The sequence below is a fragment of the Phaethon aethereus genome (assembly GCF_964289735.1).
Source record: "Phaethon aethereus genome assembly, chromosome: 1".
NCBI classification, from domain to species: Eukaryota; Metazoa; Chordata; class Aves; order Phaethontiformes; family Phaethontidae; genus Phaethon; species Phaethon aethereus.
Genome location: NC_138575.1, coordinates 98357387 through 98412172, shown reverse-complemented (window position 1 = coordinate 98412172; position 54786 = coordinate 98357387). Strand labels below are relative to the sequence as shown.

General features: G+C 44.3%; 1 protein-coding gene across 1 annotated transcript; it reads left to right on the top strand.

Annotated features, from left to right (window-relative positions):
* Positions 1-246: 246 nt before the first annotated feature.
* On the top strand, positions 247-30573 carry CD47 (CD47 molecule; the record flags this gene model as incomplete). The annotated part of the gene is given in 14 exon segments (XM_082006753.1): positions 247-322; positions 618-676; positions 8005-8272; positions 8275-8397; positions 12068-12418; positions 13795-13842; positions 15965-16054; positions 18940-19041; positions 19441-19533; positions 20081-20176; positions 22748-22840; positions 24330-24361; positions 26708-26732; positions 29843-30573. Coding segments are annotated over 14 exon segments (1515 nt in total). The 3' UTR covers positions 29902-30573.
* Positions 30574-54786: the final 24213 nt, after the last annotated feature.

Below are 54786 nucleotides of genomic sequence, written 5' to 3'. Positions count from 1 at the left end.
CCCTACTCCAAACTGAAGACTTGTGATGACGAGCTCATTGAAAATACTCCTGTGTAATCAAATTCACGTGGAAAAATGCCCACATGATGAGGCCAAAATGCTGTACTTGAAACAAGCCAGTTGCAGAGTTCAAGCTAGGGTTCAGCTGGAGCGCTGCCTGCATCCCTGGCATCCTGCCCCAGAGCCGCAGACCAACCATATGTCTCCATGCCCTGGGCCAGTCTGCCTGGGAAGACTCCTGGCTCCATGGAGATCCACCAAGCTGGAGACAGCAATGCCTGGTGGACTGCCTACACCAGCTCTGAAAGCCTCGGCTGTACAGGTAGGCGTTGGGAACGAAGCCTGTCTGGAGACACAGCACTCTGCTGACAGTCGCGGTAGGGAAAACCAGACATAGAGCCCTGGGACGTCACCTTTAATGCTGGCTTAAGCTGATCGACCAAGCAGCTGCTGTGGGGTAGGTTCAGTTGCCCATTTTGTTTCCTCCTCCGCACCCTTCCGCCATTTCCCCCACACGAGTTGCCAATGTACAAGCAGTGTGATGAGCTGGAACAGCTCACAAATCAGGCTGAAAAATAATCCTGTAGGAGACCCCTCTGCCCGCCCACCCCACACAGTCGGCTCAGCAGCCCCTTGGGAAGACACAGAATGGGAAACAGAGGAAAGGAAGGCACAGGTGAGTTTTTTGCTGGCCATCCACTGTTAAACCAGCTTCAGCTGGTGGTCTTGCTGCAGCCTACAAAGCCTGTGATTCCCCATTAGCGGCTCCTACCAGTACTGAAGAGTTTCACCAAACAGGCAGGCCAAGGGTACATAATAACTAAACTCAAAATACTCTGCTAATTATTCCAGTACTTAGTGTTTCTTACATTTGAATTTGATCCTGTCAGAGAAAGAATTAAATGATCCCACCTCCACCTCACAAAAGCTTTTAATTTCAAGAGAGAATAGGTTCCTTGCCCCTTACCTCCCCTTTGAAGTCTCTTGACTATAATTTCGAAAAAGACCTTTGTGGCTAAATTAAACATTGGACAAGAGAATAGCAGAACGCCAGCCACTTTATCTCATATAATATTAAAGATCTCATATAATATTACCCTTTTATATTAATTTTTTGCCTTTTCCTTGTTGTCTTGGAACATCTCCTTTGTCGTTCATTGATTTTATTCTTAATAATAGCATTACCCTGAAATACAGGGTAGGCTGAGGCTTATGCATACAACCATACAAGAAGTCAGAGCAATCACATTCACCCACGGTGCTTTTCAGTGTAGTATCTGTTGTCTTCAGTGGAAGTTGCACCTCCTCTCTCTCTCCCTCCATTGTGGGCTCTAAAATACACAGAAACCAGGAGCTCAGGGAGTCTGAGCTAAAAAAGACTGGAGGCTGAGGAAGCAAGAAAGTAAGAACTACTGCATATGTCTGTCCTCTTCCCCAGGCATCCATGTCTGGGCACTCTCATTGCAGGACACGGAGCTAAACGGCTCTTAGGGCAGGCCCAGCATGGCCAGTTATCCAGCACCTGAATTTGGCCCTGGGAAGTGGTGAGAATTAAAACCTGCGTCTCGTGGAATTTTTGCCATCAACCGAAGCTTTGTCATTAGCAAACTGCACACCATCACAAAGCATAGTGCACATTCACTGGGGAAACATTCCTCAATCAGTTCCGTTTCCCCATTCAAGCAGCTTTATGCACTATTCATAATGCTGTATAGAAATGGCATATATGACATTACATGCACATAAAAATTCTCTAAAAAAATGAAGCACTTGCTAATTTTGCGGGGACATTGTGCTAAAAGTGGTGTATCCATCAAAAGAAAACCAAATTCCATTTCATGCAAGCTCATCAAGAAAACGTACACAATATGCAACCATTTCACAGCTGTCAGAAGAGATCAGTCTCATTCTTTTTTTAGCTAGAAGGGGAAATCTAACCAGGGAAAGCTGTTGGGAGCCAAGAAGACTATTTAATAAAAAAAAGAAAAGTAGAAACCGTCCACAATTTCATGCAATTTCTTCTGCAAAGGCAGAAGAGTTTATCAATGAAATGCATGCGCTGGGCCAAGTGAAATAGTTGTGACATTAATGTGGCTGCATGTGAGGCATGTCAATTAGTGAATTTGTTGAAGGTTGGTTGTAATCCTGGGAACTAGAGGTACAGAAAACAATTTTTTGCAGTTCTGTTCCTGGTATTCCTCTGTCCTTATCTCTCCCATCCTCCCCCTCTCCATCCCCTTCTCAGCCCTCCCCCATGCAACAACTGCTTTCATGCTAACAATATTTCTCTTTGTGCCTACGAAAATACCATCAGATCCAAGCATATCCCACGGAATTTGAGGCTGTCATCTGTTTGCATGTACTGGGTAGTCAACAACTTCCACAGGACAACCATTCTCCTCGCCCAGCTTTCATTTTCTTAAAAATCTCTCAGGAATGGTTATGAATTGTTTAAACATTTTAAGTTAGTACCCAGAGAAGCCCTCCCACTGGCCTCCCCGACTCAGAAACATCAGAAACCCCACATGCCATCAGAAACTTATTCAGCCCAAAGAGAGGCCAGATGTTAAAATCATCTGGAAAAAAAAATGTGTATGTGGACTGTGGGCAGGGTGGCTGGATTATCCTGCGCTGCTGGAGGACGAGAGCCACAAAACCAAGATGAAGGGAGGACAAGGGCTGCACAGTCCTTGCCCGGGCTCTGCTAGGAAGAGGAATGGAGAGGGCACCGGCTCCTCCCGGGGATGGCGTGCCAGCCGTCCCGTGAAAGGTGGCTCTGGCAGACTTTGTGCCTTGGAGATACACCTAGGAATTAAAAGCTTTCTGCTCGCTGGGAGAGGGCAATTAATGACTTGCTCTAGGGATAAGTGATCTGCATCCAGCTTTAGATCCCAATGCAAGTAGCCCTTACGGACACCATGGGGATATGTTTGCATTTTTCTGTGTCTGCGGTACAGTCGCTCTTCAGGCCCATGTGGCTTCCAGCCCCTTAATTAACCTCTTGGGACCTCAGTCACTGCCTCGGAACGGGGTGGTATGTCGCTAGCCAGGTAGTCTTCTGATGAAAGTAGTGGTACTATTGTAATTACCACAGCACCATCCTGCTGCAAATGGACTCCTTGTGCTTGGTTACCTACCACAAATTTCTTCCATGAGCGTAACAGCCTTCTCTCTGTGTTTTCACAGCCTGGCTCTTCAGAGGAAGGCCCTTTGTTCCCAACTAGGATGATAAATGGGATTTAGCTTTATTTTTCGCAGAGGGAAGCTTATGTGATTGTGCTGTCTGTCATCTGTCTACGCTGATAAGTTTTTAACTGCCACAGCAAATTATAATTATTTCCAAAGAAAAAAAATCGCTAGAGGCAGACATCTCCATCGTAATTACATTTCTATGGATTTTGTGAAAGACAGCAGCAGACTGGGCTGGGGCTAGGGAGGAGGAGGGAGAGGAGAGAGCGCAAGACCACCCTGAGAGCGTGCCATGTCAAGGCAACCTGGGAGGCCTCAGCCTGAGCCGGCCGAAGGCAGCCGGCCAGTCTGCAGGCACAGGAGAGCCAGCCGGCATGGGTGCCTCTCCAGACGGCTCACAAGACGTTACCGCCTCGCGCCCGTGGGTGTATTTCATAGGGGACACCCCTGCGGCTGCCGCGGTGCAGAGGGGGAGCAGGCACAGACCTCCTTTCTGCTGGCTGTGATAGAGGGAAGAGATTTTGTTGTTTTGATGCAGGCAGTGGCACTTGTTTTGCCCTGGGCCTGTACTTGCAGGTTGCAAAACTTGGATGGCAGCTGGGCTGGGCTGGTAGGTGCCTCTGGGGAGGACAGATTGGCTAAGAGCCAGCCATGGCTGGGATATGCTCCATGCTGTGTCTAACTGAACTTAATAGGTGCATTGCTAACAAATGCTTGTAATGCGGGGGACATCGGGTTCTCTGTGCTCAGAGATCTGCCAACGCACTAATGAAAGCTGCTAAGGCCAGGTTTGTGAAGGTATTTAGGTGACTGACCCACCTGATTCTCTCTGACATCAAAAGGGATTCTGACTTACACTGCATGGGAAGTCATGTCTTTAAACAGCTTTAAAGATATGAGCCTTTCTTCTTAAATATTTTAGAATAACTGACCTCCCTCTCTCTGAGAGAACCTTGACTGAAACAAGAGGTTTCTGGAACTGCCCTTGAGAACCAAGTAGAAAATACCAGTTTTTGCTTAACTGAACCATTCCCTGGCATGACACATACTGTTTCACTGTTCGAGAACTTTCTTGGAAGGGGCAAAATAAGTGAAAGCAGACCACTGTCTTCACCACCTAAATACTGTAAGATACAATTTCTTTAAGCTTGTTGATAATCTGATCCAGTTCTCCAGGAGCCTCATTTACGTGGCGGGCAGCTGCAGGTAACACCCAGGACAGTGGCTGTACCTCGCTGTCTCGGGCAGTGGCCCGTAGCGGCTGTTCAGTGACCTCAACTGCAAATCTTCTGGCCGAGTTCAGCAGCCCTGGTGGCAGGAGAGCGTCTCACAGGCTGGGTCTGCAGTGGCCACTAAGTCACTGAAGGGGTAAGTCAGTCAGTCGTGTGATGAAACCCCAGCAGCTACAGCGCAGGTGAACAGAGGGCACAAAATCAAAATGGATATGCAAAAAAATGCATTCAGATACACAATCGGAGTAGAAAGAGAGTGAGTGGAAGGGGGGGGGGGCATGAAAGAAGCGCTATCTCCCTGAAATAGTTAGTTTTGAAATGCAGGGAAAATGCATTTTAGCCCTGCCAGACAATTGTGAAAGGTTAACACTTTTTCACAGAGGTCTGTGAAAAACTATTAGTTTTTTAACTAGGTCTCCAGCAACTATTACTCAAAGTTAATTCAGGCTTTGGTCTTTGGGAACTTTTTTAATGTGCTAGTACTTAGACGGCCATTAATATTTATAAATGTCACTTGAATCCCAGTTTTACCCTCTTGCCCAGGCAGGATCTCTCATAAGAAGAAAATATTGTTGCTTTTTTTCTTTTTTTTTCAGTTGTGTTTTTTTTTTTTTTTAAGAACTATAGTAAGTTCAGGGTTGAGCCTGTTCTAAACATGTCATATTCTATAAAGCTGTGATATATAGTTTTGGTAGCCTGCCTATGCCCCCAAGAGGGTCTGAGACTTAGCTCCTTGGCCTGGAGAAACAGATACGGAGTCTATTCTCAGCTCTGCCACTGGCTAATTATGCAACCTTAGTCAGTTCATTTAACCTTGGCATGCCTCAGTTTCCAGATCAAAAAAGAAAGGGGTAACAGGCTCCTTTGCAAATGCTTCGCTGTGCTTGAGGGAGAACAAAGTATTACTCTTCACTTTGCTGCTCTTTTGTGACTTCTGGGTATGGATGGTTTTCTGCGAGTGTTGTGATATGTACGTCGAGTAAGTCCAGGAACACAGATGGAGGTCTGGCCACTGCAGTTCTTGCTGAGGGAGGCAGCTCTCACAGCCAGTGTCACAAATCACAGCTACAGACGCCTTCTGCTTTAGGCACGCAGGCTTTTACATCACTCTTCAGCATTTTCCTGCCAGCCATGGCAGTCGCTGCCTCCTGCATGTTGGCTTGTGTATGTTATTCACACCTGCTGCAGCTCCACTTTTGCTGACTGCAGATAATGATCAAGAGTGCTCCAAAGAGCCGTAAACTGGTATAAAATGGGAGATCAGTGCCCAGGAGTGGTAATAAAATAGTTGCCTAATTTAAAGGCCAAAAGTGTGTCTTGGAAGTTGTGAGGAACTCATGCACAATTTTCAAAATACATGACCTACTTCTTTTGAAGCACTTGGACCCAATATGCAAGTCAGAGATGGATCTGTCCTTTCTTTCCACAGCTTCCGAGAGGTGTTTCTGTGCAAGCTTCTAGAGCATGCATGCACTGGGTGGAGAGAGGCACGCAGTACCACACGGCAAAAAGAGAGGGAAATGGTCACAGGGATGTTAGAAAAAGGGGTTAAAAGCACGCAGCTCTTCTATTACAGCAGGGTTTGCTTGGCATACTTGGCTCAGAAAGGAAAGCAGAACCTTTCTCTCAGTAGGCATCAGAAGCATCTGAACTGCCTTGTGCTGTACAAGCCTGCTTCCTGAAACCGTCAGCAAGCAGAGGCATAGCCAATCTTTCTCAGCAGCAGAAGGCAGAGCATTACAAGACGAAGTATTGCAGATCAGGGGAAAAAAATCAGGGAAACAGCATGCACAGAGAGTTATCTTTTGGGGATTTGTGAAAGCTGGTTCAGTAATATAGGAGGCAGCACCTGACACAAAGCAACGCTCGCTCACGCAAGACTCCTGGATTTGTCAAGTTTGCCATGCGCGCCGTTTTGCTTTTAGGCTAGCGTGGGTGTGTTACATGCTACCTTAGTAACAGCGACAAACGTGTGCTGCAGCTGTAGCCTTCTCATCTGTGTAGCCGGAGGAGAGCACACCCAGTTTTCTTACAGATAACATGCTGCGCAGCTCCCCACAGAGCTGACCCTGTCCCCAACGCCCGCTTGCGGCTCTCAATGTGCCAGCAGTGAGTCTGGGCAGAGATGCATGAGCTACAGCTGAAGCAGACATGCCTTCCCTACTATCCTCCGCCCCAGCCTGTTTCTTCTGGCCTCCAGAGAACATCATCTGAATCAGTCTGGCAGGAGGCAGGATCAGCTGCTTCATACCAGCCCCCTCCATCGTTTCTGGAGTCAGATGGCTCCCGCTGCTCCAGGCTTTTACTGAACTTGAATACTGGAGGATGTCTGTGTTCTTTATGAGTATCTGGAGAAAACAAATGCATCTGGAGAAAACAAATGCGGTAGTTGAGGCATGAGTATCCACGGATCACTTAAGGAGGGCTGGGGAGAATTTAAGAGAATAGAGCCTCAAGGGCGGGGGGAGAACCACACAAGCCAATATTGATGCGGCAGGAAAAAAAAAAAAAAGTAGTAAAACCATGCAAGACATTAAAAATACAGAAATACAGTTTCTTGTTGAATTTTGATTCTGCACTGGCTTTTGTCCCCTGTTGAACTTTGGGACTTTTAAAAATATTTATGTGTATGTGTGTGTGCATGTGTTCCCCAAATATATTTAAATCCTTTTTTTAATGCTTCACCAACATGTATGCCTGAGAACAAAGTACGCAGTTAGGCTTCAAGTATTTATAGATCCAAAATTTGAGACAATTCTACCATTAAAAAAAGTCCTAAAGAGGGCTACTTCTGGAGAAAAAAAAAAAGTTGAAACATTGCTGAAATAGTCAAATGGGTATTACTGCAGATGCAGAAAGGAGGTCAAGAGAGCATTCATCCTCGCTTTTAATTGAAGGACGACAACAGATCACTTATGAATTCTTCTGTGCTTTGTTCCATCTTTAAAAACTTATTTCATTTGTATGTAGTTACCACCCTGACGACCTCTAAAGGGCCAGCGCTGTGGAGCTGGCGGTTGGCAGGAGGGGGTCTGAGGGGCCGGCGGCTCGCATAAGGCTTTTAACGAGGTGGAGACACCGCTCTCTTCCCCTCCTCTGCATGAGGGGCGAGTACAATGCCAGATGATCAGTAGCAAAGGAAGCGGCGAACCGCAGGGGCCCGCCACCCCCTCTCTCCGCCCGCCTCCCCCTCTCTCCGCCCGCCTCTCGGGCAGCCGCCGCCGGAAAGAGGGCGAAAGGGCGTTCGAGCGTTGCTGGCGGGAGGGGAAGCCCCCCCCCTATGGGGGATTGGTCCGCGCTCAAAATCGATTCCCCGATCGGGGAGTCGTCCCATCAACGCTTCCCCCTTTTGTTAGGCTCGGCACCTTCCTCCTCGCAGCCCCGGCCATGTTAGGCAGCCATTTTACGTCAGCCGTTACTCAAGCCACGACCTGTGCATGCAGAGAAAACCGAAACGAAACATCACCACACCAGAGCTCAAGGGAAATGAGTCCCGATAACTATTTTAAAGAAAATCAACAAACAAACAAAACCCGAGGTTTGTTGCAGCTATTCCCGCGGGCCGTTTCGGTTTCCCCGGGAGGAGGAAGTAAACGGGGCCAGCTCCCCGCCCGAAGCGCCGAGCCTGCCCCCTGCGCCCCGGCCGTGCGCTGCCCGGGGCAACGCCCCACGCTGCGGCGAACGGACGGGCAGCGACGGACCAACACCCGGCAGCAGGCGGCTTTCTTCGTCACCGGGCGGCGGAGGCGGGGAGCAGCGGCGCGCGTCACCACCCCCGCACCAGCGGGCACAGCCAATCAGCGGCGGGGGGACGCCCCCTCCTCCCCCGGGCGCCCCGCCCCCTGCGCGGAGCTGCCCGCCGGCCCGCTGCGGCGACCAGGTCCGGAGGCTCTCGGGCTGCCTGGCCGCGCTTGCCGCCGCCGCTCCGCCATGTGGCTGCTGGCCGCTTGGGTGCTGCTCAGCGCCGCGGGCGCCGGTGAGTTCTTGCCGCCCTTTCTCTCTCTCTCTCTCTCGCTCTCTCCCCTCGTCGTCCCGACCCCTGCGGCCGGGGCTCCGGCAGCCGGGCCCGAGACGCCTCCTGTCCACCCCCGCCTACAAACGGGCTCTGGTGCAGGCGCCCCGCTGGCCCCGGCGAGGCCGCAGGGGGCGGGAGGAGTGCGTGAGTGTGAGGGAAGGAGGGCAGCGCCGCCTCCCCTAGCCCGCGCAAGCCGTTGGGCGCGCGGGAGAGGGAGGGGCGGGTGTCGCCCTGGCGGCGGGGCGGGTGTTGGGGACATGGGGCCGCGGGACGTGAGGCGGCGGGGCGAGCGGAGCGCGGCGGCAGCTGCCCGCCCTGCTGCCGCGGAACCGGGGCGGGAGGGGTGTGCAGCTCCCGCCGCTCGGCGTGGGGGCTCGCAACGCCGCTGCGCGCAGCTCCCGGCTGTCGCCGGTGACAGGCGGTGTCCTCCGGCCCCACGCCCCACCGCTAGCTACACCGCCCCCGGTTTTGGGGGTGGGTTGCTGCTTGCAGAAGCTGGCGAGGGAGAGAGAGGAGGGACGCCGTGACCAGCGCAAAGCTGCTCGTCGGCTTGTGCTTAGTAGCGTTAGGGCAGCTTAGCTTAATGTACTTTCTTGAAGAGGTAATGCTGATCAAGCTGGCTGTCTGCTGTACAGTTTCTGTTTCGGCGTTTCTTGATCTTCAAAAGTTTGCGTGTCAGTGATGTGTAAATGATATCTCCCAGTCTAACCTCTTACTTCTCTGTGCCTCAAGAAGAAACTCAGTGGGGGGAGGGAGACTTAAAAAAATTACAACGCTTTTGCTGAGGTGCAGATGCTAGATTGTGCTTCCGTCTGTAAGCAGCACATCTAAACCTGCATGTTTAAAGCTAGTATCTAAATTCATGTCTGGGTTCCTGAGTTAGGAGTAGACCAGCTTAAATGCTGAGGATGTTCTCACTGACTGCAAAGCATCTCTAGCATGTTTTATAGTAAGGCAGGTGTCCATCAGGGGCAACTACCAAGCTTAGCCAATTCTGACATAATGTGCAATATTCCTGCATATATAATTTGAAACAACCTTTCTGTGGCAGTTTCACAACCGCATATTCTTCAGAAGCAGGCCCCCCAAACTGCTTAGTGTAAGGCTCCAAAATTGTCACCTTAACGTGCCGCCTCTAAGCTGATAATGCATGAGAAAGTTTGAGCTTAGGTGCCCACCTAAGTAGTCCACTGCCTGCAGGATTTGACAGCTCTTGCCAAATGATGACTTCCATATACCACAAGAAAGATGTCAGAAGTTGATAGTGGAAATATCATCTGTAGTAAGCAGTCAAGTTCCCTTAGTGAGGTAGCAGCCACACAACCTCTTTACTAAAGCAGTTATATTTGCAGAGGACAAAACCCACAAATACTTATCTGTATGCTTCTGTTGGTGCCTGTGTGCTGCCTGCTCGTCATTATTTCCCCAGCACTCTGCTGGTGGAGCAGTTCACATGAGTACTTCTTAACTGACTTCAGGCAAAATATGCCAGCTCTCATAGAGTACACAACAGCAAACCCGTGGAATCAGTAATTTACAGCTTCCTGCCATTCTGTGCTAATAGAAAAGCATGATCAATTTATTTTAATTCCTTCAAGATGGTGGTTTTTTATTTGTTTTGGTAAATACTTGGAAGTATAGTTGCTTCCTTTAGTTGAAAATCACCTTTCTCAGTGATGGAGCCAGTGGAGAATAAATTCTTCCTATGAAGTGTAAATGTGCTAGCTCTAAAGGAGAAACCCCCCCCCCCCAAAACAAAACCCAGCAACCCCACACTCAGAAACCTTCTATCGCGACGTAGTATTGAAACAGATGTGAAGTTTGTTTCAGGAAGAACAACTGAATCACTACAGCTCTTAATTGTGTGCATTTATTTTTCATTAGTGCATGGTTTGGGGTTTCCCTTTGTGCTTTTGTTACTTTTATTCTTTGAGGTAGAGTTTAAAAAATGCAACACAGTGAGTAAACCAGAGAATAATTCTTTCTTCATTGTTACGTGCTGTCATGCATCATGGGTATTTAGTTTGTTTATTATAAGCTTTTGATATTCAGTAGTAATCCAGTGACTTGTGTGAGAATATTAAAGCAATGTTTCAAGTATCAGTGCTTTTTAAATTTCATCTGAGACTGTTGCTTTGAAAAAATTGAGCTACTGCAAATAGTGACACAACTTTTATTGCTTTTTTTTTTTCTTTTTCCCTCTTCTTCCCCTAATTGAATTTGATCATCAAATACATATCACAATTCTGACCTGGTTTAGATATGTGAATACCAGTAGGTCTTCTGAAGTCACTGGAGCTACACCTGTTTGTAAGTCTGTGTGCTTACAGTATTAGAGGTTGTGGTCTTGTTTTACAGTACATAGCTTTTCCCATATTTGGTTTTATCAGGTGGATATAGTCAAACATTTTGAATCATTAATATCACTGAGACTTCAGGGAGCAATGACTGTTAGGACAGCTATTCAACTAATTTATGATTTCACACAAACGAGGAAAAAGAAAATACAGGATTCAAAACCTTCATATTTTGCAGTCAAGTTAGTTTAATTAACCTTCTTCTGGTTCCTGATGTAACGTTCTGATGTAATTTTTATTTTATTTATAAGTGATGTTATAATTTTTGGTATTCTCAAGAACTGATGAACATGTCTTCATTTCAGATAAAATCTTGACATAGGATTTATGTCTTTCTTGAAACAATGTTCAGTCAGTACCACTGTTTTAGAACTGTGGTGCCATGTGGGAGGGAAACTGTAAAAACCATCAGAGGTAACATAATCCTGTGTGGTGCTGATTTTTTCATTACCTGCCTTGAATGCTATTGCTGGTAGCATTAATCACAATGATTTATAATACAGATCACTTATTGTTACAAATTCTTCATTTTCAATTCTACTGTGTATAGACTCAAATACTAAGTAAGTAATAATGTTATTTAATATATGGTATTGTGTGTGCATCTCCTCCATCGGAAAGGAAAAGAGAATTTACAAGAAACGATCTAAACCTATGGGCATTTGGCTCCACCTTCAGAGACAAGAAGGAACAAATGACAAACCTTTATGGACTAAGTTGCCCTGCCTGCCTTCGCTCAGAAGTGTAAAAGTAAAATTTCCCGCCCCCCCCCCCCCCCTTAACAAACTGTAAAGGATGCATGTGTGGAGCTGATGCGTGGACCTCCTCCATTTTTAGATACCTGTGTGATCATCAACAAAAATTTGAACATCAGTGAGACAACCTGTAGTTAATGTTATTTGTATGCTTTGCAGAAACCAGGCCTTAATGAGGTATTTCTGCATATGGTATTTTAGGGGAAGTGTCCAAGTAAGTGGCAGCACAAAGTTTTATTACTCTTTTTTTGTTTTGTTTTTTGTTTTTAAATTTATGATAGCTTATGGTATCTGTACATTAAATGGATGCGAGAATGGCCAGGTCTGTTAGAGGGGCTGCGGTAGAATAACAATAATGCCTTTTTTCCTTCTTTTATTACTCCGTTAAAGCACGGTTCTCTTTTTGTGGTTTTGCGGGAGAGTTTGTTTTGTTTTGCGAAGTCATGTACTGTTTTTTCTTTCTTCTTTTGTATATTAAGAAATAATTCTGAATGTGTCAATTTTCCTTTTTCTTTGTAGGTTCTGCCCAGTTGGTGTTTAGTGTGACAGACGTTGTTGAAAGAACTGACTGTAATAAAACTGTCATTTTACCTTGCAATGTGACTAATCTAAAGGAGAACAATGCAAGTGCCATGTTTGTTACATGGAAAAATAAAGGAAAAGTAATTTTTTCTTTTGATGGAACAAGACAGGAGTTTTTCAGAGATGAAACAGTTCCATCAGCTAACTTTGTATCTCAGGCGGATTTATCCAAGGGTATTGCCTCTCTCAGGCTTAACAGTGCAGAAGCAGATGCTGGAAATTACAGCTGTGAAGTAACAGAATCAAATAGAGAAGGAGAAACAAGAGTTGAACTTAGAAACCAGTCAGGTGAGTTGCCTGCTATTGTTTTAGAACATGTTGGGAGAGAAAACAAGCAAAATCTTACGGGAAAGAGAAAAATACTTAATATGACAATGTGTTACTTTAAATTGAAAATACAAAAAATGTAGCACCCCAGCCTTCTTACTTGGATGCTAATGAGTTATTTCGGATTAAGTTATAGGGGAGTGCTGCTGTGGGAAAGATCTGAACACATTTTTTCATTCTATAATAATGGCTGAAGATCATGTGTCTAATATAGTAAAACATATGCTTTTCCACATTTTTTAGGTTATATAGTTGGTGATATTTTCAACACTCTTATGTTATTGCCTTGCATACTGAAACATACTCCTGATATCTTTGTAATACTGAGATGTATTCATCCACCATGGTAGCTGCAGAGATCTTTTCTTTGAAGAATTGCAGCTTGCAATCTTTAGCTATGCTGGAAAAATTACAGATAGAACTAATAGAAATTCTGTATAAGAGCTCTGAAACTTGATCTGAAGGTGTGCAGTTTTCCAGTGAGGTTGAAAATGCTACTACTAGATGGTAACTTGTTATGGCTGGCAAGCATGAAGTGTCGCCTTCAGAAGATGCTGTTTAAAATAATGGTGACTAAGTGATGAATTTCTCATTTAGTGAGCCATTTTACTGTATCTTGTCAGGCACAGCCCATGTGCTCTAGCGCCTCAGCCATTGAATAATGGGATCTGCTGTACATGTGCAGTCCGTCTAGTGTTCTGCAAAGGTGACAGTTTCACTTAGCAGATGCGTCTATTGTTTATTTGTTCTGCACAGGAGACTTGCTCCTTGCTTCTGGGAAGTTTGTTGGAGGCACTGAATATGTTACATACGTGTAGCACATGGAGTCTTACCCATGCACTGTAGAATTGTCCCAGGATGTTCTTGCTATTAGTTTTTCATTTGTCACTAAAATATTTATGAAGCTCAAACAGATGTTAATTGTGTCCTGCTGCAAACATCTGTGTAATTCACAGTTGGGTTTAATTATGGAGTTAACTATACACACTGCAAAACAAATGTGATCCTGAAATGGATTGAGAGGGGCACAGCCACTGGAAGAATGAGGTTGCTACAAAATCGTTAGGTTCTTAGAACACCGCAAAAACAGGGGAAGAAGTATAGGCAGTTTCCTTCCTTCTCCTATAACTTCTTCCTTACTCAACTTTTTTGGACTGTTTTTGCCGTTCAGTGTTAAGCTCTAGAAGAGGAAATAAGGCTTGAGGATGTAGTAGAATCAAGTCCTGTTTGCAAGTTTTATTGTTTTATTTTTACTTTCTCGGTGTTTAGAATTTTGAAAGTGATATAAAGACTACAAAGCAGCAAACTGATGTAATTTTTTTAATTTCATTTTCTAGTTGTCAGTTGCGGCGAGGAAAATGCCCCAACACCAAAGGAAAAATGTGGTTGGTGAAGAATTTATAGTTGCGAGGTCACATTAGGTTTGAGAGTCTATGCTAGAAAATGTAAAAGTGTTATTTTTGAGGCTTTAGCTGAACGTAAAACAGTCACTTGTTCTCTGTTTAAGTTCTTCTGCATAATTTTTTTGTTGTTTGTTCCTCAGTATTCTAGAAATAGTAAGCTAATAGAACAAAGCGTAGCAAGTGAGTTTTGAAAAGGGTTAGTGAAAAATGGAAATCCTGTACCAGTCTTCACTGTCATTTCTGAGCTCTTGCTATTAATCTGTTCCAATTGATGCTTTTACAAAGATAGTGTTATAAGAGCGAGCTATTCTCCATCTCACTTCACAGAATTCCTGTGTTCACATAGGAAGTGGGTTGCAGAGTGAGCAAGACTTAGGTTCTAGTGCCCTTGTCTTTGGGCATGCTCTCTCCTGATCAGTTATCTTCACAGGAGAGTGACCGTAATGTTTCCCCTTTTAATTTTCTCCCCTCTCTTTTTCCTCTGCCCCATGCCTGGAAGCTTCTCTTGTTCATTAGGAGGTGACTTCCTTATATTGGCTCTCAAAACAATGCTTTTCACCAGGAGTTTATTGCTATGAAGTACCAGAGTAAGGGAAATGTATTACCAGGAAAATATGTTCGGCTGTTTCTCTTATTTGCATGTTGCATGTACCAGCAGTATTGCGAGCATTTCCTTACAATAAGTGGTTTTAGACTCTGAGACTGGACTGTATGTGGTTCCATGATGCATGCTGAAGTCCTAGCAGATACCAGGCTTCATGGCTGCTTTTTTTCTTCTTGTAGTACCTGGAAATGCTACAAAGGAAGTGAAGCTGCTTTTCAGTCTTTGCTTGCGGATACTTTCAGTTCATTAATAACTCAGTTACATTGAACACTGTTGCTGGGATTTGCCTGTAAGATTTGGCTAATCTAGAGAGTGGCAACTGCGCATTGAAGTTACTGTTCAATATTAGTTGCTTTTTTGAAAATGCAAATGAAGCAAAAAGCCTTCCTTGAAACAATTCATTAAATTAGGCTTCTTTTGGAGCTAAGGAAGTTGGTAGATACTCCTCCATTTCTCTGGCTTTAGTATGTTTTATGATTGCCTTGTATTTATGTTCTAACCATAATGTCGTCTTCTGTGACCCCTTGCGGGGGGAGGGGAGGGCGAAAAGGGGAATTTGTGAATTTAAAATTGTCCTCAAGGTATTTACTTGGCACTGAAAATTGTGAGGTATTGCTACTTAATTCCATGTTTCTGGAGCTGCAGATACAGCTTTTAAATATGGAGAGTAAGTGCAAGGAGCATGCATGTAAATGAAGATTAGAAATTTCTTTGTAAGCAAGCGTGCAGACAGAGGAACGGTGGCAAGTATAATGTAAGGAATGGGGACTTTGGACTCCACTGAGTCTAAATGAAGCTATGAGCAGAGATACGAGAATCACCTGCATTTTCTAGCTCAATGGAGATGTTGTCAGAATTTTGTGTAGGAAGGTGGCTTACACGGTCTTCCAGCACAAGTAACTGAACAGCCTAAAGCATCCAAGATGCAGGAGAAAAAAACCTAAATGGATGATGGTGGGAAGACCTAAAGGAAATTGTGTGATTTCTAAAACTAACAAAGCAGTGTGTCCTTCTCACTTAGGTTAGCTCCTGTATTCCTTATCACACATCTGGATTTCTTTGGAAATTACAGCAGTTGGAGGTAGAATGGAAGAGCTGGGGAAGCATCAAATTGGACTTTTCATATCTTGCCCACCTTCCCTGCTTAGCCTAAATACATCATTTTTCTGATCTACTATGCTGTTTGTAGTTCCACAAGCTAACTAGCTTGTACTGCCAGACAATAGCGTAAACATATCCTCTGCCACAGGGGAGGTTATGACCTCTGGTTTGGAAAATGTTAGGGTAACTAGAAATACTGAAAAAATAGGTTGTCACACAAAGATTGGAGTGAAAAATAGGTAGAAGTCATCGCTTTCTTAGCCCGTTATAAGTCTCAATACTAACTATTACATATAGTATTAAGCAATCTAGAGCATAGCCGAAAAGGAGCAATAAATGTAATGCTAATAACCTCAGTTTTTGTTTTCTTCCTACCATTTTTCTTTGTTTATTCTCTAGGATCATGGTTTCTTCTAGTGGAAAGGGCCATCATCATAGCGCTGCTGTTCTTAGTTATTATTTTGTGTTCGGCTCAGTTAAGTGTTATTGGTAAGTATTGACTCTTTAATTTTTTGCCATTATTTATTGGTCCTAAAATTACTTGCCTGCATAAAGGCATTCGTGTAAGATGAAAGACAGTGCTTACGACTAAAAGATGTCTGGAGAACTGATCCAGATAATACGCAGAGGGGAGGTACATCTGCTTTGTCACATAACAAGGTGTTTGGTTTGCTCTGGAATGCTCTCCTGATCATCTATACTGGTACTTATGTTTGGTTTTGGCAGTAATGGACTAACACTGCGAGAGAGTTAACTTGTATACAGTTCTCAAGATAGTTCCTAATAAGCACATGTTACTTACAGGCTTGGTCACTGAGAGCACACCAAGCTACACGTTTTTGTGCTACATAGTCTTCCATTTCCTTTTCAGTGAGCCTTGCACTCTTTCAGGACGTTTTGGCATCAAGCTATGAAAACACTGGTCTGGCATAGCATTTGCAGAGTTTGGGACTTTTCGTGAAGTGGGGATGCAGGCACTGTGTTGAAGGGGGGTCTATAGCCCTAAGCAGTGGGATCTGGGCCAGTCTGCTCTGTTTGCTTGGAGACAAGGGGTTGCTTCCTGGGATTAAGAGTTTTAGCAGCTGCGTGTCATTGTAGACAAAGGTATAATGTGCAGCCTAAAGGGTCTGTCATGTGGTGAAGTTACTGTTGCAAACGATGAGCTTTTTTGCATGTGCATTAATTTTTGTGGGGTATAATTGGTAGCGTCTACTGTCATTGGTTAGAACAAGGGAGCTTTTCTTCACTGTTGGTACACCATGACATTGACTCATTAGAAGCAGAAACATGTTTCATTTTATGGTCATAAAATCAATATTAGAGAAAGATGGTACTCTCTTCTTGATGTAAAATTGTTCATTAGGCTTTTAGCACTGGCTGAGCTGCAATTTATCACTGATGTCAATGATTTTGTTAAATGTTTTCAGAGGCAATACGTTCACCAGTGTCACATATCCTTAGATGTTCTTTATGCACTGGTGTCCAACATGTGTGCAATGTAGGTTGTGCTTTATGTCCTAGTCTTCCAGATGATTCCCTGTGGTGCAATTTGTTACATCAGTCTTTGTGGGTTTTTTCAGCCTTTTTCAATTTGTAAACTTACAAAAAAATCAAAAATTTCTGCTTAGTTGAGTCCATAAGCAATGGAAGGAAATCACACTCAGAGTGATTTCTAGTAATCACATACATATTCAGCCATCTGTATATAATTTCCTTTATTACCTTTTCATGAACTTCTGAAAGTGGTATGTGACTCTTCAAAGGTGCATCCATGGTCAGAGGTTGACAACTAATGCATATTTTAAAAACTATTTTACTTCCATACTGTTAGATTTCATTATTGTTTATAATGGTTTAGGAGTCTCTATTGCAAGGTCTGTGACTTCTCTAGGGAAAAGTAATTGTGCTACCTCTAATTTAATACATGTGGGTGTGCTTACTGTTTGGGTTTTTTTTTCCTTTAATTTGCACTGTTTCAGTTAACCTATGAATCCAGCAGTGCTACAGTATAACTTTAAATAGTTTGTTAAACTGGGCTTGATTTTTCTGTGTAACACTTGAGAATACATGTTTTCTTGGTTTTGTGTTTTATGGGGGGTTTGGTTTTGTTGGTGGTTTTGTTTTGTTTTTTGGTTGGTTTGTTTGGGGTGGGGTTGTTTGGGTTTTTTGCTTACAGGATTGACTTTTAGGATTTAAGTATAGCATATCCATTTTTGCCTTTGTGTCTTGCTTTCCTTATTCGGCATATTTATAATACAAAAAAAAGTGAATTTCCAGTACAGATATGCAGGAAGTTTTTACTATTACTGCCATTCCAAATAAGTTTTTGATTTAAGTAACAGTAGTAGTTGGGAGTATGACTGGGATCCTGTTGTGTTAAACAATGGAATATAATGAAAGATAGAGCTTTAATTACAAGAGGGAGTATTCTGTAATCATTCCATAGATAAGATACTGTTGAGAGTTTGTCATATGTGCCCTCCAGAATCTTAACTGTATCCTTGTGATATTTTTTTTGGTGCTAACGCAGTGCATGTAAGTGGGATGTTAATTCTGTACATGCTCCTTGTTTTTCTTTTTGAAGTTACTTACAGTATTTGTTTGTTCTCTGTGATGACCAATTTCAACATATACCAAGGTTGTTGGTATATTAATTTTCAAGCTTGAAGCAAGAGCTGCCTTTTTTGTGTCTCAGTTTTAGCAGTGTATAAGGCAGAAACAAACACGACTTATGATGTTGTATTTGTACTGTTCCTTCTTTTCCAAAGACTACTAAAGTGCTGCTGCTTTGAAACCCTCCACTGGCATCAACCATTTCTGACATGGCAGCTATTTAGCAGTGCAGTTTTACTGAAAATTAGTCTTCTCTATGGCATCTGAACATGTAGGTCATCCCATATCAAAGCATTCTGGTGAGATGGGAACATGACCCTGTACCCTTGGGGATGGAGGTGATACATCTGAGCTCACACAGTGTCATGGGAAAGAGAATTAAACCTGTAATTTCTAAATCCCTATCTGACACTCATATAATTCACTGTAACATTATTTGAATGTCAGTAGTTCATCTGCTTGAATTAACCCGTACTATATCCCAAAGTTATTCTGATAACATATCACCTGAATTGTGTAGAAGGTGGAAGTAAGAATTTGAGTAAAACACCAGTGTGAGGTTTCATTTCTCTGAGTAAGCCATATAAACCATATCAAACAATGAAAACAAAAAAAATCTTGGTAATATTTCTAGTTCTAGTTTTTTAGGAGTTTGTTTCTTTTAGGACAACAGTCCTAATCATAAAATCTGTGTATTTTGGTGAAAGAATCTGTATGTCTGATTGTTTTCCTCTTTGTCTCTCTTTGTTTTGTCTTTTAAGCATTAAAATGTGAAACTGTACCTCAGAAGAAAATGAGCATTATTGTAGCAGGTATCATCTTCACAGTTGCTGCTGTTGTAGGCACTGTTCTTTTTGTCCAAGGTAAGTATATGAAAATTGCCTTCCTAGTTTAAGGGAATAAGAGCATAAATGAAACTCTTCCATGCAGTAGTATAGAAATTAGGAGCACCTATTAATTGCAGCCTACTAATTTTAAAATGGAAAAAAAAAAGCTACAGAATACGACAAAAACAGCATTGTGGTTGTGAGGCCCTCAGATGATCATAGGAAGATACAAACTCCGAATTTATTTATATTTTCTGTCCTGCTGCCTTGAGTGAATATTAGGGGCTACAGAGTGACTTCTGGTGCTTCAGTGCGGGTTTTTTCTGGACCCTAAAAACTTGATGATACTAATGATTTACTTTTGTTGCTTTTTTTTTTGTGCTTTTTTCCAATCACGGATTTCTGTTTTACTAATTTCCATACAAATGTTTGCAGATGGCTATACTGCACAGAATCAAGCTGGTCTTGGCCTAATTGTAGTCCCTGCTGTGATTTTGGTACCGCTTCAATACTTTATGTTTGGAATTGGTGAGTATTTTACTTACTCAGTAGCTCAAGAACATACTGGTAGAAAAACTGAGGCCCCCCCCAGTCTACATACTATTGTCATTTTTATAAATAGGTACTATGATAGCATGCTGGGTTCCTGACCTTCCTAGTATCTGAAAACAAAATGTTAACCTGTGTTTGTTTGGATAAGTTGCTTCAGGGAAGAAGTGTAAGTTACCTTCTTCAAAAATGAGATTTAGGGTAGGACATCTGAGTGATTCCTGCTCTTCCTTGCTGGGTCTTGGGACTGGGATGAATAACTAACTCTCAGGATGTATGTCTTTAATTTTTTCTACTTATGGTTTATTTGTAATTTTATTTATATACACATCTGTTTGTGTGTGTGTATACATACAAGAGCCCTGAGTGACTTGCAGTGACTTGTGAGTTTTGCTATCACACTGTCTGGCTGAACTGGGAATTTAGGAGAATCTGATTTCTAGCTTTATGTGCATGACCTACCTTTTGTACCTCCTTAGTTAATCTTTAAAAATTAAAATTTTGTTTCTCTTTCTGTCTTTCCCAGTTTTCGATAGTCTACCACAAACAACATTTGCTCTGATAGGTTTGCAAACTCTTGGTTATATAACTGCTGTGGTTGGTTTTGCACTGTGTGTCTCAGGTAAGCATTTACCTTCTCTAAAAGTGTCGTCTTACTTTTGTCTGTGCCTGATGTTTATTTGTGACACTAAAACGCTATGAAAATGCCTTCACTACATTGAGTGTTAGCAAGTAACATCCGTGCATGTACTGTGCTGTGTTAATGCTCTGTTATCTGGTGAAAGGGAGAATAGCCCAAAGGCAGTATTACATATATCAGTTTCATTAGTATGACTATATCCAGCATGACTGCATTCTATGAGCAGTTGTGTTAAAAAAAAAAAAGTTAATAGTTTTAATTTTGCAATAGTTAGTGCCCTAAAGAGTTGCCTAAAACCAGCATTGACCTTTACTACTGTTATTCTTACTGAGGCCTAGGGTATTTAGAAACTAAGCTAAAGTTGTCATAATTTTCTCATGTTCAATGAATAAATCAGAAATTCCTTGTTAATCTCCGCATATATGTGACTGATAAACGAATTGCTGGGAAAGGAATGCCGTTGAAGCAGCCCAGAAAGGCAAATGCAGAGACAGTAAACTTTGAAGTGTTCCTGGACTGTGTTACGTCTGGTTGTGGCTGGCATTCTGTTTCAGCACTGAAAAACAGGCCCTGTTGTAAAGGAACACCAACTAAACACTGCGCGCAGCGATACCCCATATCCCTGCCGCTAACCCTCCCTTTGTCCCCTGCCTGCCTTCCCCTTCCCCCACAAGAAAACCCCACAGCAGAGAAAAGGGTGAATTTAGGACTAGGCATCCTTGGCAGGATATTTAGTAGTAGAATACATGCTCATGTTTATTGGAATCGCTTTATACCCCTTATTTATTGTTTTGTAGAGACATTCTTCATATTAATTGTTTACTTGGTTGGGGCTTTAAGAAAAAGCATTTCTCCTTGAAATGGTTTCTAAAGGTTTGTCTAATCTGTGTGAAACGATAGACCTTTCAATGGAGTTATGATTTGAGTTTTATGCTTATTGTTTAATATTTACAGAAGTATTTGTAAGGGGCACCTAAGTGTTGTCAAATGTCATAGTAGAATAAATTGATGGGAGATTTCTGGTAAAGCATTAATCCTCCAGAGTAATACAAAATGGAGGATGTTTTTATTGATTCAAAGAAATCCAAACTTCAGAAGTTTAAACTCAATAACATCAAAATGTTATTAAGCAGACATCTTTATTGCAGCGCTGGACGCATGGGGGATATCTCCTCCTAACATGCATGCGCTGAAACAAAAGTTCATCCTTTATATACCTTAAAGATATGAATATTCACACATCTTCCAAGAAATCACCGCCTCCTTGCTTAACTATTACATTTACATAATGCTGGCATTGCAAAACTACACTACGCATGCGCGGGGGTCTCGGGTGGTCGTGGGTGGTTGTTTGGGGAGTCAGCCCCCTGCTCCTTTTTCCCTTTTATGGTCACGGGTCTCTTGAGGATAATTTCTTCTCCTTGGATGTTTGCCCCTTCTGTTGTCCAGCCAAGCGGTTCCTTCTTATCATCCTTGTTAGAACATTCCTGCCAGCCTGTCCCTATGCTCAAGGTTAACATATCTTCTCTGTTCTCTTTAATCTCTCAATCCTTGATCTTAACTCTTCTTTGTTTTAATTTTCATGAGGCCTGCTTTCCTCGTGATTAACCGTTTACACATAGGTACAATGTTAGCATTGGAGGCTAATACAGCCTAAGGACTGTGAGAGTAGGCCGTTAAACATAATCACACAGTTAGTAGGCTAAAGAATTCTATATTAAAGTCAAAATAATCATGTAATCAATAACCTTCCATATATTAAGAAATTTGCAAAACTTAGAGGTGATTAGTGACACATGTTGAAACCTTATAATTGTTTTAGATCCTTGTTTCATTATTATGCTCTCAAACGGAAAGTCTCCCTAGTTTTTCAGGGTGACCTTTTCACAGGTCATATAAGGTTGATGTTATCAGTATCTCTGGAAGTTTAGCTCATTGACCTTTATGTGTCAGTAGAAATAGCTTATCCTAGGTTGAGCTCACAGACAGTTGCAATGACTTCAAGACCCTGGAAACAAGGATCAGAAAACAAGGAATTTCTGTAGTGAACTATGGGTAGGTTGTAATAGCCTGTTCCGGCTCTCTGATATCCCTGTAAACATGGAGCATTCATGTTATCTGTGGTAGATTTGCCTCAGAATTACCCTTATGTTCTGCTCCCTTCTTCCCTTTTTTTATCTGGCTTTATCAGTAACAATATTGTATTCTGTAATCTAACGCAATTATAGTTCAAAACAATTGGGATTGAAGATGTAAGTTTAAATTTAAAATGATTAATGAAAGAATGTTGTCAATTGCAGTGAATGACAGTAGTTAAACAGCAGTAGAATAGTACAGCTAAGCAGGACAAATCAGTAAATGCCTCTATCAATAAAGTATGTATACAGAAAAAGAAAGATGAAGGAGGAGTTCTGGGATAGTTTTGAAAGATAAATTAATCACATCTGGTTTTATCAGGCTTATTTATTTTAGTATTCAGTTATGTTTGATAATAAAAGTTCGTGCTTTTACTTGTGTCAGATGATACAGTTTCTTGTATTGTGTTTTTAACAGCCTGTCCTCCATTACATGGGTCTGTTGTGATTGCTGGCTTAGCTATTACGGCTATTGCAAATTTGCTTAGTCTGGCTTACGTGTTTATTATGGGTAAGTAGCACCTAATTTTCTGCTTTTTTTTTAGCACTTAAATTTTCAGAAGAGCAATTTTCTCTATTGTACTTTTCAGAGGTAGACATAGCTTATTTGAACATAAGGTGTGCTTTCACAGTTACATAGTTTAAAAAATTACTGAAAGACTGTCTGTATATATTGGCTTTGTTTGACTGTGAGGAGTCTTAAGTAAAGAAATGTACAGCTTATCATAAACTGCATTGAGATAACATAGCCAGGTTTCTTAAGTAAGAGTGTTTCAGCTGTACGACAGATGTTGCTGTTAAGCTCCGCATTTACACAGCTGGCTAGGTGAAGTTTAGAATAAAGAGAGCAAAATGATTTCAAGGATTCTACAGAGTGGGTTATGGGATGGTGCAGACAAAAGCATATCAGAATATGAATTTAAAGAAGCGAAATCTGCCTGGTGATTTCCACTAGTTAGAGGTAGGTTAAAATAAAAGCAATTTGAATGCACGCCTTTCATTTTAGTGAACACTATTTTTTCTTACGTTTTATTTTAAAAGCCAGGAGCAAAGAATAGCAATATTTTGTTTCAGAAACTGGTCTGTTCATCTCAAAAAAATGAGAGATTTAAAGGCATAAAAGCCAGTCAGGCCTGCTAAATAAGCAAAAAACACAGCAATGCTGTGTGATTGGAATGTGGTTCAGACATGTCTGAGCTGGCACACCACAGCATAATATTATGTGGACTTTACAGCGTGGGTCTGAGAGCAGAGTGACTTTATTTGTTTCTAGCTGTACATGAAGACTTTTCAAACAGCTTGTTAGTTTGGACACAGAACCATGTGATTGAGGATATAATGCTTCCAGATTCACACTGATGAGTACACAGTCAGCGCAGTCCCTAGTCTGCACTGAACTATGCAGTCTTCCAGGTTTATGTGCGCATACCATGCATGGGCATGGTCAGAAATAATAGACCCCGAGACAGGGAGGATTTCCATTAAAGAAGAAGTTAAGTCAGAATGCCTAATATTTGATACCTGAGATAGATGAAAATGAGTGAAAAATGTGACAGAGATGAAGCAATGATAAAAGTAATTTTTATTGATTTTGGACTACTTGTACATGTAAATTTTGACACTGTGTGCTAATGGGTTGCATAAATATTGCATTTGTAGTTTGATTATGCTGGCTGAAGAAGTAAAATGTGACGATTGGGGTAGATTCCAGCACACCAAAATAAGCACAGAGAGTAATGTGTAGCATAATTCATTTTTAGAGCTGAATGCATGAGTGAGGCAATTCACAGACTGTGTGTAGTAAGATTATTCAGTTCCTAAACAGAGGAGTACTTAGAGACTTTAAGAATTTGCAGATCATCATATTAAGTAGTTTTGGATAGGGGAAGCTTCAATTTTGTGTGTTGCTACTCTGTTCTCAATTTTTTCAGTAGACATTTCTATTCAGTTGATCATGACATTTATTCATCTGCCTGGTCACTTTTTTGTAATTATTTTAGGTTCCAGAATGAAAGATCATCCTCATCCAGGGGTAAGCTTAAAATTAATAAATTTGGGGTGACTAGATGGCTCAGGGGATTGTAGTGAGATACTGAACCTTTCTTCACTAGTTCGAATTCAGACCAGGTTGGTAGCAAGCAAAAGTTCTGGCTGTGTAACAGATGTCTAATGTTGAGTGAGTTGCTGGTCTTCACTGTCCCTATTGAGTGTGTCTATAGTGCTGTAATTGCCACCCTTACCTAGCAGCTACTCTGACTGTTGTGCCCAAATGGAGTTTCAAGGGCTGCCACAGAAAGTTGCTGCATGTGAAGGGAAGTTTGGTTTTTTTTTACAATGCACTCTTTCACATGAATTTATAAAGGCCTTTTGCTCACCTTAATGAAAATGCTTCTTGAAAGAATACCGTTGATTTTTTTTTTTTTGTCTAGATGGCTTATAAGACAGACTTCTTTGTTGTTTTTTTTTCCTATGGTCTTTTACACCAGAACCCTTTAAGATTCTTTTGAATTCCCAGCTATATGGGTGCTATAGCCTTGATCTTTTTTCCTTTTCTTATTTTCCTGTAATGCCCCTTAATTTGATGAGACCGTCTGAAAGCAGAGTGTCTGTCTTTAGGTCACACAGAACAAATGGCAAAGTACTTTGTTTTTTTAAAGAAGGTTTTTCAGTCAGGTTTTTTGAATTCTAGAGTAATCATTCCTAAAACAGTAACTTTCTTAGACTTACATAGTGCTTTCTAGAGATCCGTAAATGTGAACTGCCTGATTTCTGGAGTTTTGCAGAAGCAAGTAAAGAGGCATAACTGTAAGATAGCAGTAAAATTTCCATGTAGCAGGGGAGTGTGGCAAATACCAAGTCGTCCCATTTCTTGGCTGCAGCCATCATTTGAGACACATTTCCAGGTCTCCTCTTCAGTCTACAGCCTGAGACCCAGCTGTTCAAGAAAGAATGGTTTCTAGCTGTGAGGCAAGAGATCTGACCACACTTAGGATAACAGAGATTTTTTTTTTAATTTTTTATTTCCTTTGCTTTTTCACATCCATTTTTATTTTAAGGAATAGTATTTCAGAGGATTGGTCTCTTACTTATGGAAGGAATGTAAGTGCATGGAGTTTAAAAAAAAATAAAAAGAGGAGGTTCACAAAGTGCATTATGTTACAGAGATGAGCTGAGAAGTGCATTACAGATACATTTCTTTCAAAATGCAATCTTGCCTTTATCTAACATGCTCATGTTTACTTGTAGAATGGAAACAAACAGGGCAAGAGGATTATTTTTTTTAACTTAGTTTTTGGTTGTAAATAAGCTTTGAAATAGAAACCAGCACACTAAAAAACATCCTTTGTGAAACTCCATTCTCTTTATGAGCTATTCTTTTCATAAGGTGGTTTTGCACTGCAGCGAGGATTTGACAAATAAAGAAATAGTCACAGTTATGTAGTAATGAACACCATGTTATTCTCTGAATTGGAGACAGGAATGAAATCAAAATAAATTTTTGAAACCTAGAGGTCACTGGAAATCTCAGCCACTAAAATGGTGCAGTTAGGAGAGGGTCAGATACAGAGGAATTCAGGTGACAATAATTTGTGCCCATGAACTTATGGAAGTTATAGAAAGACCTAGTGGAAAATTAAGTGTGTTAATATGTTGCTGATTTCCATCAAGGGATGTTCTGCATTTATTGCTGTACTTTGAAGCAGTAAATAGGTGTGAAGTAATTTTGAAAATACACTTTGATTCTGTGTAATCTAAAGACTATGGAAAACTTGATTTCGATGAAGTGCTTAATTTTGACACTGGGGCGCACTTACAGAATGATGCTTGACATTTTCTTGAGCCTGAGGGGGAAAAGGTGTGTATTTTGAAATTTGCCATCTTAATCAATTACTGATTTTTTTTTTTTTTTTTTTTTGTAATGTTTCCCTAGATTGCATGTGTTGTTTCTGATGATTGTCTACCAGACTAAATGCACAACTGTGGTGTATTTCCTTTAGAGGAATCAATTACACTTGATTGCTTGGCTACTATTATTTTTTTAGTCATGCTGTTTTGTTACTAACCATAGATCAAATAACAGAAATAATGTTAGGTTTTAGGGCTTAAAAGTAGTATCTGCATGCATTTTGCTGCCACCTAGAGGTATTTTGTCTGAGGAAAAATTTACAGTGGGGGAAAATAATCTGGAGAATGCAGTTATTGATTGATTTTAATTTTTTTCAGAAATCTAGTCATTAATTTTATTAACGTTCAGCTTTCTTCATTTTTGTAGAATCACTACTTACTGTATATGTCAATTAGAGTAATTTAACTGTGGCGACCCAAAAGTAAACATGAAGGCTTTTTATACATATATATATTTTTAAATGTTTTGCAGAAAGCTGTAGAAGAACCACTAAATGGTAGGTGATATTCAAGGCTCATTTTCTAATTAAGGGATTAATTATGGAAAAAGGTCAAAAAATAATTGTAGTTTTTAGTACAACAGCACTGAGATGGCAGATCGGTATGTCAATTGACATGGCTCTGTGAGTCAGTAAGAGTTTAATCTCTCAATGAAATTATGCCTGCAGCTGCAGACTCCCTGTTCTATGCTACTGTGCTTGCTATAGCCAGTGGCATTGTGTGACTGTTTTAGGACAAATCTAGTATCTCAGGGTATTATCTCCACCCTCTCAGCTTTGCAAAAAGTCCATCTTTAAGAGGAAAAGAGTGGACAGGTCTTGAAAGTTGATGTTAATTCTTCTTCATGAGCATTTTTCTTGGTGGAATACTTATGATTATAGCATAATCTATCCATGTCACTCTATTCTTTTGATATTTCTTTGGGTTGGAGAAACTCTACCATAGTGTTGGGATACTCTGATAGTGCTTAAGATGGGGTTACTTTATGCTGAGAAAGGGCTGACTCTGTAATTTTTTTTTTGCTATTCTGTTCACTAATTGGCATGCCAAGTAGTAGCAAGTTCTAACACGAATTTTATAATTGATCTGAATATTAATTATGAAACATTTTTTTCTATTTGGCTCATTACTAATCCATTTGCTTGGCTTTTAAAGATGCAAAAGGAGTGATGTTAGAATGATGGTAAGTCCAAATAGATCTCCAGATATTTATTTTAATTAATGTGTATTTGGGGATTTTGATGTTTAGAGTTACCCAGTGCTAATATGGGTAAAACTTGGAGAACAGTTTTCAGTGCAGATGCTGTTCTTATTCAAATTATAGTTCACTGAAAAGAAAGAATATGTATCATACATAGGGGAATAACGTGTATTTCTAACCAGTGAAGAGAAGGAGTCAGAACTACTAAATAGTATGTTTCCAATCAAATGTGGAAAGTCAAATAGTTTGTATGCTTCCTTTATGCTTCTATAGTATTTAAGATGCATGGACCACCATCCTTAGTGGTGGGTTGTTGTATTTGTTTTTTGAAGTGTTTGTTGTTGCTACTGTTGTTGTTAATATGACTAAGCCTTCTCTACATATTTAATTGGTGATCTCCCATGGAAGTTCCCAGGAAAGTCGTTTACAAGGAGACTTTCTCTCCCCCTCCCCCCCCTCCCCCTTAGATGTTATTTAAATTATGTGGGGTTTGTTAGATTGTTTGTATTCCAATCAGATTACACTCAATTTATTATTTTTCAGGGTCAGATAGTAGTGTTTAAAAACTAACAGAACTGAAACACATCTTAATAAAGTTTAAGAACTGCTTAAATAACTTCAGCTTATTTTTGGCAAACGTGAATTTTGAACTTTAAGATCTAAAGGTGCACTGTGGCTTCTACCTGTTGGTTATGCTTGATGCTTAAAGATCTACCAAATTTGGTAAACAAAGATGTGTGTTGCAGTGTCCTGGCCTAACTTAAGACTTCTTCTGATTTGAAATGTCCTCAGTGTTGGGATTAGTCCTTTTCAATTTTATAACAGCCTGTAAGATTGCAACACTGACTGCATGCAAACGGACTCGTACTAATTTATAATAAGCCATGAAATGAGAGGGACTGTATTCACTTGGCTTATAAATTCCCAAACTGTTACTTAAAGTGGGTAGCCAAGTTTACGAAGATTCTTGGTTCCTGCAGCTCATATCCATCAGAAGATTAACAGAGTTTGCCTGGCCAGATTGTAGAGAGCTTAAAATCTAATCCGTCATTGAAAAGCTTAAATTTTAGAGTACATGCTGAGGTTTGAAAAGGAAAACAGTTTTTTATTGAATTTTTTTTTTCTATTCAGAAGCTGTACTTCCCTTTCATGGAAATAGGATAAAAGAGCACTTGTTGATATTATTGATACTTCTGTTTCTTCCTGGAAACTGAGCAAGCTTGTCATGAGGTATCACTAGACCATTAGCGTAGTATACCTGCATCAAACTACAACATTTTACTAGTCAAGATAGAGAGTAAGGTCACTCTAAATCTGTTAATTTATTTGAAATACTTTTTATCATGCCACTTGTAGAAGGCATGAATTGACAATGTGACAATAAATGAGGCACAAGTTAGCCCTAACTGGAAAAAGGTGTATAAGTTGATTTTAGAAACAGGCTTCCTTACAAATACCATATACCGCTAGGTTTATGTTACTTAGGACTACTGCATGATTCATCCAGATATGCCACAGGATCATTTTCTAAAGCAATGGGAATACAAGCACTTCTGCAGTACAAAGGACAACTGCCTTGCTGTCTTCTAAATGCATTGATAAAATATATGCCAGTTAGTATAATCTGAAGTAGGATGAGTGGAAGGTAGGTAGGTCCTGCTTCAGAAATTACTATTGCTTGTTCTTCACAGCAGCGGTTTGAGATCAGGAAACAGATAGATGTCTGTCAGTCTATTGCATTCAAAACTGACCAGAAGGGAGAGAAGGGTGGGAGAAGAAGGTTGAGTTTTGCTTGGAGGTCCAATTTTAAATAAGTTGACTCCCCTTTTAGTGCTAAGGTAGAGTTTCCAAAAGCACAGAAATTGCTAATTGCCCATTTCATTTTGACTTGTAGGGTAGGCTTAGAAGTCTGTCTGCTTTTTCTGACTTGAAAGATGGCTCCTAAAAATCATAGGTTTTACAGATCGAAGGCAAGGGCTCTTCACATGCAAGCTGGAGATGGGAACCTTTTGAGCTCTCCCTGCTTTCTACCTTAACTTTCCCTTGCAAGTTCGCACACACACTGAAGGGATGAGTCAGATGCTGAAGAACACTAGCTTACAAAATGGCACCCGAAAGTAAACTGGCAATAGGAGGAAAGACAGGACAGGTCAGACAGCTAAGGCTGTGAGCTGCTACAGCTTATTCAGGTTCATGAGTTGAAGCTCCAAGTCAGTGTCCACGTTTCTGTTGTGGAGATGGAGAAACATCGCTTGCTGTTAGTACCACTCTCTTCTGTTATTTAAGTGCTAACCATGCTTTCAAAGTTTGAAATAAAAAGTTGTTTTTTTTAAGCTGTAACTTGAGTAGGCAGCACAAAATGTTGCTGCTTTTCCCAGACAATCTTTTTTCTTTTTTATTTCCCAGAACTGCAGAGCTATGTGATACGTGAAAAGTACACCGTTGTTGATACACCGTGGCCTTGAAGATGCACTACTCAGAGAAGAAATTCAGGAAACTAGTTGTTTTGCACGTGCGGCAGAAGTGCTTTTGATATAAATGATGTAATTTTATAGTCACAGCAGCTGTAGCGAGGAATGTGTGTGTTTGCCCACATGTGATCTTTATTTTCTTTTGTTATGGTATATATGGTATGGTTGAGGGTAAGAACATAAAAAGCACTCTTTGCCCACCACAGGGTCTCCCTGCAGTAATCCTTAGTGGTATTATTTTCAAAAACTATCATTAGTCACTGCTTTGATAATGGGCGTGCTCAGCCCAGAGATTGCAATACCATTTAGACTATTGTTTTCTTTATTTGTGTGCATGGGCAAGGTGTGGTCATACATCTATGATACAAGCAGGAAGTAGAGATTGTACAAATACATCTTTTTCTCACATTCAGCAAAACTTTTATAAAAAAAAAAATAAAATGCATATACACAAAGTTGCGTAAGTACAAAGTTTACTCCCAGCTCTCCTTAAGTTGTTAACCGAGTTCTCCTAATTCCATGAAACGGTAGTATTCCTCTCTATGGATAGTCGTCATGTTTGCTCTGGTGACTGATACTTCAGTCCAGTGACAGAGCTCCTCTGTGCCTCTTCCATACTTTTTGATGAGAAACTGCTCAGCTGTTTGAGCCTAATTCAGCACTGGAATTACGGAGCACAGCAGCTAGTAATTTTCATGCTGAATGTGGTTCTTGTTGTGTGTTCATGTTACGCATTGTGTGGTACTAGAAGCAATTTCAGGCTTTCTTAACTTGGTGAATTTGTAAAACTCATTGATGTTTCATAAAAATAGGAGTTGTCCTATTTAGTGTATTTTTGACAGTTTTAAAATCTGTTTGCTTAAATAGAAGAGGAGCTATTTCATTTCCGACCCAAGTTTGTGATGCTGCCATTACATCACAAATATACAAAATAGAAAATAAGTAGGAGGAGCTCATGAGAGGTGAGGAGGCTCAGTTTCTGTATATATGTAAGTGGTACAGGTAAAAATCAGTTTTCTAGGACTTGCACATTCCATGAGGTTTGACCACATTTGACAACTGTTTTGAGAGTTGTTCCAGGTTTTCTTTTTGACTGTATGTATACTTTGTAAAATTCTTCACACTGTCTCCTATTCGTACTAAGGTAATATATTTCAAAGGCACACATGGTTTTCTCCTTCTAACAATTTAAAACTTTGCTTGGAAAGCTGTTGCCAAACAGTAATGTAATAAAATCCATGGGTTTTTTTTAAAGATTCTGAATAATTTGGCACATCTCAGAGCTGGATGTTATAAACTAAGGTTCATATCCATGTTGTGGGTTGAGCTCCAAGTCTTGATGCAGATACCTAGCATCAAGAATCCAACAAAATAAAATTGAGGTACCTCATTTTGCAAAATTTACCCTCATAAACAGTCCTTTTGCTAGGGCTGCAGGATTGAACTACTTAAAGCAACCCATGGTCCATCCCGCACTAAAATCCGTGGAAGTGGCCCACAGTGAAGAGGGTTAAAACTTTTAAGAAGCGTGTATGGTTTACACTTCCTGTCATACCTTCAAGTTTGTCAGTGGGAGTATTCATATAAGATTTGAGCTCCTATATGTGAATCTTTTGATACAGGTTTTTCCATAAACACAGCAATCTCTACCTAAAGATGGGAGATTACTGTCATTAACAATGCAGTGTAAGAATTTACCTGATTAAACACTGTGCAGAGCTCCCTACTTCTAACTAGTGATTCCCTCTGGCAAGTTGAAGGTTGAGCAGTTGAGGAATTAAAAACAAACCAACTGGAATTCTGTTGAGGTATTCTGCCTTATAAAAACCATTATGTAAAATAGCTTTATGTTAACTTCTGTAAAGCAAACTGCAGTAGAACCCGTTTGTTTCACTGTGGGATGAGGCCGAGCTGTTACTCGGCATTGCTGAAACACAAGGGGAGCTCGGTGGCTGTGTACAGGTTACAGTCAGTTGCCCCAGAAATGGGAGAAACCCCCCATCCTGTTGTTGTGTTAAGGGCTCTCCTCCTGATCTCTCGTAGGTACAAATTTGAAAGCAAGAGTTTAAGAAGTCATTGATACACCCAGCCCTTTCCCACCAGTAATTTAAAACCAAAGTTGTTCGTAATTGTATGCTTCCATTTGTGTGTGTATGTATGTGTGTATATATATAAATATATAGACATTTTAAATATCTATAGATCTATAGTCTTTACCCAAGAAGATGTTTTTATTTATGAAACATGAAACAATTTTGTAAATATTGTGCTAATATACTTAAAAAATAAAGTCATTTTAAGTTGTTTTTGTGAGAGATTTTTTTGTTGCTGTCACATTGAACTTCTGTAACTGCTTCCATAAATCCATTGTCATAGCTCTTCTTCCTGCCTTTGCACTCCTCTTCCCCCCCAGATTACTTACTGGGTATACAGGTATGTTCTCAGTGTTACTTAGGCTGCTGCAGATGGTTTTGGTTGGGAGATCTTGGTGTTTCTCCTTAAAAAGGTCATCCACCTGGGGAAGAAAGTATGTAGGTTTCCCTCCAATAACTTTAGCTGGCCTGACCGACTTCAACCATCAAATGTTGTCACCCAAGTATGCTATGGGAGGAAATGGGAGCTGAGGAGTAACAAGCTCCTAGTGTACCTTTAAAAACACAGCAGAGCAGTGCGTACTTCTCATCAATCTTCGCAATGCTGAAACGATGTTTCTGTGAGAGGAGAGTTTCTTACGTTGCTGCTAAATCACTACTGCGTAAACTGCAGATGTTTCTGAAATTGTGTTTGACGTTTGTTTGAGAGTGGAGAAATGAGGAGAAGGCTGTAAGTCTTGTTGGGAGGTGTCTGCTCGCACGTCCCCTTCCGTGGAGCTGAGCTGATGGGAACGGTTACAACTATTAAGTGATATCCCTGCTTGTTCAGGGAATCGCAATCTTCTGTGATTTCCCTACACTCATGGTTTCCTCTCTGAAGGAGCAATGAACCACAGTTTGAGCTATGAAATTGAAAAGTTTAGAATTTTGCTGCGTGAGGATCTTACTGCAGGGTAAACTAAGCTCAGAGTGACCCTGGTCCTAAAGCTCAGAAAAACTCTGTGCTTGTACCTTGGGGTGAGAAAAAAGGTGCTAATCTAAATGTAAGTGGTTGGAGAATATCTCAATGCAATCACATCTAATACCTGTAATTCAGGCTGTTCCAGTCAGGTAAGCCAGGAAAACCAACCCAAACCTGAACTGTCCAGAAGCCACCTGAAAGAGCATCCGTGCTTTAGCAGAGCTCCATGATTGAACAATTACTGCAGTTACCTGCCTAAATAGCAAAAGTGGGCATCCTCTAGTTCCTTCCCCTTAGCAGAAGGATTTTATTTATTTTTTTTCTCCAGTAAATAATTCTTTTGTGCTTAGTGTTCTTTGCCTTTGTCATAGATACAGCTAGCACGATCTTGAAGTTAAATACGTCTTGCTTCAAAACTTTCACGATGGAAAAACATGGACGAGCTGGACCATCTCCAAGTCCTCACAGTGGTCTGGTTGCCTACTGTGCATGCTCCTGAAATACGGCGTGACCTGGTAGGTGTCCTCCAAATCCCGCGCAAGGGGCGGTGTCCCCTGACCCTGTGTGTCAGTGCTGAGAACGGGCCTTCACACGCCACCTTTTTTGCTGCAGCTGGGCTATGGTGTAAGGGGAAGGAGCCATCGTAAAGTATGAGAAAAGGGTAGAAGCGGGCTGTGTTGCCGTGGATTGATGAATTGCCAAGACACTAATACGCGAATGTAAATAGCATGGAGATGAGGATCATCTGCTTTGGGGGACGAGAACTGCAGCGTTGAAAGAAGTTTTGGTTTTCTTGTCTTACTTGCTTTTTAAAGACTATGGCAAGGAGGCTTTTGAAATCGCTGGGCTGGAGAGTGGGTGCAGTGAAGGGAAGAGAGACTGTCAAGAACACACGTTTGGTAGAAGTACTTTAAAGAGCTTGGGAACTGCAGATTTGCTGGAAGAGTGTGAACAATTTCCCCAACTTGACTCTAATAGCGGCACTTTGGGACCCTTCAGGAGTTTTAAGACTACTTATACAGTGCTAGGCCAAGTAGAGGTACTTGGGGATGTAGAGCTGATGTGTGAAGTGAGCATGCTAACTCCATACCTCCGTGATACCACTTGGTCATAGAAACTATGTGATGTCACTCGGTGCAGAGTAAGGTCTGGCATGCCTTGGACTTGAATTGGAAATTGTGTTTAAAGAATTACTAAAGTTTACCTGTCATACACAATTTGTGTACTTGCAGATAATGAAAAAGTTTTGATTGCTGTAGTTAGTTAATCTCCCCCTCCAGCTTGCTTTTAAGATTGCACAATAGGTAGGTGCAGGTTAAGCTTAGAATGGTTACCAGACCTGTGGAAAATGGTTGATGACATCATTTGCCAGAACTTCTTACCTTAGGGTCAGCTTGGTGGTAGTTTTAGTTGGTTACATTCAGTTAACTTTCCTTTTTTTCTTCCATAAACGCAACAGGAATAGGCTTTAACGCAAGAGTGTTTGGTGCATTTGGGGTTTTGTTTTGTTTGTGTTTTATTTTGGTTTGGGTTTTTTTTTTCCCGTGTAAGAAAGCAGTATTCTTTAACAAATTAGATATACGCAAAAAACCCAGGAGAAATTCACTCTGCTGTTGACCGGAAGGTTCATCTAAGCACAAACAATGAAAAGTTCGAAGGCAACATTAACAAGAATAGGGATCTTTAAGGTCTATCCATTAGAGGTAATTTCATTTAAGTTTGACCATAGCCAGTCAAGGTAAAGTTTCACTGAAGCAAAAGGTGATTTAGGATTCTCTGATGTCTCTTACAAGTTGAGCTCTGTGGAAAAGAGAAAATTCATCAAACATGAAGTGGAAGTAAAGGTACTGTGTGGTGTACAGACCTCTGCAGGTGCTGGGCATCAGGCTAGGTAGAACTGGGAAGCTTTGATTCAAGAAACACTGAGAATTTAAGCTTTACAATAAAGTTATACCAATTATAATTAAAGGAGCCCAGCATGGAAACAGATGCCTCTGAACTCTGCACTGCAATTATAAAATAGTGAGGTTTTCTGAAAAACAATCCCTCTATAGCTGGAGTTACAGCTAAGAGTGGAAATGTTGCATCAAGTATGCTGGGCTTTCACAGAGCAGGGCAGTTCCTATTCTAGGAATTTTGTGAGGTTTTGGCTGGCATAGAAACAGACGAGCAGGTAAAACTGTAGGAACCTAAGATGTTCTTGCTTTCTCATCCCTTACCTGGTATGTCAGTGGGGAAAAAGACAAGTTATTTTTTTGGTAGACTGAGAAAGCTGAACAGTACCGTGATATTGCTATTTAATGTAATGACGCTAAGAAATTTGGATAAAAAAGTTGAGAGGAGGACGAGGAGTACTTCATCCCAGCAGAGAAAGATTGGTCAGGGGGCACTGGGCCCCTGCTGCCTTCCCTCTCCTGGTTTGACTCTCCTGGTGCCACCTCCACTGCTTCCACAGCGGCAGCATGGCTGGTCCTCTCTCCGGCTGTGGGGGAGAAGTAGATGTACAGCTAGTCGTCTCCTACCTGCCTGCAAGAGGCGGGGAGGGGAGCCCCAGCCTAGCTTTGAGGAAGAGGATGAGTAGGGATGGATGTGCTGTAGAGCCGGTTGTTTGGAGCAGGGTACAAGATTTGCCTTGTGGATGTGCCACCCTGCCATCCTTACAGCTGTGTTTAATAAAGGTGATGCCTTGATACTACTATAGCCCTGTTAGGTTGCCCTTTATGCTACTCTTTTTTCCTCATACCAGCTCTCCAGTGAATGATATAAACCAAACAGTAATGGGCAATCAGGGAATAATTTAAAAAAAAAAAATCACCAAAGAATTCTGGACCGTGAGGCTGCTTTTGGCATTTGCAATGACAGTACGTCAGCACACCAAAGCCTAAACAGCTTTAAATGTCATACTGAGCGTGAAATGAAGCTGGTTACAGCGTCAGTAAGGAAATATGATTCATGTATGGTAGGACATGGCATGAGTGTGCCAGTCACAGTGAAGGTGACAGAGGAGAAGGTGGTTCCTGTCCTGTCCCAGGGATGGCTAAATGAACTACAAATACTTCATTGGAGACAGTGTGAGCTATTGGCAGGCTCCGCAGGTGAATTAATAGCATGATGCATGTCAAAAAGCCAGGAGGAAAAAGATGCTAAGACAAAACACAAGAGAAAAGCCCTGTGCCAAAAGGCACAGGACGCTACTCGTTTACTTACCAACGGTATGAAAACACCCTCCACCTTGTGCAGTTGGTGAGGGACTGCTCTGTGCCTGAACCTGCTCTTCATCCAGATTGCAGCCCCAGGCTGGGAAACCTGGAGAAAATAACCTCCTCAGTACATAGCGGGATCTGCCGGGCCGAAACCTGGCCCCAGGTGAGCAGCAAAGGGAAAGGGCCGGGAGCTCACGAGGCTTAGAGAAAAGAGCAGACACTGGAAAAGGGAGGAGGTTGGGGAGGCTTCAACCGCATCTTTTCCGTGTCAAGCTGGCTGGGGGGCTGCGGGGGGCTTGCATCAGTGCGCAGCAGCTGTAGTTGGGGGTGCAGGTTACCAAAGTATGGGCTAGGCCTTCCCTTGCCTTTAGCACAGCGCTGTGCTGCTCTGACACCTTTGACTTCTCCAGACCTGCTCCAGCAGGACACCTGGGCCCCTTTGGCAGGTGGCAGAAACCTCCATCTTACCTGATGCTTACCCCTCTTGTTTGCCATCACCGGTTCAGCTCAGGTTGGTTTCAGCCTTCCTGAAGATGAGGAATGAGACTGGCTGTTTTGTTCCAAAGCATCCCGGCATCTCGGAATTGCATCTCAAGATACGTTTCCTCGTTCAAAAAGGGTGTCCCCCCGCCAGCCTCCTCCCCGGGGAGTGCAGCTGTGACCGAGCTGCAGCCCATCGCAAGGCTTCCGCTTTGCTCGAGTCCTGCAGCGCTAGAGAAATGTCAAGGCGACAAAACAAGAGGGGAGTGTCAAAACCGCAAGCTCAGAAAGCATCACCCCCGAAGGATTTCATACCAATTTGTAGACCTGGGACCCTCTTGCTGAAATATTTCCTGATCGCAGGAGGTACGGCTTCTACCAGGAGCTGGTATGCATTCTGCTTTGACGAGATCTGAATGACGGACACAAAAAATTCGAGCTCCCTTTCTAGGGAGCCCTTCTCCAGGTAACTTTACTAGGCCAATCTGTGGCTAAATTTTATTTTTCAGTAAAGCAAATGTACATGCATTTGCTGTTGTAAGCATGTCTTTAGCTTCTTTAGTCATACCACTCCTGAACGTGGTGCTCTCACAGATACGAAAAGGAACCCAGTAAAAGAGTAGCTTTGCCAAAGGAAAGATTTTAAAAGCCATAGGTATAGGCGATAGTCGTATCTCATTGGAGTCCAAGCACCCCTGGGTGCCAAAGTTCCCTCAGTGCCAGAGAGGAACTGATGACATTTGAAAGCCCTTGAGGTCTGCGTCTTCCAGGAGCCGGATGTCTGGAGATAACATTGCCATCTCTGGGATGACTTCTTACCAGCCAGCTTCCTGAAGGTGCTATGGACCCCAAAGGAAGCAAAAAACCAATTTTGCCAGTGAAGGACTGAGGATGAGAGGAAGGCTGAGTGCTGTCACCAAAGTGGCATGAGCGGGATGGAGTGCAGCAGTGAACAGAGCTCCATTTCCATCACCTTATTCATAGCAATTACTTGATCTCTTCACACCTGCCACAGCAGTGATCTTAGGGAAGTAAAATGGTGGTTTACCTGTTGCAATACAAACTGGCCTTTTTTACTACAGCATTAATAACCTACTTCTTTTACAGTACTGGATCACGCTTCCCATGACCTGATTATACCAAAGGGACCTTCGTGCAGCTCTAGCGTGTAATCAGATCACCCAAAATGTATAAACAAGAGCTGTGGGAGAGGTGGGGGAAGACGACAGCTGCTTCTGTAGTAGCACCACTGTATCATGCAGATGGTATGAGACCAGCACTCGCTCCCAGGCTTATCAGTCTGTAAACCCAAACTCGCAGATTGCTCGGAGAGCGGCGCAGTGCAAAACACTCTTAGCTAAAAGTTGCAATCCCTCTTGCCGTTACTGCAGAGTGACTCCTTAGTAGATTTCCCCATATTCTAGCCTAAAATATCTCAAGTCGGGGTGCTTCCCCACTTCCCTTGGAAGCCTGTGCTTGTGAGCCTTCAGAGGGTGGCTGGTGGATCACGTTCCTGGTTTAGATTTTGTCCCATTGCTTCTAGCTCTCACCCAGAGCAGCTGCTACGGGAGCCCTCAGCTCCTTGTGGGCTGCTCACCCGGCAAACGCTGCCAGCACGGGGTGCTCCCCGTTACTCAGCCGAGCGGGCTGGGTTCTGCAAGGTGCAGCCTCTGAAATGCCGATTAAAGCATCCCAGACTGCTACGACATGGCATGAGTACCAGGTTTCATTCCGGTTTAATAGCAGGTCTTCCTCTGTTGGCACTGCATGAGTAAAAGGAAACTGCCCATAAAGAAATTGCCTGTGCCAACAAAAGCAAAAGGTTACTTTCACTTTGGTGTAAAGGCAAATAAAAAAAACACATAACTGCTTTTAAGCTTGAACCTGCTAGAAGTTTGAGGGCTATGGTAAGAAATGTAGGTTGTCTGCATGGGAACCTGTAGTTCCTTCCAGTGCTATAGTCCTAAACCTCTTCCCATTTTGGGACCCGTCAGTGCTTTTGAGTCTCAAGGGAATTGCGTAGCCCATAGCTGCAAGCAATGAATAGAGAGCACAGACCAAGTCAAAAGCTGCTCCAAGAGCAGCACGTTGGAACATCGATATAAAATAAATGTCTTGGAAGCTGTGAAATTATTTAACCTGAACCTATACCTACATGTATGTACATGCATTCATGTGCGTACACAACCACATAAGTATTTTCTGCGCATTCGCCATTGGGAGGAGGAGATGGATGACCCAGAGCCAGCCTTCAGTGGGCTGGAAACAGGGGCGCAAGTGCCACCACCTGGAAATGATCATCTGTAGCTATAGCAAAGGACACGGAGGGAAAGGAGGAAAAAGGGATGTGCTGCAGCAGGCGGGTGCAGACCAAAATCCAGACGGTGCAAACGGAGAGGTGTCTCTGTAGCATTTGAAGAATTTGATTGAATCACAGCTGGTGGTGTCACCTCGTGCTGTTGTTGAGAAACACATCGCATCAAGCTGGAGGAAGAAGAGGACAGCCTAGAAGAGGCTCTTCCCGTCTGCTCAGAGGTGTTAGGGCCCCAGCTGGATTTTGGGGGCTGTAGCTCAGCTGTGTCTCTGTTGGAGGGGATCCAGGGGAGCAGAGGGGAAAAATGACCCCAAGTCTAGAAAAACATGGCCTTAGAGGAAGGATCAGAACTAACAGGTTGTTTAATGAAGAAAAGAAAGTCTGTGGCGAGACATGACAACAAAGGGGATAAAAGAGGCAGTAATCAGTTCTCCAGACCTGTGGCAAAGAGGACAAAAAGCTGACTCTGTACTGGGAGGGAGAGACAGACCAGGCGATTTTAAAGTTGCCTTTCTCCAATGCTATTGTTTATGTTTTAACCGCTCAGAAAGAGCAACCGAGGAAAAAAGCTTGCCACCGTGGCGGTTCCTTCCCAGCCGTTCCAGCGGGGAGCTGCTGCCACGTGCAGCGCCGGGAGCAGACACGACAGGCTCTGCGGGCTTGCTGAGCCGGGCGCGTGGTGGGACAGCCTGTGGAGTCCTCTGGTCCCTGCTGCCCTCTCGTCCCAGGGCTACTCAGCCACCGTGGCCGCCCGGGCACAAAGCTGGAGACAAGGGACGGTGAGGACAGTGGGAGCTAGCACCAGTGATGCTGTTTAAAAATAGTGGTTGGGAACTGCTGGTCTTGCAGCACGTGAAGGACTTGAAGCGATGACACAAACGAGGCAATATGTCTTTCTATGTCATTTCCTCTGCAGCTACTTGCGAGATCAATGAAGCAGCACCTCAATGAAGCAAATTTTAAAGGTTTGTCCAACTTTAAAAAAAATTAACCTGATTGATGAAGTGGTTGACTTCTGGAGAGTCAGCGAGGAGACTGGCAGAAATACATGTTGCTTGTTCTCCCATCAGATTATTTCCATGCACTTCACACACTGTTTTTTCCCTGGGAATACATCTGAAAACGTGTGTTCTGTGCCAAAAAGGCACACAGGACGTAGAGACGATGGGGTATACAGCACTGGGGTCTACTCTGTCATATGCTGGTGGAAAAGAAACCAAACATTGCTCTGAAAGATAATTTTTCACTGTCAAATTACTAAAAGGCTGAGTACTAACTACCAAGGGTATATATTTCAGAAGTCCTCTGTTTTGTGTATAAGGAAGTATTTTTTAAATAAACAGGTATTTTTCATTTGATATATTAAAGTTTGCACATTATTCACAAAATGCTTTAATTAATATACAGTAAAACTGCTAATTGAACTATATATTTAAAGTATACATAAACTTAATGTATCTGTAAATACATGTATGTTAACTCTGTAATTTCGCCTAACAAAACCAAAAATCTATCTCCTTCCATAAATCTGCATTTTACTTTTCAAGGAAGCGAATTAAGACATTTTGCTTTTAGAGCTTTCATATTGATGTGTCTTAAAAATAATACAATTTCTATAGGGAAAGTGTGGCAAGTGTTGCCTGACCAACCTACTGGTCTTCTGTGATGGACTGACTACATCAGTGGACAAGGGAAGAGCTACGGATGCCGTCTATCTGGACTTTTGCAAGGCCTTTGACATGCTCCCCCACAACATCCTTCTCTAAATTGGAAAGAGATGGATTTGATGGATGGACTGTTGGGTGGATGAGGAAATGGTTGGATGGTCCCATCCAGAGGGTAGTGGTCAACGGCTGAATGTCCAGGTGGAGGTGGGTGACGAGCGGTGTCCCTCAGCGGTCCGCACTGGGACCAGCACTCTTTAATACCCACTCTTTAATACCTTTGCCAATGACAGAGACAGCGCGATCGCGTGCACCCTCCGCCGGGCTGCAGCCGACGCTGAGCTGAGCGCTGCGGCTGACACGCCTGCGGGACAGGATGCCTTCCAGAGGGACCTGGGCAAGCTGGAGTCGAGAAGTGGGCCCGTGTGAACCTGGTGAGGTTCAACAAGGCCACGGGCAGGGTCCCGCTCCTGGGTCGGGGCAAGCCCCGCTATCACTACAGGCTGGGGGATGTGAGGGGATTGAGAGCAGCCCTGCCCAGAAGGACTGGGGTGGGGGTAAAGGTGGACAAAAAGCTGGACATGAGCCGGCAAGGTGCGCTCGCAGCCCAGAAGGCCAACCACCTCGCGGGCTGCATCGGAAGAAGCGTGGCCAGCAGGTCGAGGGAGATGATTCCGCCCCTCTGCTCCGCTCTGGTGAGACCCCACCTGCAGTGCTGCGTCCGGCTCTGGAGCCCTCAGCACAGGCAAGACACGGACCTGTTGGAGAGGGTCCAGAGGAGGGCCACAAAAATGATCAGAGGGCTGGAAGCCCTCTGCTATGAGGACAGGCCGAGAGAGTTGGGCTTGTTCCGCCTGGTAAAAGAGAAGGCGCCGGGGAGACCTTCCTGCAGCCTTCCAGTACTTCCCGGGGGCTTCTAAGAAAGACGAGGACAGGCTTTTTAGCAGGGCCTCTAGCGCTAGGACAAGGGCTAATGGATGTAAACCAATAGAGGGCAGATTTAGACTAGATCTAAGGAAGAAATGTTTCACAGTGAGGGTGGTGAGACACTCGCACAGATTGCCCAGAGAGGTGGTAGATGTCCCATCCCTGGAAACATTCTAGGTCAGGTTGGACGGGGCTCTGAGCAACCTGATCTAGTTGAAGATGTCCCTGCTCATTGCAGGGGGGTTGGACTAGATGGCCTTTAAAGGTCCTTTCCAACCCAAAGGTTCTATGATTCCTGGGATGGGCAAGATGTGCATTTGATGGGAAGAAGACTGGGGACTTGAGGACACATGCATGAGGCCAAATAGGGTTCTGGATCATTAGAAATCATGAGGACAGTGAAAATAATTTTCATGAGGTGTATCTGCACCCAACTATTGCTTTGGTTTGTAGCAGCTCCTTTTTTGGGGAACAGCCTGTGGGGCTCACAGAAAGAGAAGCAAAACACTGTTTTTCCCTGGGAATATATCTGAAAACATGTGTGTGTACTGTGCCAAAAAGGCACACAGCCATCCTCCTGTGAGGAGGAGGATGGCCAGCATTACATTTTAATGACCGGTCCATACGTTTTGGAGAGTGGGACCCATCTCACTTCCAGAAACTGTTTGTCTTTGTGGATAATGCTCTTCAAACTGGCAGGGATTCTGTTATGCAGAGGATTATATTTGCTGAAACAAAGCTAAAAGAGAGCAATTGGGGAAATATGTCATGATTATTCATAAAGGCAAATTAAAAAAATATTTTTAGTGGCTTAATTCTCCCTTAGAGAGTGTGGTTGTTGGATCCATGCTTTGTTTTGATTCAGATGGTATCTGCAGCAGTGTGAATCACTTGAACTGAAGCTCTGAGCTTTTGAAATACCAACTTTTCTTCGGAGAAGTAGAAAAATAAAGCTGAAATTTAAATTCAGCTCATTAAAATAAGCAGTTTAAAAATACCTGCTTAAAAATTCTGGTGTGTTTTAACCTCTCAACTTACTAAAGCGAAGAAAACTCAGCTTTTGGACAGGCTGTTTCAACAAATATGCAGGTCCTTAAGCTGCTTTGAAGCCTTGTGACGTTGCCAAACTTAGACTTTGGGGTTGGGGAGCGGGGTGGGAAGCTTAGCGGAAGGAAATGTCTACCTTTCTTTAAGTGTATTTTTTGGGTTTTACACAAGCGAAAACAGATGTTGAAGGCTTACAGGTACTGCTTTGGCCCAACCAAGCACAAACCAGGTAAGACTGAGCACCACAACAGCCTTTGGCACCAGGCCCTGGCTTTCCCAGCCTGCAAGGGGCCGTGGTCTAGGAAAACTTTAATCTTCGTGCCCTAGAAGCAGGGGATGCTGGCAACATTTTGCCTGCAAAATTAAATTAAAAAGTAATTAGTATTACTAAAGCAGACACCTCAGTGTAACACGCCAGAATAAGTCCTGTTCACTCACCTGAGAGCCGAAGCGCGGGAAATGCAGTGCCATCTCTTACCCAGCGTCACTATTAGGGTACAACAAGTAGAAAGACGGCCTTGGGATACTTGTGAATGCTGCCTACATGGTGGGAAGCGGGGCATGACCAGGCCAGGTGTTGGCACCACTCGCCGTGGACCAGCGTGCTGTCCCTTGCTCGCGGGTGATGCAGCTAAGGGCACGCCACAGCGTCCCTCTCCCATCCCAGCTGCATGGGATTTGAGCTGGGAGGATTCGAAGCTGCTTTTCTGGTTTATTTTTCTTTAGCAATGCACTGGCGGTGGTGTGGCCCCTGTTGTAGCTGTAGTTAGACACAAGGAGCACAGTACTCATTCCTGATTGATTGTACGGCAACCAGTAGTTACCCCAGTATAAGGACATAGTGGGACTTTTACCACTGTATTGTGGTATATAAGGTAAGTTACTAGATACGTGCATGTACATAAATAAATGCATGTGTATAGTAAGTACATTACACCATGTAGGAGTGGTGAATGTGCCATAGTTTGTGAATACAGGCAAGGGTAGCCTTATTTTGCAACCAGTGACGCTACATCATCTGGGAAACAAGGAAAGAGATGGTTAATCAGATCTTTTTTTATTCACTGTACATTTCCTTCATTCCAATAGCTTGCAGGCTTTATTAATAGACTATTAAAAGCCTAATCCTTCCATCCACTCAGCTAAAGGCTGAGAAGCCCTTAATGCGCGGTCTCAAAGGGAAACCTTCAGCAGAAAGCAAGAAAGCAAACTTGACAGCCCAACCAGATACTTTAAGGGCCAAAACTATGTTTTCTTCCCCAGGAGAGCAGGAAAAGCATCTGTGCCACCAGCCTAGCTGTAGCTACCCCCCATTAGTTGTAAAAATTACACTCTGAAGAACGAGCAGTTGGTTGAAGCTGGTAAATTAGAAGTGTATCTGCAGATGTAAATTGTGTTTTATTCGAGTCAAAGCCTACCTAACATTGCAACAGCCATGCTGTATTTGGTAAGCCGCAAGAAAGGTAAACAGACATTTTGAAGGTTTCCATCAGAATGCGAACGCTGCAGAATGACACAAGCTTTTCTAAGAGGAGGGAAAGCATCATAAGGAGAGGGCAGAGCAGCAGGTATTTGCAAAGGCAGCCAGGGGAAAGCAAGAAGCACAGGCTTGGGGCTGGCCAGGAGCCAAAAACAACAAAAGGAAAGAATTAGGGGAATTTGCAAGGGTAGAAAAGGGGGATTAAGGCATAAAAGCTATGGCGAAAATAGCCATATCCTATAATTTCCCCCAAACAAAGGAAAAACCCACGATGCCACAGAAGTGACTGAAACCAAGAAGCTGAAGGTATTTATGGAAATCCCTGTGCCCTGGGAGTTTGTAAGTGGTATAACTCTATCCTGAAATGCAATGGGTAACAAATCAGTTTCTGACATTCCCATGCCCCATTTTTGCACACATGGACCACCAAGCTGGTGCTAGATCGCAGAAGTGATACAGCTAAACCTTTTTTTATCTTTTAAATGGGACCTCTGAGTGCTCTTTATTTCCTCCATTTTTTCTAGATATAGGCTCATCACTGCGGTGTGTCTTTTTTTTCTACATGGCAAACCATGGTTGCTTTTCAGCTAGCTTGTAGCAGGGGGTGTATTTTATCTGACTCACCAGAGCCATCTGTTTTAGAGAAATATTTTAGTGAATGATGTCTCTTTTATTGTTAGACAATTTCTTTATTCCCCTGTTTAAGGATAAATTACGTGAGGAAAAAGGCAGGGTGGCCTCTCACCAGGCTCACTCACCCTCCCTCCATGAGCACCTGCTGGCATTAAACCACGTGCCTCACCTGACTCCAACATCACCAAATATTAAAATGGTCCATGGAAAGATTTTTAAAGCTAGGTTGGAACTATGGCTTAAAAAGAAATATTTTTGGCCTCCTGACCAGTTGCAAACAATTTCTCTTCCCTGTGGACCACTCAGGAGACAAGACATCATGTGGAGGTGGAGGTTCCACAAAACATTGACCCGTGCTTGCTTCCGGTGGCACTCAGACGACGTTCAAGGTTCCCAGACAACATTTCCTCAGTACGGCAAGGTCTTCCCCTCCTGGCGAGCGGTTTGGGTGGCTTCAGCCTCGACTCCTTCCCTTGGTTCCTGCTATCGGTGGTGTTCGCTTCCCCTCCTCCTTTCTGCCCGTCCATAAAATCCCAAGTGAAAGAGCCTTCACAACACATGTTGGGGTGGTTTCCCCTTGCAGTTGGCAGCATCCTCTCCCTTACCACGCCGCAAGCGGGACTGGCACCGTGGGGCCGGCCACCTTCCTGGTGTCCCTCCACACGCAGCTGTGCAGGGTGGGTGGCTCCAGCTGAGCTGTGCTCCAGGCCCCAAACTCGCCGCAGCGCCAGGCCAGTGCCCGGGCTCCCAGCAGCAGTTTTGGCTGAGGCCGGTGAGGAAACTGTGGCACACAGGGTCTCTGTCGGCAACGTCTTGTCACCCATAGCCATGACAATACTCATCACGTGCCTGAGACCAGCTGTCCCTGAGCCTCGGGATGTGGCACGCCATGGTGGCCAGCCCAGCTACAGGCCTTTACAGCCTTGGGATGTTCTTTGATATGATGTGTGAAAAAAAATAATCCACCGGTGCTGGTTGGTGGTGGTGTTACACATTGTGTCTCCACCACTAGCCCTGCCATTCTGACACAGCACCAGCACTGCAAATATTTGATCTGATAAAAAATATGTGATCCCATAAAAACTTTCCACAGAAGCAGCATAAGAAAACCATCAAGCAGGCAGTTAGAAATAACATTTGCTCTGCATAGCAGCAGACTGGCTGCAGGAAAAGCAGCTGTTGCAGAGATTTCTGCATTTATTGCCCTTGAGATCCCGCTTGTGCTAATGCCACATGGATGCAGAGGGAAAAGAGAGCCCAAACTTGCAGCTGAAGACCCCACAGTGACATGGTCCTAGCGGAGGTGCCACCACTGCTGCTCTTGCTTTGCCCGCGTTACCCGAGGCACGCAGCCCAGACCACCGGTGCCTTGCTCCTGCTTGCACACCCACCGCCAGACCCCGGCACCCGGAGGCATGAGGCTCTGGGGCGAAGGCCAGAGGAAACACTAGCTTTTTGGCATGGGCCAGTGTCTGCCCTCGGTTTCGGCGCAGCTCAAAGCTGGGTCTGCAGAGATATGGGTTTGACTTCCCTTTTCTGCAGCACAGCTTACACTTAAAAGCCATGAGGTGCGCACCCCGCTGAGGTGTGTGGAGGTTGGACTTCCATCTGCACTTGCTTTCCATCGCACCCAAGGGCGGGGGACACTGCTCTGGTGGCTCTGCAGTGCTCCCGGGCGGGCGCCTGCGCCAAGGCAGGCTCTCCCCAAGGTCCCTCTCCCTCCCCGCTAGCCAGCAAGGTGACGCTGCATGATGAGGGCAGCCATTGCGTGGGTAAAAGTACTTTTTCAAATGACTCATTAGCAAGTGATTGCAATGGACTAGAAGATCGAGACAGCTGAGTCGCTGAGTCTGCATTGAAATTTCAGGGGTTTTACATACGACTAGGTGTAGTCTATCCATCCGTCCCCACGCACACGCACTGCGGGTTCCCTGTGCACACTGGGAAGTTGTCCAAAGGCGGATCCCATATGTCCCCCTTGGGGCTTCTTTGCGTTTGGGGCATGCCTGGCCCAGAGCTGCCAGGTTATTACATGCTGGAAGAAAATTAATGCACACGGACCACCATCAGCCTGCTGTGCAGCAGAAGGGAGGTCACCACAGCAGCTGATCCCAAAATCACACAAATCCTCCAAACCAGCACAGCCAGGAGGAGATGAATCGAGCCGAATTGAGCACACCAGTTTAACAACAACGGGAGGCTGAGGAAACCTGGCGAGACTTGGTGGTTGCATGGGATCCCTCAGGTTTGGGTGTTTTGGGCCAGTTCCACTATGCTTGCCTGATAACCTGAGAATCGTTAGCGTGGACATCAGGCCAGGGCTTGTTTATGTTTCAGTTTCATACTAAATGGATTTAACAGTGCCTTGCTGTGGCTCAGCTTGAAACAGCACCCAACCAGTGTAAACTGTATGGGTGTAAGTGGCTCAAACCACGGTGTGAGTGTAGTCACCCAAGCACCGGTGCTTGCCTGGGTCTGCAGGTGATCAATAACCTAGGGGCACTCTGGGCCTTCGGAGAGTTTGAGAATCATTCCATTTGCTAAATAACAAGAATTAATAGAAAGCTATGGATTGGGTTGCATTATTTCTAGCGAATCCGCACTGATTTTAGTCTTGTTGCAATAGCAATCTCCTCTCCCAGCAACTCCGGAGTACTTCCAGGAGTGTAATACCTGATGTTTGATGCTGCTCTCAGAAGCACAACCCCTAAATACTGTCTGCAGCATCAAAAACTGATGAAATGGCAGCTGAGCCTAAGAGCTTGGCCTCTTTACACCGTGCTTACATCTCGAGCACTTTACTTGGGAGAGGCTCGACTCGTGCCAGTTTCCTCCATAGGGCTGCTGGTAATTATTTACATTACCATCAAACGCTGTAGCTGAACTACGTCTTTACCAGCCAGCCAAAGTCTTTTCATGCTCGGGCAGTGGTTCAGCCTGGATCACGTCACTGGCTGGAACTAGTCTGGGGAATAGCGATGAGAGTGGAATAAACTGGTTTACGTGAAAATGAGTGGTGCCAATTTAACAACTCCCCAAAGTTGGAACAGCACCGGTGAGACCTGAGACAATATCCAGCGTCTCAGCAGGCTTGCAGTGATTTAAACTGATTCTATTTGATAAAAGTTTGGTGAGTCAGGTGGGAGGGATGCTTCCTCCCCCACTGCTCCTGGTTTACCTTCAATGTCTGGTTATAAAAAGGAAAAACAAAAGGTAAAGCTGCCTCAAAATCAGTTATCTTTTGGGAAATATTTTGCTTGGCAAAGAGGAGCCATCAGAGGCACTCTTAAGTTGAACATTTTGGGGAGCGAGAGCCGACTCCAGGGACAGAGCCAGGGCTCAGGGTAGAGCTCTGCAACAGGATATTCCCACAAGCAGGCGGTAGCTCAGTGCCATGAGGCCTGGCGCCTTGGGCAAACTTGTTTTGGGCAGTCTTGACCTTAGTTCCACTTGTGCTTTGCTGTATGTGCAAACTGCCTGACTGTTGCCCAACCGGCTTTTCGCTTTGGCTTTGCTTTGTGCAAGGAAACGACAGCAAGACTTTGTTGGACCCTTACCACACAAGTGATCATCGTGTAACTACACCTGCACAGATTAAAAAAAAAAAAGGAAAGGACTGCTCAGCCAGACTGCTTAAAATGTGTAAAAAATAGCCTCAAATGGGCTCTTGACCAAGGAGGAAGAAACCCCGCCATCGATGTCCTTCTCCTGACAAAGAAAGAGGGATGTAAAGCACATGCCATTTCAATGCATGGAAAGGGTAAAATAATAAAAAATTAGCAGTAATTAGATAATTGGGATTATGAATTTCAGTAACATGGTAACTGAATTAATAGAATCTGTTGGGCTTTATTTCGATTAGACTGGCAAAGCTCGGTTAGACAATGAATATACTCGTTGCTCCATGCAGCGGATGTGGTTCCTCAGCTCACGTAACTGGAATTAAACTTGCGTAGCACAGCAAAGCAGAAGAGCTTTCCATCAAAGTACTCACAGAACCTTTTTTGACCAGGCCTGGGAGAAAATTGTGGGGCCAAGTGCATCAGCTAGGGAGCAGGGAAGAGCAGGCAGCATTGTCTTTCGTGTCCTTCTATTAAGTGGCTCGATCAGGAGATTAGTCCTGTTCTACACAACAATAAATCTTTCCAACACCATCGCCAACAGAATTACTCAACTTCCACTGGGAATTTTCCCCTTTCCCCTTATCTTTTTACTTTTTTTCCCCCCCCCCCCTGTGCAGACATCCCCAGCTGTGCTGCAGGGGATCTTCCCCTCCCTCTGAGTTTAAAATTTAAATTATCTTTGGTAGCTGGTAGAGATAACTTGATCCTTCCACTGGAGCTGGCCGGAGGGGACACCACAGACACCACCCAGGCACAGTCCCATTTGCACTTCTCCAACCTCTTCTTGGCACGGCCACCACAGGAGGGACACTTCCAGCTCTGCACTCACCACTCCGGCATGTCAGGACCACCGCCTTCCTGGAGGCACAGCCTCGTCTATCCCCAAATCTCCATCCATGCCGCTACAGTGGGTACCAGCTGCCCACACCAGCAGGCTGGGAATGTGCTTTAAAGGATAACATCCGTGTTGTGTGCACTTGGGTTCGGCGTCCCCCTCAGCCAGGCTAACCAGCTGCGGTGCATGAGGTCCTGCCAGCTGTGCTCAAAGCCCCTCTCCATGAGCCCCTGCAGACCAGGCACCGCCGGCTGCAATACTCGACAGCGTACCACCCACCAAAAGAGAGACATGCACACCGCGGGCATAAGGGGATAAGGCTTTTCAGTTGGCTTTGAGCCCTGTGCCTTGCAGGCTAGGCTCTCCTTGCAACTCTCCCAAAACCTGATTTTCTTCTATGATTTCTTTTCCTGATTCCTGATTTCCTTTCTCTACCAACCTGATTTCCTTCTATGACCAGGTGACCTGCCTAGTGGATGAGGGAAAGGCTGTGGACGTTGTCTACCTGGACTTCAGTAAATGCCTTTGACAGCGTCTCCCACAGCATCGTCCTGGAGAAACTGGCGGCTCGTGGCTTAGACAGGTTTACTCTCCGCTGGGTGAGGAACTGGCTGGATGGCCGAGCCCAGAGAGTTGTGGCGAATGGCGTTAAATCCGGCTGGCGGCCAGTCACAAGCGGTGTTCCCCAGGGCTCGGTTCTGGGGCCGGTCTTGTTCAATATCTTTATTGATGATCTGGATGAGGGGATCGAGTGCTCTCTCAGTAAATTTGCAGATGACACCAAGTTGGGTGGAAGTGTTGATCTGCTGGTGGGCAGGAGGGCTCTGCAGAGGGATCTGGACAGACTGGATCAATGGGCAGAGGTCAACTGTATGAGGTTTATAAGGTCAAGTGTCGGGTCCTGCACTTTGGCCACAACAACCCCATGCAACGCTACAGGCTTGGGGAGGAGTGGCTGGAGAGCTGCCCGGTGGAAAGGGACCTGGGGGTGCTGGTTGACAGCCGGCTGAATATGAGCCGGCAGTGTGCCCAGGTGGCCAAGAAGGCCAACAGCGTCCTGGCCTGTATCAGAAATAGTGTGGCCAGCAGGAGTAGGGAAGTGATCGTGCCCCTGTACTCGGCACTGGTGAGGCTGCACCTTGAATACTGTGTTCAGTTTTGGGCCCCTCACTACAAGAAGGACGCTGAGGTGCTTGAGCGTGTCCAGAGAACGGCAAGGAAGCTGGTGAGGGGTCTGGAGCACAAGTCTTATGAGGAGCGGCGGAGGGAACTGGGGTTGTTCAGTCTGGAGAAGAGGAGGCTGAGAGGAGACCTCATCGCTCTCTACAACTACCTGAAAGGGGGTTGTGGCGACGAGGGTGTTGGTTTCTTCTCCCAAGTAACTAGTGATAGGACAAGAGGAAATGGCCTCAACTTGCACCAGGGGAGGTTTAGATTGGATATTAGGAAAAATTTCTTCACTGAGAGGGTGGTCAAATGTTGGAACAGGCTGCCCAGGGAGGTGGTGGAGTCACCATCTCTGGAAGTGTTCAAAAAATGTGTGGATGTGGTGCTTCAGGACATGGTTTAGGGGACATGGTGGTGCTGGATTAGTGGTTGGACTTGATGATCTTGAAGGTTCTTTCCAACCTTAGTGATTCTGTGATTCTGTGAAAACTAACCCCTATAAGCCATGGACTGTAACGGCGTTCCTTGCCTCCTCATTTCAGTGCTATAAACGATTAATGCCAGAGAGCTGAGCTGCAGGAGGACAGAGGAGGCAGCGACGGCAGTGGACAGAATCTGCATGCGTGCAGTTTCTGGGAGGGCTGGCTTGTAGCTCCCTGCCACAGATAATGCAAACGCAAAGACCAAACCTCTGCATTGACCAAGCTCCGGAGAAGAACAGGTACTGAGCGCGAGGGTAATTCGGACTCTGCTCTGAACAGCTGAACCTTCATTCACAACATCCCAAAAAAAAAAGAAACCAACCCTACATCAGCTCAGGTCTGCCTCTGACAGCTGATGCTTTATCACTGTTATCTGAAACAGACTTTGCCGGATTGCTGTGGACCTCTCCTTGCTTTGCTGCCTAGCATAAAGCTCTCTTCATTGCATGTCCTGGGAGGCTGACACAGTTAAATCTCACTTAGTAACTAAAAGCAGCAAAAGCACAGGGCATTTGCAGAGCCCCCACCACTCCTGCTGCTCATAACTGCTGGAGACCCTGCGAGAAAAACCCTCTTCCCAGGCTGGCACAATCAGAGATTTTCCTTCCAAAGGGATGGCTGGCATTGGGAATATTTGCATTTGGTTTCTCTTTCCCCAATTCCATCTGAATGAAAAAGCATTTCCGAAAGTGTCCTGGCAAATTTCCTTTCCCAAATGTCCACTGTATTTTAGATCTCATGGTGTACCATCAGGAGAAAAGCACAGCAGATTATAGCAACCGTTCAGAGCATAGAAAGTTCAAGAAAGTTTAAGGAGTGAGACACAGTAGTGAAAAAATCCGTTTTTATTTATCTAGGGAGAAGTTAAAACCGGGAAAGGTGGAGCAGTTTGGTTAAGATTTTACATCTGTGAACTGTGCTGCCACTTAGGATTCCTCTCTGTGCCTTGCGATATCAGGCTTTTAATTAAAGACTCAGGTCCTTAAGACAAGCAATTAAGTGCCAGCCCAAGCAAGCCCTCAATTCTATCTAAACGAACAATAGGAACCTGATGAGATGCAGTAAGGAGGAGGATGATGACTTCTGCCCCAAATGGCTTGCAGTACCTAGCTTTATTGTTTTTTATTTAATTTTTAAATCAGAGGTTATCACTGCTGCTCGGTGACCCACAACCAAAGCTTCCCTTCACTTACCAGATGACAAGGAAGCCGTTTGCATCTTGCAGGACAAGTCCAACGCAATGCAGCGCTTGTGCGCCAGGCGCGCGGGCTGCCCTGTCCTGTGCTTGCCTCCAGCCCGCCCGAAGGTCCCTGCGGTGCCGGGGCGGCGTGCGGAGCAGGCTGCATTACGGGGCGTGCGCCGGGAGCAACGAGGTTTAAGGGATTGGTCCTGGGAACCTGGGTGGGGTGTTTCCATCCCAGCAGCAGCTGTTGCCACAAGCATTAAAGTGACAGAAAACGAGCTGGTGCCAGCAGCGACCTTCCACCAGGGAGGAGAAACGAGGCTGGCGCAAGCATTCTGCTCCCGGTGGTTTTTGCTGCTTGAAGGGGGTCCGGCTGGCCCGGCCATGGGTCGGAAAGGCACCCCGGGTGCAGGGACCCGGCCCGAGGGTGTTGTCCCACCCAGCCCCTATGCGGCGGGGTGGGAAGCCATGGGCTGCAACAATGCTCATGCAGCTGAGCCCCGGGGCTTGCGGGCTGAAAGAGTGTATGTTTTTACCCCCTAAACTAGCTGGTTTGATTAAAGATACCTCCCCATAACCCTGCCAGATGCATGTCCTGAGACCACCGAGCCCACAACCAAAGCTACTACCCAGAACCATTGGGCTGTACAGCCAAGGGACCCATCATTCTCCAACCCACTCTGCTTTCACCCAAAAAAAGCTTATCCGCACCGACTTTTGTCAGACTTTGACTTGGCTTGAAAGCGCTCCTTAGTCTGTGGGAGTGCAAGTCCTTCATTTTGGCGAGCTGGTTCAAAGTGTTCACCAAACCACAGAAATGCACCGGTCCGTGGCTGAAGGTGCGGGGTTCGCCAAACCACAGCTTCTGGAGGAGCCTGGAGCACACCTAAGCCTTCCCTCTGCAAACCTGGGAGTGTTTGCTGCCTGGGGTTTTCTCTGAGGACACAAGGCCCAGCACGAGGAGAAGATCCATTTTATTTGTACAAATGCTCCCTGTGACTATCAGATGGACTAATGGGGAAAGGAAGGCACGAACCTCCCCAAGTACCTGCAGGAACTCTTCTTTTCTTACATCTAATTCATGCTGGAAAAAAAGTCTGTGTCAGATCCGATTTGTGCTATAGGAAAAAAAAATACTGTCAAATGTAAATATGCCATAATAAGTAATTTTAAAAAGGAAAAAAATACAGACACATGCATATAAAATATACTTAATAGCTGAGGTTTTACTCCAGCGCTCATTCGTTGCTGAATATAGATGTCGTGTGGTGTGGTACCCACTCAGAGCCACCAGCTTTGCTGTTGCCTACGTTGCCAACTAATTTTTCCAGGTGGGATGTGCAAGTAGGGCCAAGTAGTCTTGGCACAGGCACCTGAGGACGCAAGGGATGTGTTTTAGGTCCAAGGGGGAAGCATCACCACTTAGAAAGGGGAACCAGCCTTTATTCCTGTTTTTCCCCCACGATGCAGCAAGCACAGCAAGATGAAGCCAGGCATTTTCCAGACATGAGTGTCTTGTTTGTCTTCTCTGTTGACATCAAAACAAATTGAATAATCCTCTATATACTTTCATTAACACAAAAAAGCACTTTTTTCCAGCAGGAGGGGCACGGATGGCAGAGGATCAAACTGGAGGTTTGTGCTGTTCAAGGGGTCATGCTGTATTCCTGCCTCTAAATGAGGAAATGACAGCTCGGAAATGAGCAGAAGATCATTTTTTGACTCGCTGAGCCCTTCGATTACGAGGGCATAAAATGAAGACCTGTCCCCCCCTGCCCCTGCAGCCCCACCTCGAACACTCATGGGTGAGGAGCCCCTCCGTCCCCCTGCCAGCAGCCACGGGGCACCCCTCACCATGGGGCTGGCTCCCCAGTGTCCCTGTGTGATGGCAAGGGCACCTTTGGGGCCCCTTTTCTGCCCCCACTCAGGCTGCTCCATCCTTTTGTGGACGTGGGCCCCTTGGCTGCTGCCCGGCCGGGCCTTGGGGCTGGAGGGGGTGTGCAGCAATCTGTGCTTGTTCCTCCCCAAAAAAACCCCACCTTGTGGTGCGGGGACCAGAGCGGTGCTCAGGCACACGGCCTAAGGCTTTTCAGCTGTCCCTCCTTGTGTACATGCGTGCAATACGCACACCTTGGCCCCCACAAAAACTAGCAAAACGGGTGACCGTCAGCGCTGAAGCAAAAAAGTCCCACGTGACTTACAAACGAGGGTGTTTTAGGGCTTTTCAGGAAGCTCTGCCGCACTGAAAGCAAGGCAAAAGAAAGCCATGACCACCCGAACAGGGCAGGCCGGATAAGCTCGGGCGGTTTGCCGTGTGCCTGAGCGCACTGCCGGGAGCCATGTTCCGGCACATGTGCTGCCGGGAGCCATGTTCCGGCAGGCGCGCTGCCTGGGCGCGCAGCCGCGGGGCAAGGGGTGAGGCAGCTCGGCACGTGCAGGAAGCACGGGGTGCCCCGGCCGCTCCTGGCGTGTGTGCTGAGCTCTGCCGATCTCCACACCTCGGGGTCAACACCCGGCACTGCTGGGGCACCCGGCTGTTGGCAGAGCCAGAAGCTGATGGTGATGGCAAAGGCACCTGCCACTGCCACTGCTGCCCGTGCTCGAGAAGTAAAAAGGGTTCTTGCGTGGGATTAGGATTAGGAGACGTGCAGTAATTCATCCGTGACCACATGGTCTTCTCACGTCCGTCAGGGCGGCTAGGAAGCCAGGCTGTGACTGCTCCTGGTCTCCTGGTTGCAGCTCCTTCCTTCTCAGTAGGCAACGCCAGGTTTTTCTCTCGGGCGCTTG